The sequence below is a fragment of the Phoenix dactylifera genome, chromosome 2 (assembly GCF_009389715.1).
Source record: "Phoenix dactylifera cultivar Barhee BC4 chromosome 2, palm_55x_up_171113_PBpolish2nd_filt_p, whole genome shotgun sequence".
Lineage (NCBI taxonomy): Eukaryota > Viridiplantae > Streptophyta > Magnoliopsida > Arecales > Arecaceae > Phoenix > Phoenix dactylifera.
In genome coordinates this window covers 11857614-11925543 of record NC_052393.1, presented here as the reverse complement: position 1 = coordinate 11925543, position 67930 = coordinate 11857614, and the positions used below count along the sequence as shown (strand labels likewise).

The 67930-nt window shown below is 37.0% G+C and overlaps 5 protein-coding genes and 1 long non-coding RNA gene across 8 annotated transcripts; 5 read left to right on the top strand and 1 right to left on the bottom strand.

Annotated features, from left to right (window-relative positions):
- The first annotated feature begins 10888 nt into the window (after positions 1-10888).
- Positions 10889-11144, top strand: LOC108511362. The gene is made up of 2 exons (XR_005509568.1): positions 10889-10991; positions 11082-11144. It is a non-coding gene; the product is annotated as an uncharacterized LOC108511362 (long non-coding RNA).
- Positions 11145-16660: 5516 nt separating this feature from the next.
- LOC103708462 (cytochrome b5) lies at positions 16661-22012 on the top strand. Of its 2 annotated transcripts, none has more exons than XM_008793391.4 (4): positions 16661-16774; positions 16843-16957; positions 21231-21297; positions 21476-22012. In XM_008793391.4, the coding sequence occupies exons 2-4, from the start codon at positions 16871-16873 to the stop codon at positions 21727-21729; spliced, it is 408 nt and encodes a 135-aa protein (XP_008791613.1). In that variant the 5' UTR covers positions 16661-16774; positions 16843-16870; the 3' UTR covers positions 21730-22012. The 2 variants fall into 2 exon arrangements, with proteins under 2 accessions (XP_008791613.1, XP_008791612.1); XM_008793390.3 differs by having other exon boundaries at positions 16669-16774; positions 16837-16957.
- A 1202-nt stretch (positions 22013-23214) lies between these two features.
- LOC103708463 (small G protein signaling modulator 1) lies at positions 23215-34490 on the bottom strand. Of its 2 annotated transcripts, none has more exons than XM_008793392.4 (5): positions 34004-34490; positions 32499-32634; positions 32328-32377; positions 25463-25516; positions 23215-24717 (listed from the first exon to the last, which is right to left on the bottom strand). In XM_008793392.4, exons 1-5 carry the CDS (start codon positions 34222-34224, stop codon positions 23469-23471), a joined length of 1710 nt encoding a protein of 569 aa, XP_008791614.2. In that variant the 5' UTR covers positions 34225-34490; the 3' UTR covers positions 23215-23468. The 2 variants fall into 2 exon arrangements, with proteins under 2 accessions (XP_008791614.2, XP_008791616.2); XM_008793394.3 differs by having other exon boundaries at positions 33765-34489.
- A 5327-nt stretch (positions 34491-39817) lies between these two features.
- LOC103708464 lies at positions 39818-40582 on the top strand. Its single transcript, XM_008793395.4, has one exon. It carries the CDS (start codon positions 39855-39857, stop codon positions 40317-40319), a length of 465 nt encoding a protein of 154 aa, XP_008791617.2. The 5' UTR covers positions 39818-39854; the 3' UTR covers positions 40320-40582.
- Positions 40583-45005: 4423 nt separating this feature from the next.
- LOC103708465 (embryogenesis-associated protein EMB8) lies at positions 45006-55870 on the top strand. The gene is made up of 8 exons (XM_008793396.4): positions 45006-45479; positions 46670-46798; positions 48880-49011; positions 51428-51570; positions 51667-51764; positions 51861-51955; positions 54396-54449; positions 55460-55870. The coding sequence occupies exons 1-8, from the start codon at positions 45069-45071 to the stop codon at positions 55679-55681; spliced, it is 1284 nt and encodes a 427-aa protein (XP_008791618.2). The 5' UTR covers positions 45006-45068; the 3' UTR covers positions 55682-55870.
- A 1213-nt stretch (positions 55871-57083) lies between these two features.
- On the top strand, positions 57084-64401 carry LOC103708466 (heat shock 70 kDa protein, mitochondrial). The gene is made up of 7 exons (XM_008793398.4): positions 57084-57357; positions 58441-58517; positions 58630-58708; positions 58801-59367; positions 59468-60088; positions 60837-61467; positions 64080-64401. The coding sequence occupies exons 1-6, from the start codon at positions 57295-57297 to the stop codon at positions 61455-61457; spliced, it is 2028 nt and encodes a 675-aa protein (XP_008791620.1). The 5' UTR covers positions 57084-57294; the 3' UTR covers positions 61458-61467; positions 64080-64401.
- The last annotated feature ends 3529 nt before the right edge of the window (positions 64402-67930 follow it).

Here is a 67930-nt window from a genome sequence, read left to right as displayed (position 1 = left end):
ATGGATTCATCACCACATTGAAATATTACCCAGATTTACCCCCAGAGGGTTCACTGCAAACTCAGAGTAAACACTGCTTTTAGATCAGGATCAGGTCAGGACAGATCAGTAAGGCATGCATGGTTTAATCCAGTGCACCACTCTTGAACTTTGATGTCCAGCACTATGCGTTTACAGTTTTCCATAGATTTGAAAGTAAAAGAATTTTCTCCGAAAGTTGCCACTGCATGCAAGCAAGCATTCTAAATGGTGACAAGAATCCCACATTTAAAAGAATAATGTAAAGTGATTGGTTTAATATTGGATTGGGTTCGTCATTTGCTTCTACAATTTCATTGGATATCATGGAAGATTGAACATCACTTGCAAATCTCATTTATTTATTTTCAGTTGACGGGTTACATCATTTTACTATTACAGCAACAACTAACTTTGATCCATATCATTGATACTTAGAGTTATACTTGTATACATACTCTATTTTGCTACAATGTCTAAGACTTTAATGTCATCAAAATTAAAAAGATTAAGAAAACTTGCAAGTCTATGAAAACTAAATAACCATCGCTCCTATCCTCCTACAGTACCACACCATATTATGTGGAACATTATACTCAAAAAATTGTGCCATAAACAATATCTCTTTAGGTTAGAAGGCATATAACAAAGGGAGCTAGGCTAAAGTCAAGATCAAGAAGATAGTACCAAATCTAGATAGCTAAACTAGCTAACCCATGCCCAGATGACATGTCTCTTTATTTTTCTTTTTTGTTAATCATATTTTCACTTTAACTTTTAATAGTAGAATGCAAGCAGACGCATCTAGTACTTCCAATCAGTTGGTAATAGGAACCAGATTTGTTCTTACCTACCACGTGATAATGTTACCATCATTAGAAGATGAAGTCAGCATGTCCATTACTTGAAAACTGGAAGAATATAACTCCATTCTTATGATTACTGAAGGCGCGTAACGAAGCAGTAGAAATTTCTGATACCTGCCAGACTATTCACATAATAAAATCATATGATGGTAAGCAACAAATGTTAGAAAATCTATAGTGAAATGTCCTGATCCTTGGGCAGCATTCAAAGAAAAAAAAAGAAGAGCATCTTTAGGTTAGGATCAAATAGCACAGTCCCCTTGAGCAGTAATCATTCGGGAGTACTATATTAATGAAAGAGATGTACTACAAGATATGCCAGTACTCACAAGGTAGCTATACATACTTAAAACTATCTAGATTCTCTTACTCCACCACAAGATAACCATGGCCAAAAAGCTTTATCCTTAATTATTTCAGGCCGTCTTAAAAAACCCTTTATCACCATTTGTTCCTCTTACCAGATACATTTGCCTGTCGCCACCATCTATACGAGCTCTTTTGACCACAATTCTTTTTACAGGCAGATCCTCTGTAAAGAAAATTAGTTCCATAAATAATCACATGTACAATAGAATATGAAAAATCAAACAATAAATGTCCTTGTTAATAATATGTACGTACTGCCCATGGCCTCATAGCACTCAAATATAGCAAGAAACATGTTAGAGAGGAACGGGCCTATTTTTATTTTAGCAAGCAGAGTATGAAATGAACTGATAGCTAATATTTTGTAATAAACAGCACAAAATTTCTCTTGCATTAATTAATATAAAGCTTAAAATACAATAATAGTACAATATAGTTTACCCAATGTGGCAGTTATACACCATTAAAAATACTTATGGATTGTATTCTCTATTTTAGCCAACAAGTTTTTACCTGGATACAAGGGCTGGTTGTGATAAATCAATCAGCATTTAGATTTATTATCATTTTATCATCGTGATTGATTCTGATCGCAATATTTTTCACCTTTCCATGTTAACGTAGTCAAAAACAATTTAACTTCGCATACAATTCAAACACAAAATATATATATGCATGAGTGCACATGCATATGTATGTGCTGTGACTACCTTTACACCATTCAATTAGAGCAAGGCAACATCCCTTGAGCTTCTAATAACAAGGTTAGGGACTGTAGGTAATAAGTGATGGAATCTTTTGAATATAAGATATCTATCTATCATACTTCAATATTGTGTGAAAACTCACATATCTAAAAAATATTAGAACTAGTAAGCATGCAGACTGCAGACAAAAAACAGAGGGAAAAGAATGATAAAAGGAATAAAGAAAGTAGAATTAGGAACTGCACCGGTAAACACGCAGACTGCAGACAAATTAGGCACCCAAGTCCACTATTCTACCTATGATCTTGAGAACTTTTTTTTTTAAAAAAAAAAGGTTTCAAAAAATTCAAGGTAAGTGGGTAAACCTTATCTGCTATAATAGAGAAATTTCTTTGCAGCTCCCATGGCTCCTTCAATGCGTGCAGAGAAACAAGATCCAATTGGTACGGCAACAAAAAATTCCTTTTGAGGTCCTCGAGGATAGTATTAATGAGTTCCCAAGTTTTGTCTTAACATTGGTTGAAGCGGATACAGAGAAGATGAAGAACCGTTATTCCCTTGAATGTTATAAACCCTGTGCCAAGCGTAATATATCCACTTGGAATAGTAAAATCGAAAGTGGAATTTGGGATCTTGAAACCCTAGTTTGCCCATGAATTCTTTGGGGCGACACCACTCATATTAGATATTAAAGAAACCCTAGAAAAACAAAATCTTGGAAAAAAATATACAAATTAGGAAAGCAAAAGAAGAGGAGGCTCAGATTAACCAATCTCTGCAACTAAATCGGACGGCTGCAAACGGTTGCCTTCAGAAGAACAACAGAAGACCATCCAAGATTGCCTCGCCGTTCAGAAACAGTCATCTTCCCACTCGACAATGTAGCAAAAACCTTCATCCAAGAATCATCACAGCCTCCTCATATAAGACCGAATACCAAGAAGAAGAGCAAAAGCCAAAGAGACGAAAGAAAAGAAAGAAAGAGGGAAAGACGCATTAACTTCATGGCCATTATCCACCAAGACGAAGAAGAAGAAGACGCAGCAGCCAACATGAGAAAGGAAAACCAGATGGAGACCCAGGGTTCGAAGGCTCAGAGGGATTCTTGATTCGATGTGACGGAAAGATCGCTCCTTCCCTTCTTCTTCTCTTTCTTCCTCGATGACCCACCCACCAAGCAATGGCTGCAGGTCGGTTGTCTGCGGAACAGCAGACCTTCCAGAGCTGCCTCGCCTATCGCTAGAGAAGAATACATGCACGCAAAGAAGAGGAGAAGAAGAAGAACCTTAGGGCTCGTTTGGCTCGCGGAAAAAGGTTGGGAGGAAAGTGTGGTCGATGGAAACAAGATGCCATTGGAGTTTTCAATGAAAAAAAAAACGAAAAAATTATATTCTTATAAAAATATATATTTTTTTATTTTATGGATAAGTTTTTTTATGAGAAATATAAAAACAAAATGCTCCGGAGTTTTCAATGAAAAAAAACGAAAAAAATTGTATTCTTATAAAAATATATTTTTTTATTTTATGATTTTTATGAGAAATTATATTTTCGTAAACCAAAAACTACTTCATTCTTAATTTTTTTCAAAAAAATCCTTTCAGCATTAAAAATATTAAATATCTAATTTTTATTAAAAATATAATAATGATTACATATAATTTTTTCAAAAAAAATAGATGATCAACTAAACATAAGCACTCTGAAAATCTGTTACTTTTTCATTGCGAACCAAATATGAAAAAAATATTTTTTCAAACATTTTTTTCAAAATCTACTTCTCAAAAATTATATTTAAAAAAATATTTTCTGCGAACCAAACAAATTATCCATCATCAACGCCTCAAATTTTATACAGAGACAGATGAAGACGAGGAAGAGAAAAGGGCTAAGAGAAGGAAGAACACAAAGACAAGAAAAGAAAAGTGCTTGAAGGATAGAAGACCGAAGTGAGCGAAGAGGCGAAGGGAGACTGGGGGCCGAGGCTTCTTTAGTAGCGTCCAGGAACTGGATCCAGAGAAGGGGAAGGGCCTTTATATAGCTGTCAAGCCATAGAGACGAGTCGTTTTTGAAGGCCCCGGCCGCTTGCTTCCGTCTTATGCTTCCGTCGTCTGCGACCCGGCCACTTAACTACTTAAGTGGTTTGGCTTCCAAGTTCCCCCTGGCTTTCCCAGCCAACTCAGAACCCTTAATAAAATCAGATCACGAACATCCAGAAGGCCAAGGGCTGTGAAGTATAACATGAAATGGTTTGATTTAGTGCACCACTGTGAAGCATGTGCTCGAGCAGCATGGATGTCCCCATTGATTTAAGGTTGAAAATGGGCTCGGGCCAAATATGATTCAAACTGACCCCCCGTGGCTTCCCAGCCAACTCAGAACCCTCTAATAAAATCAGATCACGAACATCAGATGGCCAAAGGCTGTGAAGTAACAAATGAATGGTTTTATTTAGTGCCACCACTCTTGAAGCAGTGGTCAAGCAGCAAGGATGACCCATAGATTAGGCTGGAAATGGGCTTGCGCTCTAGACCAACTAGAGATTGGGTTTCGGACTAGGCCCAAAAAAATTCAAATCGGATTTGAGCTTAAATGTAGAGCACATTTATTTTTTGGACGGATTTACCCGAACTCAGCCCGAGCTCCATTTTCAGTCTGTAATCTATGGGACATCCATGCTGCTCGGCCACATGCTCCAGACCAACTTTAAATCGGGATTCGGGCTAGGCTTGGACGAAATCCAGACCGAGTTTGGGCTTAAATGTAGAGCCCAATTTATTTTTCGGGCCAAACTTGGGTATGTCATTAACCCGATTCAGCTCGGTCCGAACAAGGCACGAAAATGGAGCCCGAATTCAGGCTTGAATAGATTTGTTTTGTATGTTGTTATTTAGAGAGAATGATGAAAAAGTAAAGGACAAATTTAAATGGATTTAGTTGAATTATGTATCATTTACTTGTGTTATAACTTTTAACTAGCCTATCTACTTGTGAAGCAATATTATGAAATATTAAACTTCGATCGGGTTCGGATCGAACCTATTTTTGATCCAAATGGATAATTCAAGCCGGCCCAATCGAATTCGGGCCGGATTCGAGCCCGAGGCTCGGGGCGGACCTGTGCCTAGATTATCCAAAAATTTTGGGCCTAAGCTAGGCCAAAGCCCAAAAAAAATTCAAGCCAAAGTCAGGCCATTTCCGTATCCAAACTTAGCCCAGCCCACTTTCAGCCCTGCTATAGATTTGAAACCAGATTTTCTCCTCGATAGTACCACACATAGCCCCCACGCCAAACGCCCGCAGGCACTCACACTTATATCAATGTAAAGCGATCTAGTTTGCTTTTGGCACTAGTTTATTAATTTATCTAATATCAATTTAACTTTAAAATTGATGGGCCTCCATTCTTTAGTTTTTAAATAAAAGATGATTAGTTTTATCTAATATCATTTATACATAGAACTAAACCAATATATATCCTATCATACCATGTATGAGACTCGGAAATAATTTCATGATATTCACATGATAAATCTAACTAATTTTTTAGCATGTTAAACTTTGATGGTGAAAACAAGTGATTTAAATGAAGGAACTCAGGTCATATTGGCTAAATAGAATATAGATTCAATAAACTTTCTTTTACTTCAATCATCAAGAAAAAATAATTTTCTTTTTCCCATTTAAATTAAATATTTATGAAACCTCACAAGTCTATCAAAAATAAGAAATCATTGCTCATGTTCTCCCACAGCACTATATTGTGTAGGTGGTGGAATATTAGCTTCAACGATTGCACTATAGTAATTTTCCTTAGGATAGAAGAAATAACATAGAGGGAGCTAAGCTATGTTCATGGAGAAAATAGTTCCCTATCTACGCATAAGTAACTAATTCGAGTATAAATATTTTATCATCGACAACTTTCGACTAACCTTTGTTGGTGGATTCTTAGACTATTACAAACGGCATCAAAGCAAATCCAAACCCGTAGTCTATATGAATTAGGAAACACTATAGCACGAAATTTTTGGAATTGTTCATGAACGGATCGTGATGTTTGTGCTTTGATTTGATTGAATGTGAAATCCTTAGTCTAGCAAAGATACTAAGACTTAAATTGTAAGAAAATATAAAATATATAAATAAATCTATCTTATTCTATCAACTTAAGTTTTTGGATAAGTGTTGATTTTAACATGGTATCACTTAAACTTTTTGGACCAGTGGTGATTTTAACATTAAATTTAGAAAGTATGTGAGGATCTTGTAGGTATATGTTTAATCCCAATTAGCTTGTACTATATATATTTTGGGTAACTTATATATAACAACCCAAATAACACATTTGAACGAGTTTTTTTAGGGTGAGGTCCTAGGTTGTTACTATTCCAAGAAAAAAAAAAAGATGCATATCATCAACCAAAGATGGAAAAAACCAAACCCAAAGCTCAAGTTGTAAAATAACTCGAATAGTGAAAAGCTACAGCACAAACCACTTCTTTGTGGTAGAGATGATTGCAAACTAACCTCAAACAAGTCAAAACAAAGATACTTCCAATGCCAGCAACCACCCTGTTCACAGACTACAAGAGTTAGGGCATGTTAAGTCTCTCTTCTTTCACTGCAGAACAATTCCAAAGAGCAACAAAAATACATTTTTCAATATTTCATTACGATCAAAATATACAATAACACATTTAAGCAACCAATTGGGATTCACACAAATGAGATGCATGGAAGATATAATTCTAGTAGTGAATGAAAACCATTTTCGTCCTGGAGGTGGAAATGATGGTTAACCTATACAAAATGCCTTTACTGCACTGAAGCTCATGATAAAAATTTCTGACACTAAAAAAGCTGTTTGAAAGTCGACCTTAATAAACTTATGACACGAAAATGCTCTAGAAAAATGATGCTCATTCAGTAAAGTTATACTCAGACAACATGTAATAATCGACAGTACTTTATCCTGGATTGTAGAAAAAATATATTACTCTACAATAGATAAAGAGCAAGGCACCAAACCGCCATTTAAAAAAAAAAAATACAGAAGCAATGTCAAGCATAATAGGTTGCCATGAACATTTTAAAAAAAATACAGAAGCATATCCGCCACAACATAGAGAAATCGAAGTCGATATCATGATTTGGCGCAAGAAAGTTAAGGGCTTTTAACATCTAGCCACTATAAACAAAATGAATTTTGTGAAAAGTTTCTTCATGTTCACTAAGCTAATGGGCCTCATACATAGATCATGCCTTTGAAGAATATGAAGCTCCCATGGTTGGGTCGAGCAGTTCTAATTTTTGCTATGGATGGTATGGGACAGACATTGAGGACATTGAGGGGATGTCCTCTGCTGGCTTTGAGCTCAATGATCCCTGGCTAGATTGAGCATGGTGGGGGCACTTTTAGCTTCATGAGGTATCTATTGATGGTGGCTTGGATTGGGTAGCTTTCTTAATTTCTGGTTGCACTAATATAGCCCCATTGCTGATTTACCCGAAGTTTCGAGATGGGCTTGGACTCGGTTCGCACTAATGTTGTAGGCGCAAATTCGCAGGTTGAGCATAATATTATGGTTGGCTCATTTCAGGTGCGGCCGTTAGTAATAGAAATGTGTGATTTCATCCGTTTCATTTTAGGTAAGTTGGTGGATTTGCAGTGATTTACTTGATAGTCTAGGCAATTTTAGAAAGTCCTCTAAATGAGGAAAGAAAAAATTTATTTATCTGAACCCTCGTCGAGTAACTAATTTATCCCAAAAGCTTAAGTGATAGAGGATACGCCGCCATTGCATATCATATAATGTATACACATTCGAACCCAAATTGGACCGAAAGCTTAAGCCATTAATTACGTTTTGGCCCTAACTAGTACCTCAACCCCTTCACTTATTTTACAATTCGATGTGGGACTATATTTTAGGCATGGGTTTGGAGGGAGCTTTAATGCCATATTAAGTAACCAAATGATTCTAAAAGCTTAAGTTGATAGGAAAAGGATCAACTATATTATATATATATATATATATATATATATATATATATATATATTATATATATCAAGCATAATAAACCTTGCTGCATATTATTAGAGTATGCACTCATGCATATCGATCAATGTCTTCATGACACATGTCATACACCATTTGCTCCATAGATTATCCTGGGAGTGAGAATTTGATTATTCTTATTTGTATCTAAAGGCAAGTGTTTGATGTTATCGGACCTAGTGATCGTGGTTTATCTCCATAACACTGAAGGGAAGACTAATCTATTATGTTGGCTTCTGTTTTCAGGGTGATTACTACTATTAAGTTGGCTTCTGTTTGTAGGGTGATCACTTTAATGCTCCCTAACTTTCCTGCTTCCAAAGCATTCTTGAAGAAGCAGCATTGGTTAGTAGCTTTAGCACTGGTTGCATAGATATTTGTACTTGGACATGATCCAGCACCCAGTGCTAATTTGTCGGCAGATAAAACTGATCTATTTGCCATAACCGAGTGAGTGCTTATTGGCAACACTATTATGAGTCACTTGAAATGACGTTTTCTTGTTATTCCTGCAGTATGATGCAGGACATTGCCACAATCAGTTGGTTGTTCCCCAGTCTTTGTTTGTTAGACCTTGTAAACACAAATCCCCTTGGATCACATTGAAGAAGTTTGCTTTTACTTATTTTGTTTCATGATTCATGAATGGCGGTTCAAATATTCAACAAATCTAATTTTTAAGTACGGCTTTTCTAAGATGCAGGCTTAAAAACTAAATGGCTGCAAGGTTCATCTAAAGAGCATCATCTAATGGTAGAATTTGTCTTTTCAGCAAAGTAATCGGAGAATTTGTCGATATGTAATTAAAAACAGGATGGATTATTGAGTTGATGAAAACGTCGAAAAGGCATGAAATTATATCTTTTTTTTCTACTTAATCCTTGATTGTTATTTTTGTTGAGTTATTCAGAAATATATTCAAAATCTCATAGGAAAGTGGTGTAGCTTCACAACTCCTAATCATTTCTGAGAACATGCTTGTCATGAGACTGGTCGTTTGGCATGTCGGCTGGTCCAACTCACATGCCATGTTTCCATCCCATGATTAGCGATTAGTTCAAATTGCCACCAGACGAAGTGTTCCTCCCTACCATTACATAGTATTTGCACTGCTTCCTGAAGCCATTTCCCGTATAGAGGACTAATCAGAGTCTTGAGTTTTTTGATCAGCCAAAGTCATGTATTTGATTCTCCAAGTGCCATATAAAATGTCATATCAGGTACTGCATGCATGCAACTTCCAACACAAAAGCAGGGCTGAAAGCCATCCAAAATAAGTAGGAGGAGGCTTCCCTTTGTTTCTTGCTCCTCACTCTGTGCCGGTGGCCCTGCAAGAAGTATTAAAATACTAGTCCCTAGCAGGGCATCCTCTGTTTCTCTTCTTTGCTTTAGCTTTTGCTGGCCCAAGTAGTTAGGCCATCACCACATTTCCTCATGGATACTACCCCTCCATTTATGGCTTTTAGGCTGGCTTGGTGCCCAGTGAAAGCGGCTTCTCTTTGCAGCCTAGTGTTAGCACCAGTCCTAGATTCGTCGATAGAAGAACAGCATTTAGATCTCATAGAGGGTATCCGAGGGTAAGTATTACCTGGTCTAAGGCTGCAGTAGTTGACATGGATCGCATGAATTAAGAAGCAGTTCGTTGTAAGTAGGTGGTTTGTCATAGTTTGACCAAGTTCTAGCATTCTTTAACATGATTCAGACCTTAACAGCTGCTTAGGGGGGAAAAAAAAGAAGAAAGGAAAATAATTGGATGTCATACACCTGAGAATTAGAGCTAGTATTTATCATACATCTTACTGCTGCAATGAGTTCTCCTGAAAACATTTTGGCTGCTTCATTGACATCTTCTTTCTATAAAATTTGGTGGTGGAAATCTTAATTCTGGAGAGAAAAGGGATGTTAAAGGAATGAATCAATCCATGTCTCTATTGCCCAAATGTCATGAATGAATTTTTATAAGACCACTAACCTCATAAATCCATTAACCAAGTTGGTTCCTTTAAAAAAAAAAAAGAAGAAGAAAGAGAGAGAGAAAAAGGAAGAGGAAACTACATCTCTTACTTGCTCAGTTTTTTTTGCTTTCAAAATTATGGATACCCTTATTGATATACTCATCTACAACAAGCGGGCTAGGTATCGCTCGGTAGCTAACTCTGTTTGCTACGACAAGAGGAATTTCAGTATATAAAACAAGCTTCTTGCTTGAATGTAGTAGCACATCAAAACTTTTGGCATGCATACATACTAACAATACCATGGACTGATGGACGATGGACATGAAGCCATGCACGCTAAATACCAAACAAATACACACTCTCATTCACTGAGAGCACGTTTCATGCTACCTCTCTGCAATCGGTCATGCCTATATCAACCCCAATCCTGTTCATTAAATTTCAGGGCATCCTTTCAATTTGTAGCCATTTTTGCGACAGCCGGGGGGATTGCTTATACCCCATTAGCACCTGAACTATACACCATTTCCAATGGGTACTGTGACAAGGAATTCATAGAGATACCAACAATCAAATGGCATTCACAATAACCTCCTTGTCTAACTTGTATTATGACAAACAAGATCAAATTTTTAGCAACGTCCTTTTCCTCAATCATAGCCCTCTGAACTAACGATGGGTAGATCATAAGCTTGGGAGACCCACACTGCAACAAAATCCATGCAAGGCTAACACCTTGGTTGTGACTTAAACTTTTTGGACAACCAGACCCTGATAACTAGAGGCAAGGGAGGTTGTTTTCCTAGAAGATAAGGAGCCAATAGGGTCCAGCTTGGAGATTTCCAGTGGGTTGGATGTAGCCAATTCATTGCCAACCGCTCCCTCTTTTTTTAGGGACCATTCCCTGATCAAAAAACTTCCCTGCTATAAACCATTCACAGTCCTCAGATCTCTCATCCCAAAAGTCCAAATTGGCGAGGCCTCAATTCCAGTCTCATTATGAACATGAAGGTAAGAATGGCATGCTTTGATACGTACAGAACTAAGTGCTCATACTTGGTAGTCTCTGGTCTCATGATAGTCTGTTGGTGCAATATCTAGATGTTTAACTGGGTGCAGAAGAAGTTTTAACTGGTGCTCCGACTACCATCGAGTTTCAAATGGAAAAAGCTCCAGGTTATTTTCTCTAGTCTCTTCCGACTGACCATTTTTCACCTCTCTTTCCAAAAGATTGATGAGTGTTTTTTTTTGTCTGATGGAAAAAGACTGATGAGTGTTATGCCATGGATTGTTTCTCACTAGTTTGAATAGTTAATCAGTTTTTTCAAACCAGAAGTTCAGCGCATTGTTTGTCTTGAATGATTAATGAAATGATGACGACTTCTATGGGGGAAACCCCAAAACTCTCCCCTTTATCCATACAAGGAGTCTTTGGTTTTGTCCTTATATAAATGAATAAAATATCTTCCTACATTAATTCAATTGATCTATAATTAATCTAAATTAGAATCCTAAAGATTTTGATTACATGCATGCCTCATCTCCTTCTCTCCTGTTTCTCCTCACTCCCCCTATCACTGTCACTACATCATTCCTTTCACTCTTAAATACTCAATCAATTCGCACAAAAGTATTTAAGTACTTAGTTTAGAGAGATTAAAGAGATTAGTCTCTCTCTCTCTTTGTTTTCTTCTTCTTTCCCATATCTCCTAAGTGCCTGCATCCTTAAATATTTTTAGTTACAAGACAACCTTTTTCTTCCATTAAGAGAGAGAGAGGGGGGAGGGGGGAGGACCTCTTTCTATGCTGTTAAAATCTCATACTTGGTGGAGTCAAGTAAGAGATTATAAAGATATATTATTTTCTTCCAAGATTAGAAATTTAATAAAGTATTATTAAATAAAAGGACTTATAGGTAGTCATAGAGAAAGGGTTTGTATGCTGCATAACACGTGTATTTTATGCAGAGAAAAATCAAACCCTAATAGTAACGACCAGGAGCCACATGATGTTTCTTTCCGAAAAATAAAGTGTGCTATGGATTCTTTTTAATTTTCACAAAGGTTGTCATGATGGCATTCTTCACACAAGGTTTGGGTAGGTAACATATATGAGGACTGGCAACTTCAGCCTTTGGGCTTAATTCTTGATAACCTTATTAATGGTGAGCTTTTGCGCTGGAAAAGGAGGACAAAATCTCCAGATTTCTTTTTTTCTTTTTTCTTTTTTTCTTTTTTTGAGGATGGCCTACTAACAATGTAACTAATGCAACTAATATAATTAGTGTCATCATAAAAAAGGGGAAAAAATTATGTTCAAGCCATTAACATAGAGGTGAGGATCCATTAATCCAAATAAATGTGTTGATGAGAGTAACTGTAAATCAAATTCTTTAATGGCACTCTTTTTCTTAGATATTGTTATTCCATAATTATATGAAAATAAATAAATTTATTGGATTTCTAACTATTCTAACAAAAAGAAGATCTATTTCCATGTACTTTTAGATGGTTGATAAGTCATAAAATTAACTAATGCCCATAATTATGAAACGGGTGCATGTTTCAAATGCAATCAAGTGGGAGATACTAGAAGAATAAACTTATCAAAAATGATTTTGTAACTCATGATAATCTCAAATGGTTACTCAACTTATCGCTCCCTTTAAATTAGCCTCGGTGAATTGTACCATATAATGAAGCAAAGTGATTGGTTGATGAGAGCTGAGCGATGTTTTCAGTAATTTTTCCTAGTTACCATGGCATCGCTTTTTTTATATACACAGGCAATTGTTCATGACATTTGCTAGGTGCTTCAGAGAGACAAATATAGTTATAAAAGAAAAACACTTTTTGATGTTATATGTTTCGATGTTTTCAGATTGTTTTTTATTGGGGAGGATGAAGGGAAAGGTGACTCGAGACTAGTAGCAAGTGAGAGGTGAGCAATGAAATGCTAGGTCATAGCATGCTTGATAACATCCTTGCTATTGGCACCTTCAATTATAGCCATCACCTTCCCCTCAACTCCACGGGAAAAGAATATCTCCAAAGAAGAAGTACAAGAAAATGACTTGAGAATTGCAGCAATGGTACGAACAGCAGGTTCATTAATCTCCTCAAGATATAATCCTCCTAACTCGTTGAAGTCCCTTCAATGCAAAACCTCAATTAAGGAGATTGTGGAAAGCGAGAAGGAGCATAGAAGAAAATGATGGAACTGGTGAGGGTAGAACAGGTTAAATATTCAAATTGCGAGCTTTTGCAACCGTTATTAAAGATGGACAAAGAAAGAAGGGAGAGGACGACACTTGCAGATCTGTTAGCCATTGAAGCTAGCTTGTCAAGGACTTGTTCTTCCTTGAAAGTTCGGTAGAAGCAACTTTCATTACTATGTCAAGCACAGCATGAGGCTACAAGTGAAGCCCCTCTACCTCTCTCTCTCTCTCATTTACGTGTATCAAGGCAAGCTTCGAATGCTTGGAGCTTGTTAGAAAGTTGGAGGTTTGATATGTTATCTAATTGATTGTTTAATAATTGATTAACTTAACTTCTCTATGCTCTGTGTTAGTTTTATTTGTTGTTGATAGGGGAAAATTGTTGTCCCATCTTTTTTCTATATGATTGAAGAATGAAAAGATTTGTTAAATGAGAAAAATGATTGCTTGCCACCTCATGTGTAGAAGATGGGCAAATAAATCCCAATGGTGGAGTTGATCTTTGGATGATATATATTTTGCCTACAGTCAGCAATTTTAAGAATATTATAATCTATGAAATACGGAACTATTCTTCAATTCATCATTCTCCTCTACTAGAAATTATTGTTAAATAAATGTGTGCAGTGCTATCTCGAGACATATTACAATCTAACACATATGTAAAATATCAATCATGTTCGTTAGCATATTATGTGTTAATTGAAACAACAACGTGCTATGTACAATTATGCATGGTTATAAGACAACATATGAAATAAATGAGTCCAAAAAAAAGTTAAAAACACATATGATCAAGGTTTTGCATGCCATGGTGCCATACATCATGATGGATTGTGTTGCCAACACTAGTTGAATATGCTCCAACCATCTTCCTCTAAATCTAAAGAAGAGTCATTTTATCAGTGACATCAGGAGAGTAACTAATCGTGTTCAAAGCCCAAATTCCAGATGCTGAATCAAAGTGGAGGCTTGTTTTCTTCCTTCTTTTTTCTCAAAGGTCAGATCTTATCGCCAACGGTCATCGCTCAAATCCATAGACAATTCTGGCTTTGAATTCGGCGGCCGAAATAGGAATTAGAGGACCAAGACACGGCGGCCGCCCGCGTGAGCAAGACCGATGCCGATGCTACCGTCGACCAACGCAATACGGGTTCGCTTTTTGTACCCTCCGTTGGTCTTGGGCTCCCCAAACAGAAAGTCGCGGAGTCCAATCTCCGTGATTCCGAAGCTCTACGTAAATTAATAATAAATAAATTATTATTCTGACTTTGATCTTGGTTGGGATTAATTTTGGAAAAAATATTAGTTTCTAAAATCTTTCATATTTGCATATTTATCTCTATCTTTATATATTTATAGATTTTTTTATAAAGTTCTTTATTTGTATAAATAGGTTCATTTGTGAACTTATTTAAAAACCTAATATAAGTATAATATAGGAAGATATAACACAAATGCGAAAGCTTTGTTGAACCAGTTAATAAACATAATATTTAAAAGTTAATTTTTTCTAATTGAAAGTGTTGCTGGAAAATAGGCTTGGGGGCGACCTCGAGTCGAGGAGGAGGAGCTTCTGCTGCCGGCATGGTGGTGGACGGCTGTTTTCCGGCGGACCTGTAAAAAGCCTTTGGCCAGGGGTTCCGATGAAGGTCCTTCGATGCTTAGTCAGGAGAGACTTTGGAGATAATGGAGAGGTTGTTTCTTGGCCAGGGGCGAAGATTTTTCCTAGAGCTTCCCCCTTTCTTATAGAAGGGGGTGTAGCGGTTACACGCAATCGGGTGTGATTGCGCGAATCTTAGTTTAAATGAGTTACCTTAAACAACCCAAAATTTCGGGCTGGGGATCGATTGAGATTGCATGAATTTAAATATTGACAGCCGTTGAGGCGGAGATTGCGAGATTTGATTCCGGGTATAGAGAATTTGACGGTCCTTTTCTTAGGCAGACCGACTTGATTGTTAGTGGAGTTGGGGTCGGCTCGAGGTCAATCGGACTTTGCTCAACCGAGACCATGCGTGCCGAGGTTGTTCTTGCCGAGATCGTTCCTGCCGAGGTTATGCCTGTCGAGGTCGTGCTTGTTGAGGTCGTGCCTGTCGAGGTCCTGCCTGCCGGGGTCACGTCTGTCGAGATCATGCCTACCGAGGTCATGCCTGTTGAGGTCGTGTTTGTTGATGCCATGCTTGGCGAGGCCATCCTTATTGGGATTGCGTATGTTCGTCGGATTCAGGTGCTTTAATTGCATCCTGTCGGGTGGTCTACTTTTCCCCATCAGAAAAGAATAATTTTTTGTCTTATATATTGTGAGACCAGTGTATAAGAATATATTGATTATAATAAGTTGATATATTATTTATGATAGAAATTAAGTATGCTGCAGCTTTTTTTCAATCTCAGCATCTCTGTTGATATAATGCTAACCAATCATGTCAAGCATCATCTCCCCTTTCTTGTAATTATGCTCGATTTTGAAAAATAAAATATTTTTATGAATTAGAAAAATATCTCTAACAATAAAAAAAATATAATTTGCATAAAATTGTAATATGTTCGATTTTTGAAAAAAAATATTTTTAAGAATTAGAAAAATATCTCTAACAATAAAAAAAATGTAATTTGCATAAAATTGTATCAATGAAAGAGAAAAATACGCCATGCATTTATTTTCAAAAATCAACAATTAACAAGCAATCCTAACGTAGGAGGATTTGGTCAGGAAGATACAAAAATAGTGCTTCAAAATCCATTACTTTTATTATCTTTGTAATGGCACGTTCATCACCAATAAAATAACTTTAATATAATCCTATCTAACTCCAGCCTAATTTTTTATATTTTATAATCAACATAGCCTATCAAAATAAGACAGCTATTATCTCAAGTTCTCTACGTCAGTTAAAAAATTGGCCAGATACCGATATTTGTTTTGTTCGATATATATATATATATATATATATATATATATATATATATATATATATATATATATATATATATATATATATGTAACAAAAAATTATATTTATATTTTTATTAATGAATACGGATATATTGAATGCTGAAAATATAAATTAAATTAAATAATTAAATTATATGATTAGAAAATTAAAAAAATATTAAATAAAATGAAAAATTAAGATAAAAACATACGGATATGATTATATTTTTTTAGAAGTTCACTATGTAAAATTTAGTTAGAGCTGTTAAAAGAATCTAATATTTGATAAGGAATGGCGATCAACTTCGTGACAATTGCGGCCATCAAATTTTGTCTAGGAATGGATGGATTATATGTCAACATCAACTCAAAGTTCCTCTACTAACCCTATTCTTTTGCCTTTCCCAATAACCCAACGGTCAGATACTCCATCCGTAACTTTGTCAAGGACTAGGAACAAACCCGTAATTTCATCCAACGGTCAACCCACCACCTAAGCGGCTGCACACCCATGAAAAATTTTAGTATATAAGAACTTTATTTATTAGATATGAGAGCGGAAACCAGGTGCGGCCATCGGGAACGGTGGGAGTAGGTGGGGAAGGGCCAAAAGCTCGTGTCTTTCCCTCTATTTCATAGGTAATTTCTCTCTCTTTCTGATTTATCTTCTATAAATTCTTGATTCGATCATAATTCATCAGTTTCAGGTCTGAGGTGTGGGTCTTGGAGCAGCCCATGGCCGCCGCTTCCAAAACTTACCACTTCGATGAGGTGGCCAAGCACAACGTTACCAAGGATTGCTGGGTCGTCATCTCCGGAAAGGTCTTTCCTTTTGTTTCTTTCCTCGCTCACTTTTTTTCTTTTCCTTTTTATTTTCAATTGTTAGATCGTGCCGTTAGTTTTTTTTTTGGCTTGTTTTGGTTATTTATTTTGGTGATAGATGTGCATGTAATAAGCTTTGCTGTGATTATTTCTGTGTGAGTTTCTGCTTACAGGTGATAAGTGAGAAGCGAGGTTCCTTTGGGATTTGAATCGGTTGAAGTAGGGTTTTCGGTGGGGGTTTAAGAGACCCTTTTTTGTTCTGATTATTGATTTGTTGTGATTAAGTTTCTCTTTCGTCCTTCTTTTAATTTAAATTTAAGGCCTCTGATTGGTGCTGCTTGGATTTATTTGTTCTGATGTTGAGACTGGCTTTATGGGAAATTTGGTCTGTTTGACGATAGGTTAGGCTGCTTTGATTTCTTTCGTTATAGCTGTTTCGATCTCAAATTTATTCTTTTTCTTGAAGACTTTCGATTAGGTTGCTAGGATCCAGTGTGGATTGACGAACCTGAAAACTGGGATCTGATTATCAACGCTTGAATGTTTCTCTTATTTGCCATAATTGAGAGGTTTGATTCTTTCTAGGTTTTCTATATAAAATATTGTAGTCTTGCTATGCTTTAGCATGAAAACTAGACAGTGATTGTTGGTGGGATTGAAATCAACTAACACGAAATTATGGAAAAATGCTCATTTGGGAGTAGGACTGCAAGAGAGTTTTGGAGGAGTGGTTACTGATGAAGATCATTTGACTTAAATGGCATTAAAGTGTAAGAGCTAATCTAGGATCAACCTTCAATTATATAATCGAGAAAACCAGATCTTTTAGTTTACTTTGTGGGTAAAAAGTTTCGTGTCTGAGTGGATTTGGATGGATGGTTTCTGCTCTGGTGCTTACTGGCATTTACTTTGATCCTTCTTTGTGTTTCTGGAAACGAAAAAAAGGCTACTATAGTGGATATGGTCATATTCATTTTCTTCATGTTCAAATATTTGGATAAGATAAACATTAAATTGGGTTTGTTAAAGAACTTTACTGTATTCATATGGATTTTCTGCCTTCTTTCGTTCAACGAGTATCACATCTAGATGTGTGGAGTAAGTCTCAAGATCTGTGGTTCTTGTTCATGGTTTCGTCATTCACCTCTTCTCAAGTTTCGAGGATTCCCCCAGCAGAATATGATCTTTAAGATAAGTGCACGACTAAACATCACCCAATTCCATATTTTTCCTAGAAAGAAACGATACAGAAGATGGTGGCAGGACAGCTGTGAACATCACATAGCATGACTCTGTATGACCACCTCCATCCACTTTTGATGGGTGCCTCAATCATCAAAGATTCATCCAGTACAATTAACAACTTTCAGTGGAGCATCAGTATTGTCTCTAGTCCTTTATGATGATGGACTTGCTTAATATGCAGTAGGTAGGATTTGCTATATTTTCTTTTGTCATCCAGGTTTTGGTAGTACAGCTCTATTATTGGTTGAATCCCTTGGCTTTTTCTTAAAATGTTGTGGGGTTACCTTACAGTTTTGTGGGTTGTGCTTTCTTTCTTTCTTTCTTCTTTTTGGTGATGTGTGTGAGTACTAATGCTTATCTGGAGATGCTTGCCCCATTTATTTTATTATAGATCCTTTAACTTAAAAATGAAATTGGCCTTGTCTCTAGTGAAAAGGTGCAACCCTCCATATCTGGGATGCTGATGAGTAACTTAGGATCGTAAATGGACATTTGTTCATTGTTTAAGGAATTAGTATGTCGTTAGGGTGTTAAACATAGTGTATGGCATGGAGGGTTCAAGGTGAAAGTAATCTGAGAGACTGACTCATGGGAATTCAAAGAGAAATTGGTTGTGGGCACTTTTTTTCCATGCCATGGATAGAACAGAGGAACATTTCTATCAGAAGGATGGACCACAAGAAAACTCCTTTTATCCAATTGTCGCTCCATCTGATCCCTTCACTAATTCCCTTCTAGCCTCTTAGTTTACTTTGTTTGTCCTATACATGCATACACCCGTGCATGGTGCATGATTATGCCCGTGTATGCAGATATAATTGCATGATCATAAACATAGATGGCCAGTCCTATGTCATCAATTTAGCTTACACTTGACTGTGTTGGAAAATAATCTATCTGCTAAAATCTTATAAATCTCTTTTATGTGATTTTATTGTTTTATCTTCAATATTTAATTAATGGCTTTCTACACACACTAAATAAATAAATAAAATTTTGATGTTACCCAGTTCGAGGCATGCTATGAAAGGCACTTTCTTTAGATTAGAATTCGCCCTGCTCAGGTGCAAACAGTTGATGGCGATCTACTTCCAAGATACAACAAACTGCTTTGTATTTTCCTTAAAGTGCACTCTATCGAAGGAGAATTAGGGTCGAACCCGAACTAGCCAAATCCGGATGTATTGAAAATCAGCAAATTTGATTGATGTGGACTCTCTCAATTCTCTTATATGTGGACATAATCTTCTTCTCAAATGCTTATTCGGTGTACTTGAGTTCACTTACTTAGTGCTCGCAATTCTCTTCTCTAATTTGGAGTTATTCAGATGGAAAGGGGATGTTCTGATGGATGGAAAGTACGATCCCTTTTCTATTTATAGATGTGAAAGGGTGAGTATGATTAGATGCTTAAGCTTCCTTTCGTTGAATGCATCCCTTCACATAATCTATCCATTCATCAAGGGTTGTGTCCCGTAAATCTTATCTATTTAGAAAACCAAGTTATTTGGGAGTCTAAGATATAGAATTCTAAAATCTCAAAATTTTGAATTAAATAATTTATTAATAAACCAACAGACTGCACCATATCAACTGGTTTTTCAAACATTTATCCAATAATTGATGCAACCTTTAAGATTCTTGTATGCACTCATTTCCAATCCTATCATTATTTTGCAAATATTTCTTTTAATATGATTACTTCTACCATGCTCACTATGCAAATAAATCTTCTTTTCACTTTAAGAGTCTGATCTGAATGAAACTTGCATTCTTTGTTTTATGTAGCTAAGCAGTTTTTCTTTGGGAATTTTGCAGAAAAAATACACTTAGTTTTTCATATTTCTAGAATAGAGCCAAATCTATTTTTTTTCAGGTGAACAGTCTGCTTTGAACTTTCCTGGACAATTGTGCCCCTGTCAGATGAATGCACATATTTATCTCAGTTGATGCATTTGGTAATGCATACATATTGGTAAGATTGCAGTGTAGGTCAACTAAAATAGGTTATTACCCAGTTATAGTCCTGGCAATCCAAGATCCTGGGTAGGGAAAACTAGGGATGGACCGAATCTCAGTTCTCTCTTCTTCTTTTTTTTTTTTTGGGGGGGGGGGGGGGGGGGGGTGCTAAAAGTGGCTGCCCCATGAATAGAACTGGTTTAGGTTCACTGTCAGGTGAAAATTAAGTTTCCGCTATGGCCTTGCCTGCAATATAAGTCAGGCTTTAAGATTTCCATGATATCTGCTGGTAAAATTTCAATGCAATGCTCAGCAGATGATTGTCGACACAGATCTCAAAGTCCGCCATGTGTTACAGGTGGCCCCTAGTGGAAACCCAGTTTCCTCTTTGCAATGGACCTCAGCTTCACCTATTAGTAATGGATGCACATATGCTATATTTTTATCAATAGTTGGCAGAGCAGGAGTATTATTGCTGAGTAAAATTCAAAGTGGTGGTCCTTTTTCTGTAAATTTGAATCATGTGGACCTTTTCTAATTTGCACTTCTCATATCCTTGATGATAAGTTGGCTTGGCCTTAACCAAATCTCCTCTCAGAAAATTGGATCTTTTCTTGAAATGCCCTCTTTCCTTTCTCCTGGTGACTTCAATATTTTTATTTTAATCATCTTAAGAAATTGTATCTAGTAGTTCTCATTCTGGTCGTCATTTGTAGGGACTTACGCGTTATCTCTTATAAAAATATTAATGATTTCACACCTAAACCAAATTATTAATATTACTGTTCTTGCCTTCTTTCTTTCTGACATTATCTGAGATTTAGTGTTTATAAAACATTAAACCCATGCTCTTCTCTTCCCCTTCTTTTTTTTACGTTAGGCAAGTCGATCTGTATATTGACAAGCTCCCCTTATTAACATATAGGACAATGATTTATGAAGAGCTTAAGATATATCCGAATAATTGTGTATTAACTTGCGGGGACTTGATATGAAAATTTGGGCATGCTCATATATTTTCTTCATCATGAAGTACTCACTTTTATTTTCACATATTTGGGTACTACAGGTGTTTGATGTCACCCCATTTATGGATGAGCATCCAGGTGGTGATGAAGTCTTGCTAGCAGTGACTGGTAATAATTCAAATCAGCTTTTTGTTGAACTGTAGATTTTATATGTTAGTTGCTTTTTGTCTTGTATATTTTCCTATATTCTTATATAAAAGAAAGCATGATTAAACCAGTCAAACTCTGGTCTTGCTTAATTGACTCTATTTGCAGAACTGAATTTTTCATCTAATTGTCTTTGCAGGGAAGGATGCAACCGACGATTTTGAAGATGTAGGTCACAGCACCTCTGCTAAGGAGATGATGAGCAAGTATTGCATCGGGGAGATAGATTCATCAAGTATTCCAACTAAGCGCATGTATGTGCCACCACAACAAGCATCCTACAATCCTGATAAAACTTCAGAATTTGTGATCAAAATACTGCAGTTCCTTGTGCCCATCTTGATCTTGGGTTTGGCATTTGCTGTTCGTCACTTTACCAAAGTGGTGGAGTAACTCCATTTGCCTCGATCATCCGTAGTCTATTGAAACTGAGGTGCAGTGGTGGATTTGATCATTTTATAGTAATTGAACTTTAACACCATTCAACCACCCTGATGGTGGTAATGGATTAGTTGTTATGTGCCAGTCTTTGTCGTCTTGTTTCCTTTCAGTCCGCACTTTTGAGTTTCCTGTTTTAAAACTGGAACATCTCTTAGGGTGCTGAGGATGGATTTTGAGCTATTACAATTTCAGAAAGATATATAATAAATGAATGCTTTCAAGGCTTTTTAGTCTTCCCTGCTGTTTAAGTAGTGCAGAAATTCGATTTTTACATATTGGAGGTGCTTCCGGTCTATAACTAGGGATCTAATGGCCAACCTTGTTCCTTAGGCTTTTGAAACCTTTTCTTCCTCTTTTCATTCGATTTTTGAACAAACTAGGTGTCCTTCTATGTTCATTATTATGTGCATGGATGAAAGCTCCTAATTTGTGGTTCTGTGGGGATAAAAGCTAAAAGATCTCTGGACTTTTCACATATACATCTCCGAGGATATGGTTTATCGTATATTTACTCGTTGAAAATTATTATCTGAGTTCGTATCTTTCAAATCATTCTTTTTTTTGGGGATGATATCCTTCCATTAAATTTTAGACTATGTTAAAAAGTAATCGTTTTAAATGTAAATGGATATTATTAATATTATTTACATTAATAAGGATATTATTATTTTTACATTGATACTCTTGAAAAATAAATGTTTAATTTATATCATGAAGAACTATATTTTTGTATAAAATTTTGAGGGAAAGAAGCTGATATTATGAACATCATCAGTGAAAAATCCAAGGCTATCTGAGATCTGAGAGAATTATGTACCAGAGTACCAGTGGATGAAATGATGAGCTCTTTCATCCACTGGTTCATGTGGGAAGGGAAGAAAGTTGAAGCTCAACTTCGTCCCTGGTGAACATTTTTTTTCATATATCAGCTCCAGCGTGGATGCTTATCTCTCAGGTTTGCTCTACAAGCCCTGTAGAGAACCTTCTTGGGATTAATTGACGGAGAGCTCCACTGAGAATGTTCCAACTTTCTACAGAACCACACGATGAAGAGAGCTATATTGGGATTAATTGACAGGGAAGCATCAATTAGATCTCTAGCACTCTAGCTCATTCTTCAACTGTTCTAGTTGGATGAGTTGCTGAAGAGCTGTTATTGTGGCCCTTGATCATGTAAATTATGTAAAATGGTGCAATCCACCATGCCTTTTTCTGAATGTAAATATGCAAATTAACCAAAACTGCATTCCACTTTTAGTCTGCCCCCTGGTCTTGGAGGAAAGCTGTTAGGTGCTAATGTTAAACTGATGTCCACACTTCAAGAACCTGGCAAAAGAGAGCAGCAATACATGAGAGATCTTGGTTGATTTCATCCATCTGTAGCAAATTTAACAAACTCATTCACCAAAAAGGCTTCCAGAATACCAGATTCAAAAGTAGAAAATAAACATAGGGAAGGAAGATTCAGATTAAATTGACCGCACTTGTATAATTTGGAATGATTCTTTGTAAGTAGTAAAATAGCATTTTTAGTCTCTCTAAAGTAAATCCAATAAGGGGTTCTCGGAACCTTTTTTCCTTCCATCAGTGCTATGCTTTATCACAGCAACTGGTATTGATGACTGAAGCAAACAAAAACGGAAGAAGCCAATAAGGGAGAGATGACTCATAAAGATGGTACAAACACCAGGTCATTCAATTTTCTCATGTAGGGTGACCACTAGATCATGGGCATCATCCAAGAGCTTCCAAACATCCAGCTGCCCTGCCATGTTGTTGCACTCCCTGATGATTTCATCCATGCTGCTGTACATCTCTATGATCAGCTTCCTCCTCTGCAGAACACAGGCTGCAATGGCGTAAAGCAGCAAGTCATCAGTGGGGGGAGCCCGCAGCCTTATCCTTCCCCAGGCAGACTTTCCAATCCCTGCCCTGATTGCTGCCTGGTCTGCCCACATTACCTCCCATAAACACACAGTTTGCTCGAAAGTGAGCTCCCTACGGAACATAACCACCACCATTCTGTAGACAAAGAAGCAGTCCTCTGCTTGAAGCTTCTCCAAGTGTCGATACAGGTGCGAGTCCTTGGACTTGATGATCTTTGATACAGTCTTCAGCTGTCTCCTTATGCCAACTTCATCGAGCCTAAAATTATGCCGGGCTTTCCTCATGAAACCGACAAAGCACCAAAATGCCTCGTGGTCCTCCTCCATGACTGCAAGTATGGGAGATAGGAGGTCGCTCATTCCTTGGCAGTAGCCAATTTCTGGGTCATAGAGTGCATATGCCTCAAGTATAGCAACTAAGCGTGCAGCATGGTAGATTCTGCATTGCTCCAAGTGGTCATAGTCCTTCAAACCAACATCAACAGCAGCCTTGAGTGCCTTGTCCTCAGAGATTAAAGCTTGGGCTGGAGAGTAGATGGCCCACTCTGCATTAGCTCGAATTGCATCTAAACGGATGATACGCTGCCATGTAGCAAAGTCCTCAGCGGTTCGACAAGATTTAGGATTGCTCCCTTTAGTTGAAGTAATCTTGCAATACTTGGGATCGGTTTCCATGTTCCCTTCTGCAGCAGAGTATGTCGACTGGCTTTCAGGTTCTTCTTCAGTGGAGGATTCAGTATCAGAGGATTCTGTCTCCACAGCGGACGCATCATCGACATGAGTGATCCCACTCTTGTCTTCTTCTTCCACATTGCATGAGCTGGGGGCAGAGGTCTCATCATGCGATGGTTGCTCTGCATTGCCATCATCTGGGCTTCCTCGATCAAAAGAGAGGGACTCCCTGGCACTAGACACACATTCAGATCCAGGAGATTCACGACCCTCAATGAAACTGGAGCTCTCAGCATAACTGACTTCAATTATTTCCTTGTCTCCATCACTGCTTAGCTTTAGAAGTCGCCCGCACCGTCTCCTTAGCTTCTCATATTCTTTCCTGTATTAAAAGTACAGACAAGGAATGTGATATTGCCTTCAAAACTTGTAGCATATACATACATATATACACACACACACTATGGCTAACTAATTCCCACGAACAACCAGCTTGGTTGTTCCCACCTGTAAGAGCCTGTTTGGATTTTTCCTATAAGATTGGGCTGAAAATCCTTTAGGATTCGTAGATTGGGCTAGTACAACCAGCGAAATCACATGCTACAAGCTGCGCTAGGTCTGTATTCATAAAATACCTAAAAAAAGCGTTGGAGTGGGCAGGGCTGAGGACTTTTTTTTCTCCTTATGGGATTCGGGCTGGCCAATCCAAAGCTATTCTAGATATTTTGCCTAGCCCCATCTATAGCATGCGATCTTGCTGGTTGTACTGGCCTAAACGACAAAGCCTACAAGATTTTCAACCCAATCTTGTAAGAAAACCCAAACAGGCCCTAAATGATAAAAATATCCCTGCATATTGCATCAGATACTTGTACATGCATGAGTGTAGTTTTTCATTTAGCAGATCCCATGAATGCATTTTTTTTGTATTAATTGTTTCGCTTTTTAGTGCATTGCTTTCACCTATCAAATGAACAAAGTATTGTTCTTCCCCATTTTCCCTCAATGTCATCATGTTGTACATATTTCTTAAACAAGTTATTTCTCATATCACAGCAACTGCTTTAGTTAAACCCACGAAGAAGAAAACCATGGATTGAAAAGAGGTAGAAGCCAAGTCTAATTACCTTTTCTGTTGTCTAACAGCATTTCTTTCAGCCCTTGAACTGTTTAGGTCATAGCTGCACATTGAACAAAATCATACGTATTAAATGCTTCTAGCAACTCCAGACAAACACTACTGTCTTTAAATCCATTACTACATATATCAAGCACATCATTATCAATTTAGTGAAATGCCTTGAATACAACAAAGCCTTGCATGCTGCACACAAGGTAAAACCAAAAACAGTACCGAGTTGCTAATAGTGCCTATCAAATCACAATGAGCACAAATGACATGCAGCTCTACGAATTAAACACACAACTACTATGAATTTCCATGTTGTCACATACATAAACACTACTAATATATACAACATAAGCAAGAATAAGCTTGACAAAGAAAGAAAAAAGAAGGTGATTATTTATGATTTGTGCCACTGAGTCTTTTTATCAGCATCAATTGTACTCAAAATGAGGCAAACTTGCAAGCATCACATTTTGCAGCAAGAACCTTAATAGGATTATTTGTTAAATTATAAGATAACAGTTGCAATAATATGATCGATACACACACAGAGAGAGACCTGGCTACACTTGAGTGGATCTCTCCTCAGACCGGCCAAGTCAAGATCAGATGATGAGGATCCCACATCGATGATTCAAACCACTAGATATGACCTATCTCTAATCTGCTTATACACCAAAAAATCATGTATGGAGACGCTTAGCCTATGCATCAAATGATCAAAAAATTGAATAGTTTAAATAACACGAAACAATAGATTTTTTTTTGATTACTTGATGCATCGGCTAGTGGGTCTTCAAATCATATGATTTTTGGTGTGTAAATAGTTTAGAGGTAGTATATCATATCCAACAGCTCGAATCATCAATGTGGGATCCCCATCATCCAATCTAGACCTAAACTGGATCTAGGTGGAGACCTACTCGAGTGTAGCTAAGTCTATCTCTACATCCAACATCGATAATACAAGATGTTAGATGTGATCTATACCTCTAATGTGCTTATACACCAAAAATCATGTGATTTGGAGTCCGCTAGGTTGTACATCAAGTGGTCAAAAAATTGAACGGTTTAAATAACATAAAACAATCCATGTCTGTTTAACCAATTGATGTATAAGCTAGGAGTCTTAAAATCACATGATTTTTTTGTGTATAAACAGTTTAGAGATAGTAGATCACATCCAACAACTCAAATCATTGATATGGGTCCTCCATCATCTGATCTAGACCTAACTGGATCTAACTGGAGATCTACTCAAGTGTAGACAAGTCTATCTCTATATTATATGCATGTATGTATCTACATGCATGTGTACATAAGGATTCATGACATTTTGCAAATGTCAAACAGGAATAGAATGGCAAGGATTTTGAATCGACAAAAAAGGAACATAAGCAACAGATGGGGTATGGTCCATCACTTTGTCTTTTCCACAAAGTTGCATAGAGGTTAATATGAAGAACAAGGAAAATACAATATGAATGTCTTTTAATCCACCCATTATCTCTTCTAGCTCAATAATTTAGTAATCTACCTCATTCAAATACAGCTTTGAACAAAAATGCACTTCAATATATGGATATTTTAGATTAGCTTAAGATGGAATCTGGAACTCAAGCTAAATACTGGAAGTAGCAAAACCACTAAGGCTCCGTTTGGGGAGCTTTTGGAGGGCCAAAAAGCACTTTTTGGCCCTCCAAAAGCACTTTTAGATAAAAAATTGTGTTTGATAAAAATTTCGGAAAGCTGTTTTAGCTTTTTCAGAAAGCTAAAAATAGCTTTTTGGTAGAAGCTCCATTTTGGAGCTTTCCGAAAAAGCTGTTTTGAGCTTTGTCGGAAAGCTATTTTTTTTGACCAAAATACCCCCATTTAAAAATCCTTTTTTTCCCAAAACACTCCATCTCACAGCCTCTCCCTCTCCCACCTATCCCCCTTCCTCTCCCCGCCGCCGCCCCCATGCCCCCGCCCCCACGGCCGCCGCCGGCCATGATGTCCCCATCATGGATAGGGAGGTGCCGAAGAAGAAGGGGGTCAGTCGCCACGAATGTCCCCGCCCCCACGGTGGGGAGGTGCCGAAGAAGAGGAAGAAGAAGGGGGCGCCCTCCCGCTTCCTGCGGCCGCCGCCAACCACGACCCGCCCCCCTTCCGCGTTCGCCATGGCTCGGCACCTTTCCGGCGCTATCAGCCTCGCAAGAGGAGAACACTTTGCAGGGGGCCAGCCGCGGCCACTGAGACTACCACAGGCGCCACCGGCCACTACCCGACCCCCTCCAGCGGCCGCCACGACCCGACCCCCTTCTGGCGCCACCGGCCTCGCGGGAGGAGAAGAAAGGAGAAGGTAGGAGAGGAAGGAAGGAGAAGAAGAGAAGAAAAAAGAAAAGAAAAGAAAAAGAAAGAAAAAGAAGAAAAGGAAAGAAAAAAAGAGAAGAAAAGAAAAGAAAAGGAAAAAAAAGGAAAAGAATAAATAAATAAATGCATAAATAAATATGTATATAAATGAATGAATGGATAAATAAATAAATAAGATAATAAATAAATATATTTCAATGAATAAAATAATAAATAAATAAATGCATAAATAAATATATATATGAATGAATGAATAAATAAATAAATAATGAGTGAGTGGTAAATAATCTGATCTTTATGATATTGATAGGTACAGTGAATTTGTCACCATTGCAATTAGTTAAGTAAAGATATAATTTGTTAAAGAAATAAATAGTCATCAGAAGGGTGAAAAATTATTTTACACTAATAATTATAATATTATATATTTATTGTTGCACTATACTATAAATATAATATTATATTACATTATATCATAATACGTTGATATGCTATGTTAAATAATTTAATGTTATATTAAATTATTATTCTATAGTATACAATATTATAGTACTATATTATAATATTATTATATTACATTACAGTAATATTACACTATATCATATATTTATGTATTAATACATGTTATATTTTATTATGCTCTGTTGTATAATACTCTGCAATGTCCTTTATGATAATTTTATCATACAAAAGTACTTTTTCAGTTTGTTTACCAAACACATGTTAAAGTACCACAGCACTTTAGAAATGTAGTTACCAAACAACAAACAGCTTTTTATAAAAGCTCTACTTCAGAAAGTTCTACTTCCAACAGCTTACTTCCAAAAGCTCTACTGTCAACAGCTCCCCCAAACGGGGCATAAATCCACAAACAGTTTTAATTTATAATTAACTCAAGTGAATCCAGAAATATAATTCATGTTTTTCATTTACTTAATCTACTGAAGATGGATGAGTAAAATTTGATACAAATTAAAACACCACTTCTACCATTGTAAAAGCAATCCTAGAATATACAGGTTTGACAATAACTTTGCGGACCAAATATCAAGTCTTCCATCTTTTCACCCATGTGAGCATAGCAGATGCTCACAGCATAACTGCAGAGTTCATAGAAATGAGAATATACAGAAACAAGACGTCCTACTCAGGTGCAGTAATATTACTAAGTTCAGTAATGATTAGGTTTACATTGACAGATCATATTTGTCACTAGCACTGCAGTTGTTCTGATACCATCTCTAAGAGGATAAGCAAGTGATGAGGTTGAAATAATTTTTTTCAATATCGACTGCTAGCATTCATTGTTCACTGTACATTTTTTATAGTGAAATATGAGAAAATCTGAACAGAAGTCAGCAGCAAGAGGTATGATGACTGCATGGCATACTGATATAAAACAGTGAAATTAGCAAAATAAACCTGGATCTGTGACCTCAGACTGATAACAAAAAAAATTCAAGCAGTACCACAAATATAGAACAAATCAAAAATTAGGGTGAAAAAATAAATTTATATTAACCATCAAGAGAACAAGCTTAATAGCAAACATAATTAACTAAATAAAGTGGAGAATAACATCAAAGAAGTGAAAAGGGTCTCCATAATCCATCAGACCTTAGTCTAAACAAATCTAATCTCTAAGTTAAGCCTCAAGTGAGAATGATTCCTGGGGAAATTTTATATGAGGAAAAGTGGCTTATTAGTTTATAGGCCAGACTTACACATAGTCATATACACTATTTGAGTAACAGATTCCACATCAAACGACAAGACTCTCTTAGTCCCATATGCACTTGCACTTTGTATTATATGCACAAGTCCTTTAGTAGTGCATTACATGCACAAGAAGTGCCGCACCTTATCCAGTTCAAGTCACAAACCTTACACTCCAAAAAAATGTTCTGCTTATAAACCATAACAATTGATTATTCAGTTAATTATAAGTATACAATTGCTCCTTTCAAGGGACCTGATTTTGGGTTCTATACAACCTCAACACTAACTATATATGTGTGTACGTTATCTACTTGGAGAAGCAATCAAACAATATCATGAAAATATGCCCCAAGATTTATTTTTTTTTTTTTGAACCTCCATGTAACACTTGGAAAGCTCAAGTTCTTTCCCTCCCATTAAACTCAAGATTATCTGCTTTCTCATGAGCATTTTCATTTTGTTTATTTAAACTTCTTAGTTGACCCACAAGAAAATCACAAAAAAAAATCCTATCACTTCATTCACAAGAACCCCATAACATAGAATTAGCATTAATCGAACAAAATCCTTGAACAAATTAGCATTATCATCCATCTCCCACATAAATTTAAATGATCAACTAGAAGGAGAAGAATAAGAGTCATTTAATGAATGTCTGTCAAACTTCTTAGACATCTTAAGTAGAAATAATATCAAAACTGAAGAGAAAAGAAAGGAACATACCTAGCCACATAATTCATTGAATTACTGAATGGTATTCAAATTATTATCAAAATTGTTATTTTATTTTTCCTCTACTTTTCTAATATCTGCACTGCTTTCTTTTAATTTTCCCAATTTGTTGCAAAATTAAAAAGTTATCCAAAATCACAGATACAATTACATATTGAGTCTAACCTTTTCTATTCTTACCCATATTTTTCATTGGATTAATAAAGTGCTCTGGTTGTCAGAAAAGCTTTCTGCATGAAATAAAAGTAGAATTCTTTCACATGCTATGTTGTGTAGAGCCTACATGCAGTCACCAGTCCAGCAAGAACGCAATTTAGGAAATTGTATTTTTACAGGCATGGTGCAAGCAAGCAGACAACATCAAATTTGTCTTTCATCGTCCTGCCATCTGCCCATGTGTGAGCGGAAGCAGCAATTGACAGGGGAGTGAAAGGGCAGACCACACATGTTGGATTCATCTATATGGAGTATAACATCCCACAATTTCTGGGAACAAATAACATCATATCATATCTGAGAAATGTGCAGTCATTTACCTCTCTAAATCACTTTTAAAAAAAGAAGGGCTTGAAGCACATATTAGAAGGAAAAGAAATCCAGAGTTTGGCAGCTTTAGAGCATGCATAAAACACGTAATGAAGGAATTGAAATTCCATTACCAAGCAAATGACAATTTACATGGCTATTACTAAGTTTATTAATAAGGCTAGTTACAAGACAGTGATTTACCTATTTAATGTTGTCATCAAGATGATAGCTGTGGAGGTACTACTGTTCAAAGGCTTCATCTTTCCCTTAAAAGTTTGAACACCCTTTAACCCCTAAAAAGTATCCTAGAAGGTCCACGATAACTATTCTCTCAAGAAAATATGTCCATTATAATGGTGCTCTTAAACCATTTAAGCCAAGCACTTAATTCCCATCCATATGTTGAACCACCGAGTTTCCCTTGACAACTCCTTCCGAAATAGTTAAAATGCAGATATTGCTTGAGCTTTCTTGTAACTGTCACCTAGAAGTAAACTAATAATGTTGATACAACCATATATCTTTACTTCATGGAACACCCTCACTCTACACTCATTAGCAGAAAGCATTCTTCAGATTAGTAATGGAACATTCACTACTCATTATCTAATCTAGTATATTCTTCCTCCTGAAGAAGCTTCATATCTTAATTCTTAACGACAATCTAGTTTATTCCAGGCAACCACATAATTCAGAAAGAACCACATCAATCTAGAAATGAATATTTTATATAACCATTTGCAATTTATATATAGACAAAAAGAGAATAAAGAATAAAACACAGAAGCTAGTATCGTATACTATTTTCCTAATTACAGCCTTATGAATAAAAATAGCAATGCATATATTAATAAATGCAATGCTTTAGTACATATGTCAAATAATTTTCTATTATGCTTGCTCTCAGTTCAGCTACTCACCAACAGAAAGATGGAATCAACAGTGCACAAAGTTTGCAAAGTTCAAAATTGCATTAAGATGCAGGAAATTGTTATTTCATGTCAAACACGTAGTTTGCACTGATACATAAACTACACTTTATGGACAAGATATCTAGGGACATAGGCTACCAATAGAGTATCTCGAGTTTCCCATATAATTTTGACTCATATCTCAAGAGGTTGAGGTTGTGATCCTTAATGGCGCCTGTCTGAACTCCTATCACACTGTTACTAAAAATTATCATAGAGGAAAGCTACGTGGTCCATTTATTGGATGGAAATCACAGGATCTTGAGTAAACAATATTTCTATAACCTCCTTGTATTTTAAATATTACTTTCCTGTTTTTCTGTTCCGAATTTGGGCCTAACTAGAAGTTTTCATAATAATTAACTATTCAAATCTAGGATTTGGATTTGCATAAATAAATTGTAACCATAACAACGTAAAACAAATAGGTGGACCAACAGATTCACAATGACAAAGAAAATAACAACCATAAACTAAACATATAACAAGCCTATATGTTTTTTTCTATAAAAAAAAAGGAGCAAATAGAAGCATTTGAAAATAACAGCTCAGAAAACTTACACTCCAAGAAGAAAAGGCCAAACCTCAGCTCTGATGCCTGGGTCCACTCCCTAAACCATAAATCAGATGGCTAGATCATTGAGAACATTTCTCAAACCATGGTAAATAGCATGATCAGGACAATTTGATGCAAAGCAAACAGAAAAAAGCTTTTATAAAGTAAGTGCTTACTCCACTGCGGACTTTCTTTAGAAACTTCACCCCTCCATCACGAAGCTTTCCATCTGGTGTAAAGAAATTGTACCATTGCTGCCTAGTAAGTGCACGTTTTCTTTTTCTTCTAGACCATGGTGATTTAAGGGTACCTCTGCAGAAATATACAGTCTAGTTATCAACCGATACAATAAGAAATAAAATTGAATGAAAAAGGTGAACAAATTGATAAATCTATAGAACTCATTCATATGAAACACTACTTATATGTTAAAGTTCAGAACATTCCAAGGCACTCTAACATAGAACAAGAAAATAAGAGCTACAGTGCACTATATGTGTTAATCATGGTCTGACCAGAGTGCAGGTTACCAATCCTCCCAAAATTTAAACAGAGAAAGAAATGATGCAGGAGCAACCAGACTTCAAAATCCAAGACAATAAGCGGATGAACCAAAATGATTCGGGAATAAACTGAGCACTTAGTAGAAAGTATAAGATTACCACATTCAGCATATCTGGAGCATGAGAAGACCTGAAAATGATACATTCATTGAACCCATAATTGTTTATAGAACCCATGAATTCCTTGCCAACTCTGAAAACATCAATTTGATGTCTATGATGACAATCATTATTATCGGCGAAACATAGAACCAAAGAGATGCAGCCATATTATGAACCAATGCTCACATGGTCACTAGCCCATACAACACAATGTTGGGATGTAGGAAAGTCTTTGCCAGATTGGACCCACTAAAGATGAAGAGAAGCAATAGCAACCATTGTGGTGCTGATAATACTTGCCATAGATCAGGTGCGCAACAGAAAAAGGAAACAAGTTCTATGGAACTGCTGAAGTCATCGCACCCATCCATCGATAAAATTGAATGAGAGACATAATGAGAAGGCAACCAATGCAATCTATTAGAAAAGAATGTGACCCAGCACCGACACGGACAAAAAATAAGTAATCATCAGAACTGCTGCATACAAAGAAGACAGATGCTCCAAAAGTCCTAAACCACTGAACTAGCAAAAAGATCAAACAATATGAGCAAATCAAAAGAGGAAAGAGAGCATATCGAAATTAAGTAATCACATAACAAGAACTCATCAATCCTATTTCCTTCTTTTTTCTCTTCGTTACTTAAGAGTGAAGATTTAGACTGAAGAGTTCAGCAAATTGATATGAGAAACTGGAACTCTAGCGAAATCTAAAGAGAAAAATTAAGGCGAGAAAGGAGAAGGAGAAAAGGAGAATAAGAGGAAACGGGGACTCACCGATCAGGGACAGGTGAGGAGGCGACAATGAGAAGCGATCTCAAATGGATCCAAGACGACGTATGCGACGGCGAAGATGGTGAGGACGAAGAGGAATTCGAGGTGTGAGATCTTCGGAGGGCTTTCATCTATTTGTCTTCTAAAAATTTCGTTCTTTTCTACTCCTAAAAGGGGGGGAGAAGGAAGTTGGGGAAGAAGGGGGATGGGGGCTTTTCTCTCTCTCTCTCTCTCTCTTTTACCTACGGGAGGAGATGAAAAAGGTGGCGGCCAAGGCGATTCCGGCCATGGCCGTCACACCCAGCGCTACGCCGGCATGCCACCGCCCGCCGACCGGTCCCAAGATCCAAGCGCCGCCACCGCTGCCGCCGCCGGCACCCAATTTCACCACCAAGTTGCTGATCTCGCCCTCCAACCAGTCCCACTCCCACATCGATCGCCCACCCCGATCCCCCTTGACCATCACCCGTCGCCGCCGCTCCTCCGACCACCACTCCCGGCTGCTCTCCGCCTCCCACCCTCTCTCTCTCTCTCTCTCTCTCTATCTATCTATCTATCTATCTCTCTATCTCACTCACTGTGGAGACTGGGCTAGAAAAGGAGCCTCTTTTATTTTCACCGACGACTTAATATTGTTAAAAGCGACTGATCACAGAGGTAAGAACCACAACTAGGAGCAGAGAGAGAAGGTTTGGAGCCTTGGAGGCAAGAGGGTAGGAAAAATGGATGAATGAGAGAGAAGGCTTTCGCTTCTCTTTTATGAAGAGGGAAACATGCGTGATGGCACGTGACACTTCTATAAAAAGGCAGTGAGGCTGGTACAGGGGAACCCCACCAATAATGCCCTTCTTCCCTCCACATTTATTGTACCCCCTGCACGTTTGCCTCTACTCCCCTTTCCCTTCGAATTGAGTGGAAATGGTAACATTGCGTGTTACTTCTATTCCTTTTCTAACCTATTTGATTTTTTTTCTTTTTTAATTTAAGGGTGCTAATGAATTGGCTTGATCAAGTTCTACTTAATTGAGGTTAGCTGAAGACATCTTGTGTCTCTATTTTGAGGTCAATGACCTTCAAATTTCAGATTGAGGAGACCCTATTTTATATCAATCGTTGTATATGTATTGCCGAGAATACCAATGATCATGCAATATTTGGAGGCAAGTGATGTTAAACTGGTCCTTCCTAGTTCAATCTTGGAGTGAGGATGATCATATATTTTTAGATTTAAATTTTGATAGAATTATTTTGTTATTTTGTCAATGCAGAGCTTATAGTGTCTCAATTGATAATATTATGTATTGTCGAATGTTTGTTTAACTACGATAAATCTATCACTTGAGGTTCGGTCGGATCCAACTTTTGTAGCTAAAGACCCCACTTGGTTAGAATTAGGTATTAGCCTGGTCAAAGATGGCATGATTATCCCTATTTTTAGGAGAAAGGGAGAGGAGGGGGGGGGGGGGGGGGGTGAATCTAATGATTATCACTTTAACTTATGAAATGATGTTGGCTAAAAAGTACAATTAGATATGAATCCATGCTTGGCTCGTTGATGTGGAATTATTCTATGCATCAAATCAGATGTTGAAGCTCTAATAGAAGCCCTTGACAATATTTTATGGTGGCTAGCAAATGGAACTTAAAATCATTGCATAAACTTAATAGTAACATAAATATATGATGCTTTGGAGATTCAGTAGTATGAACTCAAATTGAAAGGTTCCAACGTAAGATTAAATACAAGAGTGGTTTGATAATTAATTCTATTTTTATGTAGTAATTTGGAAAGCAATTGTGATTTTTTCAAGAATTTATGTTGATGACTTATAACTTGTAAGTACCGAAAACTATCAAACCAGTACAAAGTTGTTGTTTTTTTGGAAGAGAGATAGAGGAAAACCTACCTATACTATATTTACCCAAATCTGGATACTTAGAGAAGCACAATCTAAGGCTCATATATGGAATATTTAATTACTAAGCGAAAAGGTAGATCCATCGAGATAAGTTCTAGGTCAGCTAATTTAACATCCAGTATAGTTTAAGCCTATATTTTAAGCCTATCTATATTAAACATACTATAATATTTGGCATATGCATTTTGAGGAGGTCCAAAAAATAAGTGGACAAATATCACATATCCAACAAGCTATCTATGCAAAAATCAAGAATTTTCTTATTTTTTGCAGCAATCTAGCTAATTGTTTTTAACATATAACAATTTATGCTTTTCCAAAATGTATAAATGCTTTAAGTCAATCTAGGTTTTAGGTAGCAATAGACGATGATGACTTTGAAATATTTACATAAGTATTGTGTTTATTAGCATACCAACTTGGTAAAGTTTGCAAATAGTATGCAAGACAAAAAAATTATTGAGTTTTCGTGAATTTAATCACCACACAAAAAGGGCTCTGGAACATATATTAGTGCGCACAAGTTTATTGCACCAATCTTGCTACAGTAATCCTCCATGTATCAAGAAAATATTTTGGATGCACAAAATAAACAAATCTCTAATTATTAATTATATTTTGGATGCACAAAATAAGCAAATCTCTAATATATCACTTTAGCAACTTCTTGGCTTGGGAGGGGTCATGAGACAAGGTTGAGGATGAGAGGGGGTGTGTGGAAGAAGGAGGCAACATCATTATGGTCATGATGGTCGAGGACGCTAAAGCAACAAAGGTTATGGCAACTTTGCCATGAGGTTCTACGGTAGAAAGGTGGTGGTGGTGGTTAATCTAGAATTTCAAGATAGTAAATGCCATGAAGCCATCTTTTTGGAGAGTTTCTTTTCTATAGTAAGTAACTGCTCTTTTGCCCCTCCAATATTGTCACCCCTGCTCCCCTTCTTTCCCTCTGCGTGGAAAAAGTGGAACTTATTTATTATTTGCGTTAAAAGATAGGGTTTGGATGAAAATTTAGGCCAATTAAATAAAGAGGTCCGACCCTGGCCAACCAATTTTCATCCCAACCCCTATTTGATCCTAATCTCCTTATCCGAACCCACCTACCCCAAGTGCCACCTCTAAATAGAGTGATGACCATATGAGAGAATTTCTTTCTATGCAGCAATCAAGTTCCTCTTCATCTCAAGAAAACACTCAAAATATATATATATATATATACATAGCCGTAAAGAATTCGCACTCTTCCTTTTCGCCCCCCACCTAAATTAATGTGGCATGGAATCTTCGCCTCATCTCTGCCCTCGTAGGTGGAGCCAATTTGACGGTCACACTTCGTCCGCGTCGCTTGGTACAAGGCACCGTCCCGGTCCAAAAGAGTAGCCCATTTATGACCATTATGCGGACTCTCTCTCATCAATGGATATAACTAGCGTCCGACCTGAACATAACCTATCATGCAGATGTGACGACATATTTTATTTGAAAACTTAGATTGGGCTATGTTGCAGCTTACAGGAGCCAGATTTAATCTCGTCCTTTGATTTCAGGCTTAGAAGCTGAAACCTAAATTAGATTGTTTTCTAGAATTAGCATGACGAAATCCCAGCCAAAATATTGATGAGAGCGGATTCGAACTTCGTTTGCTAGTATCCAAAATCCGATAACTTAACCAGCGAATGTATTGTTTCATGAGCAAACTCTAATTTGGATTTCTGTTTATGCGGAAGAACATAAGAGTGAAACTGAGGACCGTGTGGTCTCTTACGTGGGTGGAAGCATGGGCCAGCCAGCCTAATCGGATCAAAGGGAAGATCATGGGCTTGGATATCATTCACTCGTCAAGTCAACGGAAGACTGGTCTCTGTACAATGAGTCAAAATTGTCGTGAGCTGACTTGCTGCAACGGTTATTGAGGCCATAGATCTGCCACGTATTACGGGACTGAAGTTCGTAGAATCAGCACGTAAAGTTTGACTTACGAACTATATTTCACAATCTTGGGTTCTCCTTAATGTAATCTGCGTACATAGTGACTGGCCCAATACAACCTTCTTTCCAGGCAATAGAAGATGCATAGACTGGTTTCTTGGGCTCTTGGAATTAGCCATTGGAGGGGGAAATAATTTATTCATCCACTAAGCTATCTCCTATGAATTATACCATCTTCTCAAACTACTCGAATTCAAAAGATTTCTGTTGATTTCCTTCCTACATCACCAAGGATTCCTTTCAAAGACCTGCCGCCGATATAGAATGATAAAAATAATTAGATGATTCACTTGGGAGTTAGAGCTAGTTGCTCTCCTAATTCTTGGTAAATGTCTCCTTGGTAAAAAAAAAAAAAATCTTTGAAATAAAAGGAGTGTCAAATATCCCCCTTGGTAAAAAAAAATTGATGTTGGATCGACACAATATTGATAGGCTAAATAGCACATATAAAAAATAAAGGTATCCGAAGGTTAAAAAGTAATTATAGATAGAAAAATTAGGAAAAAAAACAAGAGTTAGAGCGGTAAACCCCATCGATGGTACATATTTTGTGTTGCACCTGGTCCTCCTTCTTTGCTTGGGCCCCACTAAATATAAATAATGCGAGGCCCACACAAGAAGAAGAGTACGTTAGTAGTTCACATGATTTATAACATTGTTATCTGACATTCAACATCCCATGTACCTAACGCTCACAAAAAGCGTTTGCACCATCCCTCTTCTCCAACTTGTATAAAAGATTTTAACCTTTTTGAGAGTTTTCTAGTTATCTCTAAAATCTTCTAACCATCAAGTATAACATTGAGAATCTCAATATTAGATGTACAAAATTAAGCATTTACAAGAATATACTTAGATATGCTTAATAGGAAAAATACATAAATATTTATACTCTTCTTTTGACAAGTAGAGATTTTATGACCAAGAATTCATTACCTCCATAAAAAAAAAAAATGCCACGCCAAACAAAAAAGCAATCATAAAATTATTTGCCAACTTTCTTGTTAGTTTGCATTTTTTTTCTTCTTACATTGTGTCCACATGAAAAAATTTTAGTTGGACCAATCCGCTACCAAAATGGTAGATTAGTCTCAAACACGAATAAAATAGAAAGAGAAGAAAAACAAAGCCGGGGGGGGCTCTCCATCCGTTTTGGTTTCTAGTTAGGTTGGTCACCAGTTTAATAACAAATCTGATCTAACTAATAATTTCTCATCCACGTGAGCGCCTCCATTGCTATTAATATGCTGGTTCCATTTCCGTGTGTATTTTACCGGTCCTTGTGGGTTGAGGTCGTCTGATGGCAAGTGCACGTTTGAGCTCGATATATATAGACTTACACCTGCTCTCGCAAACCTGCACCCACACAATGATGTTTCTGTGTTCTATTTAGACCTGATCCAAAATCACCATCCCATTCCAAGCATGATCTACGTCCAGTGCACCAAATATTAGTGCCATTTGACACACTGAAACAACACCATAATGGCTACTAGATCAGTGGTTCAGAGGACATCAAGAATGGTGTCATAAGTCATAACCAACTCCTTTGCTTGAGTGGTTGGCCATTTTAATTAAATTTGGAAGAACAATGGAAAAGTCATGGGGCATGATTCCATGGACCCTCATATGATTAGCTAAAAAACCTATCAGTGGCTACCGTGTTGTCGCCGACATTGTAATGAAGCAAACATTTCTAATTGGCTCACATTTCTTACCTTAATCTTTGATTACGTTTGACTTAAGATATCTATGATCAGATCAAGAACAATGCGCCTATGAACTATGAATACCAACCAACCCAAGAATACATATATATATATATATATATATATATATATATATATATATATATATATATATATATATATATATATATATATAATGCTACCCCATATAATCTTTTTTTCAAGGTAGTTGCAAAGCTTCTGTCAGCATTTGTCTTCAAACTAATCGAAGTCATGGATCGAACGTCTAGGACTAAAACATTTATTGGCAAGCTTGACAAATCCAAAATTAGGCGGTTCGGTCTACAACTTCCACAAGCCCACCCATCCCCAGTTTGACGACCCGACCTTGGCCATGTTAGTTGAACTTCCCGCCACCTACCCGCCATTCCGGTCGGACCGTTTGTTTTAAAACCCCACAATACGATGCCCTTCCAATTCCCAGGACGAACACAGAAATGGGCTCCTCCCTGGCTATGAATGACAAGGTGAGGGAAGGTGCTGAGATCGTCTATGGACCAGAGGAGTGCCATCGCCACTCCATGGAGCTTCTCGAAGAGCTCGGTTTCCCGCCGGGTGTCCTTCCTCTCAAGGACCTCGAAGAATGCGGTAGAGCGAGGGAGACCGGCTTCGTGTGGATGAAGCAGAAGGGCCCCTATGAACACTTCTTCACAGGGACTAATACCCGGGTGAGGTATGAGACGGTGGTGACGGCGTATGTGGAAAAGAATAGGATGAAGAAGATGACAGGGGTGAGGAGCAAGCAGATGCTGCTGTGGGTGCCAATCACTGAGATGAGCATCGACGACCAAGCCGGGAAGAAGATATACTTCAAGTCAGCGGTCGGGATCGGGAGGTCATTTCCGGTCTCAGCTTTTATGGATGAGGAGGAGAAGAAGACTGAAGGAGAGATTGGTGCTTGAGATTGGCACCTTTATGCTTGTAGTAGCAAGTTATCCTGTGTGAGCAAATAATTCTATGGAATCATGAAAAGGTGGTTTCTCATTGGAGATTGTGTTAAGAAGACAGATATTATTCATGTATGATTTACTTCGATCAAAATATCAGCTTCCCAAGTTCAAGATTTCCTATTCTTCAATAGCTTTTTCGTCTTCAGTAGCCAATAGCATACAATGTAAGTTCTTCTTTTCTTTTCAAAGAGAGAATAATAATGTGTGTTGTGCAACACATCCATGCAATAGGAGGCACCAAAAATCATCAAATTCAACTATTCAAGAAGCCAAGATGTAGATGGGGGGTGATCTGCCACCTGCTCTTTCTCATAATAATCACTGCCTCTTACACTGGCGAGGTTGATTGAGATGAAAAAAATGGAAAGGGAGAACCCTTGTCTATACATAATAAGAAACGTTTCTAATATATATTTCATGTAGGATGGAGACATGGAAGCAGCTTGCTCCTAATCCATGAGTAACAATTGTTATCTACCGGTGGTAATTAGGTACCAAAGCTATGGATTTATATACTCAGGGATCAGCGTGACGATGCTACCTCAAGAGCATCGATTTACCCACTGAGGGTTTAAAACATGACATAAAAACTAGTATGCATTTCATGAGTCCTGGTAGTTGACATAATTCCGAAAGACAAGAGACATAAGCAGAGCTAATCGAAGTATGATAAGAAGTTCCGAAACACCGGCTACATAGACACAGAGAGATCTTCTAGGGTCATCAAAACCGAAATTCAGATGTCTGACTTCAGAAAGGATGCCTCCAGTCTGAATGAATAAAAACAATAGTGGGTATAGATACCTTGAGCTAGGTCAGTCACAGGGCCATGTGGCTTTGCAGTTAATCATACATGTTGCAAAGCATAAACTTTCATCAGTCAATTGCATGATGCGTCCAAAAAAATATAATGTACAAATAGAAGAGCACACATTTTGTTGTAACACATTCATCATTTTCTTTTTCTTTTCCAATTGTTTCCGTTGCTTAAATTTCTACTGGCTGTGCAAGTTAAGTGATGTTGAATTCATAACGAACACTATATGAATATATGATGGATGCTATGTTCCCCGTTCAGTCTGTGTTGGCAAGACTAATCAATATTCCCACAATAGTAGAATTCCAACCATGATTTCAAACTAACTTCGACGCCTTGATAACACACACACACACACACACACAAACATGCTAGCAATTGAGGGTAAATTCTCCACTAAATTGAGCATATAAAAGTTAAATATTGTAGAAATTTGAGTCAACATAAACCTCCCTCGGGAATAAGGTCAACCGCAGAAAACCTAATTTACCAATTGAATGTTGAAAAAATTTAAATGTGCACGTAGCCCGAGACTTGGCCGCGTGCGCGTTTGAATTTCGCGAAACGCCGGACATTTGCGAAATCACTGCGGGTGCGTCCATGGGAGGCACGAACGTGTCCGCAAAAAATCCAAAAAAATCATGCTTAAATATCCTTATAAATACCCCCTATTTTGTTCTATTCTGGAGACAAAAAATTAGAAAAAAATACCAAAAAAATTTTTAAAAAAAGTTCTTCCTCTTAGCCACTTCTGATTTTTATTTTTACAATTCTATTCAGTTTATTTTATTATTTTTATTCCATTCTTCGCTGGATCTGCAAGTCTAACGAGTTCGATTTGGCTTCTTCCGAGACGTACCGAAAAAGAAGTTTAGGGTCGTCGTATCTCTGAGGAGGATTGCCGGAAAACCCATACATGGAGGCAAACACTTCTTTGGGACAACGTTTACGTGCTTCGACCTGCCTTCAATCAGGCTATTTTCTGTTACTTTTGTTTTAAATTTTATATTAGTAGATCTGTAGGATTTGCAATTTTATGATTTGAATTTATTAAATAAATAGATTTATTTTATACTAGAATATATTTCTTTTGTGATAAAATAGATTTATTTTGATATCGAATAATATATATATATATATATTATTTCTTTTAAGAATTTCTATTAATTGTAATTATAGATTTATTTGCTTAGTTAGGTGATATATTGCTAACAATCCAAAGAAGTATTTGGTTTTTTTTTTTGTTAGTAATACATAATTCACTAAATTATTCTAAAAAGGTAATAATTTTGACTCCTCAAGAAGTAATTTTCAGATCCCATTCAAATGAAAAAATTAAAAATTAGTTAATACATAACAATTAATTCATTGAATTGACTTATTAGATCTCATATTCTGATAAGGTAATAAATCATTTTAATATATAATTCATTAAATTGACAAATTAGATCTTAATTACAATAATTGATTTGCTAGTATAAAATTAGTAATCAATTATTCTAATAAGGTAATAAATTTTATAATTCATTGAATTGACATTTTAGATCTTAATTACAATAATTGATTCGCTACCACTAAATTAGTAATCAATTATTCTAATAAGGTAATAAATCTTATAATTTATTGAATTGACATTTTAGATCTCAATTACAATAATTGATTTGCTAGCACAAAATTAGTAATCAATTATTCTAATAAAGTAATAAATCTTATAATTCATTGAATTGATATTTTAAATTTCAATTACAATAATTGATTTGCTAACACAAAATTAGTAATCAATTATTCTAATAAGGCAATAATTCAATTCTAATATATAATTCATTGAATTGACATATTAGATTTTAATTACAATAATTGTCTAGCTAGCACTAAATTAATAATTAATTATTACTAATTCAAAAAATTCAAATAGAAAATTTGAAAATTGATTAATCCTTAATAACAAATTTAAGTTTGCACTTAGGCTTTTGTAAAAATTGAATTTGTGTGATTTATAGTGATTATATCCATTAACTAATAGTGTCAAAGAAAAGCTTGTCAAAAAGGCATATGTACCTAAGAAAGACTGGTACTTAAGTGAGCCTAGTGCTCCACCATCGATCTGGAGCTGATCTGGCTATTATTTTTTTGGATGTATCAACTAGACATTCAAAATTCGATACAAATTTTAGTGTAATCTTTTGACATAAACCTTTTGCCTTCATTCAGAATTCTGTCCCTTCTCTATAACCTTGAACCTATGGCCTCAAACACTAGTGACCACTTTAGTGCCAAATCTGAAAAATTTGATGGCCATAACTTTAGGAGGTGGCAGAACCAAATGCGGTTCTGACTCAGTACATTAAGATTAATCTTAGCCATAGATGAGAGCACCACTGAAGTTGATAACAGGTCCAATCCAACTACTTCATGATATGTTACTCGCCAAAATCCAAACCGGAGTTCATCCTCCTTCCATACTGAACTTTCTGCCTCCACCAGCACATCCTCTGGGATACCTAATGAGATAGATTTATAAGTATCGGTAATTTTGGTGTTGATGCTTTTAAAAGCGTCGCAAAAGCGCCGGATAGGTGGAAGTGAAAAGTTTTTTTTTATTGAAGCTATGCCGACGCTTTAAAGCGTCGACTTAATTAGCGTCGGCGAAAATCGAAACTAGGCCGACGTTTATAAGCATCGTTATAATTATTTTTTAAAATAAAGTTATTTAAAAATTCTAACTCTAGAGTCCTTGAGGACAGCTTTATATAGGACAAAAAGATAGGACACCTTAACATCTAGATGAATATGCTTTTAGACGACGCAATGTTGAACGGAGAAAATGCTGAACCCCTAAAAGCAAAGGACGAGCCATAGGATGCAAAGTGGCTAGTTTTTTGAAGAGATCCTTGATACGTGGTATTAGCCCATGAACTAGCAGGCACTAACTTTATGCAAATTGCTGAGCAAGCTAAATTGCAAAGTTAGGGTCAACTCCAAAAGCTTCTACGTACGCAAGCGAAAAGGTGTTAGCACTAATTTTTTGATTATTCCATGTCTTTGAGTTCGTATTAGTTTGAGCATTTTTCACCAACACCTTTTATTGTATTAAACAACTAAGGCATATTGATTAATAAGCTCTTTGTTTGACTTCTGGCACATGCACCACTTAGTACAACAATCGAATATGTATTCAATATATCATATTCTTGACTAATAATTTAAAGACATGATGCTTAAAAAAGCAGTGATGTCTACAAAGAAAAAACAACAATCCTAGTTTTTGCTATTTACTAGGGATTATAATTTATAAAAACCTCCATTAAATTTATGCTTATTACAATTACATTCAATAATTTATAAAATCTATAATTACATCCAGTAAAATAAATAGTATTAGTGAAATCATTTATCTTATGTAAAATGTTCAAATTTTTTAGGATGAAAAAGAATGTGCACATATTTTATTATGTACTTGAATAGTTGTTATATAATTTAAAATTATTTTAGTTATTTTTAAATTTTTTAATATAATATTGAGATTTTATTTAAAATTAACAGTTTGGCTACTATTTTATTGAATTATGGATTAAAATGTATGATAAAATTGAATCTCAAATGGATAAGCATTATAGTGTAAATATAAATTATTTATAATCTTAAAAAATTTACAATTTATTTATTTATTTATTCGGATGAAAAAGGGGGCAAAGGCATTCAAATTTATTAAGAAAAATGGATAGATTATATGTCTTGGAAATATAAAACAACAATATTTTCCATGTCCATGGTGGTATTAGGGGCATGTCATGCGTCGGTGGGAGCAATCTTTTTAACTGATTGGTCCGTTGGATTTCCCCACATCCACCATTGCCAGTTTGCCACCTAGCGAGACCAGGGCGATGGCGGCTGCCACTCTCTCCACCCTCCCTCGCTCCTCTCCTCCTCCTCGCTCCTTGATCCCCATCATGGCCTCCGCTTCCTCCGCCGCCGATCCCAAGCTCAGCCAGAGCGGCCATGGCCTCCGCCTCCCCGAGCCCCCGGAGGCCTCCCTTTCGTCGCTCGAGGTCGTCGGCGCTTGCCGCTCCCTGCTCTCCCGCTTCGCAAGCCTGCAACGCCCCTACAAGCCCTTCCCTTTCCTCGGGTGGAACCGCCACGTCGAGACAATCTTCGCCGCCTTCTTCCGCTCCCTCCCCCGCGTCGCCCTCCGCCGGGAGTGCCTGAGGACACGGGACAACGGCGCCGTCGCCCTCGATTGGGTCTCCGGCGACGAGCTGCAGCTGCCCATTGATTCCCCGGTTCTCATTCTTCTGGTTAGCTTCATTCCCTTTCTTGAATTCATCTATTGTAAGAATTAGAGACTTTTGGTTCTTTTTCAAGAATCAAGATTGCAACTTGTTTAGTGGTTAACATCATTTTCTTGGAGGTAGGGTTTAGATAAGATAGCTGGGGAATTCCCTGTTCCTTTTGAAATTCTTTACATCTGATTTCTTCTAAAATTCTCATCAAGACGCTCCAGGTACTACAGTGCTCTTTAATGTGGCAGGGTGGAGGGATAGAAATAGGAGGCTATGTAATGAGAGGAGGTTTAGAGCTGATGGTTGTGGATGTTAGGGTGGCATTGGATGGGGGGGAGTGTAAGAAAATATAAAATATATAAATAAATCTACCTCATCCTATCAGCTTAAACTTTTGGGACAAGGGGTGATTTCAACTTGGTATCAGAGCAGAGGTCCTGAGTTCGAACCCTATCTCCGCACTCTTTAACTTCATTATTAAAAATTTCACATGTTGGGCTCGCCCATTAAAGGACAGTCTGGCCCACATGTGAGGGGGAGTGTAAGAAAATATAAAATATATAAATAAATCTACCTCATCCTATCAGCTTAAGCTTTTAGGAAAAGTGGTGATTTCAACTTGGTATCAGAGCAGAGGTCCTGAGTTCGAACTCTGTCTCCACACTCTTTAACCCCATTATTAAAAATTGCACATGTTGGGCTCGCCCATGAAAGGAAAGTCCGGCCCACATGTGAGGGGGAGTGTAAGAAAATATAAAATATATAAATAAATCTATCTCATCCTATCAGCTTAAGCTTTTGGGACAAGTGGTGATTTCAACAGGGAGGGGAATGAGGAATTCAATGTGTGAGGTTGGATTTGGTTCTCAATTATCATTCTAAGTGGAATACATGCCGGGTACTTTTGTGATTATTTTTGTTATGCTCTTGTGTTTTCTGACCTCTTCTAGGATAATGAAAAGGAAACATGGTTTAAAATTGTAATGTGGTCTTGAAGCTTGCCTACTGTATAATTTCTTGTTTTCTTGAATAAAGGTTTGATAAATCACAAATCTCATCTTCGCTCCAAAAAGATACACACAAACAAGCAAACGATACACAATCTTGTAGGTTATGCAAAAAAAAAAAAACGTGGAGGAAAGGGAGAGCTTTGCTTATGTTCTAAATTCAATATTGTTAATTATGACATTGCTAATTGTTTGCAGCCTGGGCTTACAGGAGGGAGTGATGATACGTACGTCAGACATATGCTTGTACGTGCTAGAAATAGAGGATGGCGTGTTGTTATATTCAATAGTCGTGGCTGTGCAGATAGTCCTGTTACAACTCCTCAGGTACCGTAATTTAACTTCTTTTTATAATGTTGTAGATAGTCTAATATCTCATGTGCCCTTTTTTTGATTTAAAATATAACATAATTTTGAGCTTGAATCAAAATCTGTTGCATTTTGATCATAGTAGTTGATGCAGAGTTGTTGTTTACCAGAAAATTTCTTGATTTTTAAGCATCCGGAATGGAATGCTTTGGTAATCCTCTCATACTTAATCATTACAAGTTGCTATAGTTGTTATTATATTTGTTTGTTCAATGGTGAAAAGAAGAATATTATTTAGAACAAAACTTGTATGAGGACCAAGAGAGAAGACAGAGGCAAGACTTTCCATGGACTGAAGTTTTCTTAGTTGCTTAGGTGGTTTACTTGACTCTAATTTCAATCTGTTGGAAGCAGTATACTATACCTTGGCCATTGTTTTCTCTATCTTACAGGGATAATACAAAATAAATACAAGTCATGGAGCCTCTTTCAGTTTTGGCATTAAACATTACTGGAACAAGCAATGGTAGTAATATATGTCATATCACATTGTAATAAGCAGAAGGGGAGCCTCTTATTGAGTCAAACAATTTGACATTTCCACATGGACATAACCAGAATCTCTCTCTCTCTGTGTGTCTCTGATGATAACCAGAATTCAAACTTGCATGGCTTTAAAAAGCATCCTTTTTGGACTTAATATACAACATACACAAGTATAACTCCATCAATTTACAGGACCCTTCTTAGATCTTCTTCACACATGTCCATATCATGTATTGAGTTTCCATCATTTCATCCTCGTTCGGCTCCTTGAATATCTTCTCTGTCAACCTTCCTATTTTGATCAGACAACCATTTTGACATTTTCATATTTGCAGTTTTCAACTTTTCATCTTGTTTTCTTATCCCTCGTCATTGTTCAGTGTCCTTTAACCGTACATATTTGTGCCCTTGTTTCATTTAGATAAGGTTTCCCCTCCAATCTCCAAGGCATGCACCTACCAAATGGCACCTAGAAGCTTTTTTAGTTTATCTACTAAACTTTGTTTCTACTAGATATATTGATGCAGCAAGCATCGAAGATCAACTTCTTCAAAACAGAGGTGTTCCAAATCAGGCATAGTATCACCTTCCTGTTCTGACTGATGGAGAGTTCAGATCATGATGCCTAGATGAGCCTACAAGGTTTTCTTAGGCTTTGTGCAGTTAAATAAAGCATCCGTGGAGCAAATCACAGTCATCAATTCTATGAGCAGTTTCAAGTTGAAGATAAAATGGACCTTTCTTGCTCATCAAGGAGTGGAATCAATATTAGGAAGCATTTTACTTAATCAAGAATCAAAAAACTGGCCAAAATAAGTCACTTCTAGGAGATATGTTGGATTATTGTTTTCTTTTAATGTAGTCAGTGTTCAGAATCTTGTAGCATGGTACTTTTTATGTGATGTTACCATTGTTAATCAAGAGTCTATCAGTGGGCATCAAAGCAAGTTTGGAGAGTTTTGTTTTCCTTTTTCTTTCCTGAAGTTCTTGAAGAACTCAGATTAGGAGGGAAAAGGGGCCATATTTGTTTTTTCAATAAAGTCCTGACTGGCCATTAGTATGCTGTTGTGTTTTTCTTAGAAAGATAATGAAAAGATATGTTTGGCCTATATTTTCTTCTATCTTATTCTTTTTCTTTCACTCTTAGCTCTTCATTTTCCTATTATCTATCTCTGCTATCTCCTAAATCCACTTTCTCTTTCATCATTTGCAATATTAAGTCTGTTTTCATCTAAGCGTGGATCATAATTCATTATTAAGACTTATGCCCCCATCCGAGACTGAACTTTATTCTAGTTATTGTTCATAAATTATAACTATCTGTACTTAAATCCAGTTTGCTGCATTCCATCTGTAAGGGTACCTGAATTATCTATTCGACTGAAGAACTGATTGTCTAATATCAATTGTTATGGTCTGAAAGTTTTTAATTTTTTATTTTTTTACCTATGTGTCAGTATTTTTTATCATGTTACCTATTAGCAATAGTAAGTTTAGTGCTTAACAATGTGCCCTATTCATATATCTGAGGTGACTCCTTGTCTGGTATGCAGTTTTATTCAGCCTCATTTACAGAAGATCTCTGCCAAGTAGTTGATCATGTTTCAACATGCTATCCTAAGTCAAATATATATGCGGTTGGGTGGTCTCTTGGAGCAAATATTCTAGTTCGCTATCTTGGTCAGGTAATTGTAATATTTCAATTTATACTTGTTAGGGTTAGTTTTATTTATAATTAGCACTGGTCGTTATTGCCCATGAAATTTAGTGTCTTGAAGGTACTAATCTCATGAGGAGCAGTTGCAGTTTGACATTGCGTATCAAATCAAAATTATTCACAAGCAAAAATAAAAAAGAACTCATAACTAGCAACCTTTGCCCCATCTTTGGGCTGCAAATAGTAGGGTTGGAAATGTTTAGTCTTGGGACTCTTGGCCAGTGTCACCCTTTGCCTGAAGTTGAAATTCTTGTGCCCAGCAGCCCAAGTATATTCCAGGAAAAAATGAACCTCTGTGACAGGCCTGAGTGGCCCGAATAAGCTTCATGGGCCAGAGTCCAACCTTGGCCTAAAGTCAGCCTTGAGGGGAAGGTGGGTGAGGACGGTCAACCGACAGTTATGAAGGAAAGGTGAGAAATAAGGATAATAGTGGAGTACAGTCAAGGAGGGGAGGCATATGAAGGTTAGGGATAGAGGGGAAACATGTGTTAGGGTTTTAGTTATTTAATGAACTTTGCGATGTAGCTATTGTAAATAATTTACATATTTAATACATTATATTTATTTTAATTAGGCCTTTCGCTGGGCTTGAGTCAAACTAGAACTGCCCTATATCTGACAATCTAAGCCCTGCTAAACCTCATGCCTGAATTCAGTTAGCCTAAGTCCAACCTGGCTTCAAGCCTGTACAGGCCCATTTCTAAGTGTCAGATCAGGGAAGTAGAGCTCCTGAAAAATTTGGCATGGAAATGTCTAGGAAGCTGTAGATGATCACTAATCTTTTTATCATAGAGTGATGATTTCTTATTTGGTTATTGTATTTAAAGAAATGGATAACATAATAATTCTATACAATGGTTTAATTATGAATTGAACAAAATTAGTATGGGTTTTATAGAATAATGAAATGTTAAGAGGTAGGTTGTTTTTGAGAAAATAGTGCTTGCAGCTAAACATCCTCAACATGGCACACCGCATATGTGGAAGTGCTAGGAGCACAAGTGCGTACAAGAGTGGGACTGTGGAGTGTGTGCGGCATGCTAGATTAAAGATTCCAGCTACCAAGCCCTATTATTCATGGATGAATTCTTTGTGTAATGAGATTGTTTTCTAAGTTGTAATGCATTAGAAGTTCCTTAAGGAGCATGCAAGTAGCTGAGTATCAATTTCATCATCAAACTCTTGGATAAATGTGCACAACCCACTGAGTAAGTACCTTTAATGTCCAAAAGATATTGATATGAAATAAATATATAATAATATTCAAGTATACATATGTGTATATATATGAAAAGAAAAGACAAATGATGTGAACATGTCACCCAATTCAAATGAAACTAATGAAGAAAATCATCAACAGTCAGGTGAAAAATACAAAAAGTGAAAGAAATCAGTGTGGTTCATATTCTACTTGTAGAATAATCTTGATTTTGCTTAATCCTGCTAAATGGACTAGTGTTATTTCTTCAATCTATGTTAATCGGTGTTTAAGTGCAGTAAATTGAAAACTGTATATTTCAAGAAGGCTCAAGAAAAAACAATTTAATGGAACCACTAAATAGTGTAAATTCAACTAGTATAATTTGGCCATACATATGTATAACTAATGCAACAATGATATTTCATAACTATATAGCATACTGTAATGAAAACTGAAAAAAAGCTGCAAAAAAATGCTATTGTATTACTTAATCTATCATAATTTGCAAGCCTTATACTTTTGTTTTACTTGATTTTATGGTTTTTTTTATTGGTCATTCCAAGTAAGGCTACATATTCTGTTGATGCTAGCATTTTCAAATTCCTTGCCACCATCTTAATCCATGTTTTGTCAGTTGTTTTCTTCCTCCTTCTTGAATCATAGCTGACATTGAGCCTTGAAATGTTCTGAAGTTCGGAATCTGGGCAAAATCTGACCCGCTTATTAAGTACTTCAACTTGAGTTTTGTTCAATTTATACCCAATGATTGAATGGGTTGCATCACTTTGTTCGTGGAAAGCTTTGTATCAACGGAAGGCACATGATTCAGACTTGATCCAATATCTAAAGATTCTGATTGGGTCTGGCTTTGATAAACTACTGCACAAGTTTGATTATTGTCGATTTATAGTAATCTGCACTGTAAAACTTAAAGTGTGTATTAGAAGGATTGTTACTCGCAATGTCCTCACCGGTTGAAGGAACTAAAAGTACAATTCTTCTATATACCATATAATTAACCGAGGTTGTCGCTACATTGTAATCATTTGGTCATTTTCTTGCTTCTACATCTGATCTTTTTTATTTTCTGAGAAGCTGATGTAGATTTTGATCCTCCTTTTGTAGCAGGAAATCAATTCTTTGCTATACTTTTGATGTATACCTTATTTTTCTCTTGTTGCAGGAATCTCGTAATTGTCCTCTTTCTGGGGCAGTATCCTTATGTAATCCTTTCAATTTGGTAATTGCAGATGAGGACTTTCACAAGGGCTTCAATAACATATATGACAAAGCTCTTGCCAGAGCTCTGCAAAAAATCTACAGAAAGTAAACCATGTTTTGTTTTCAATTTGCGTAAAATCTTATATTGCAGTTTGTATAACTGTAATTATTATTTTGTTTCTACCTTTTGTCTATATCTAGGCATGCACTTCTTTTTGAAGGTCTTGGTGGTGAATACAATATTCCCATGGCTGCTAATGCTAGGTCTGTCAGGGAGTTTGATGAAGGATTAACACGCGGTATCCGTCATCCTCATGCTAAATTTCTTTTCTTTCTTTTATTTTTATAAAAAAAATCATTCAGTGGTGTTAAGAAAGCCTTGTGATTCCTTGCAGTTTCATTTGGTTTCAAGTCAGTAGATGATTATTATTTCAACTCAAGCAGTTCAAGATCCATCGAGAATGTCTGTATACCTTTATTGTGCATACAGGTAATGATGAGATGCTTCTGTGGTACTTGTCCTTCAATTATATGTATAACCATATATATTCAGGAGTGTTGGTGAACCTGGAAGGTAGCAGTCATCCTAAATTTCTTAGTCTGAGGTGCTCTTAAACATCTCAAAGTAACAATGTTAAATCACGGATTTGTATAATGTAAGGTCAAGTTACATCACAACTCCTATCAAACTCTCTTAGAACTAGTTATTCCAGTCATATCTTGGAAGCAAGTTTTTAAATTTCAACTTATCAGTTATCTCAGTGAGTGGCTGAGACCGAGATAACCGAGATCTCGGTTTTTCCTAGATCTTGGCTGATATCTTTGGACCGAGATATCAATATATCTGCCAATATGGTAAATCTGGGATTAAGAACTATATTTAAGCATTGATTTCGAAATTTATTAATTAAAAAATCTATTTAAAGAAGTAAACAAGTGATTGCAAAATGTCGACTGGTATGAATGCATCATATTGGCCTCAGGTTTTATCAGTTTATATTGGCCGAGATGGGATGTGCCCGATACTGATACAAACCAAGATCTCAGCCGAGATGACAACCTTGCCCGGAAGTAGATTCTTGGATAGTGGGAAGAACAATAAAAGCATGATGGTGTCAGAAAGACCTTGCGGCAAACCAGCCATACAGATCTGGGGTATGAATGCATGTAATAAAAATGAATGTTAATGCCAAATGAATCATCCACTGTAGTGTAAGGTAAAATGCTGAAAAATGAGCATGTTTCTCCTGAATCTTGAGTAGTTGATGGGCTGCCTTGAAGATGTACAAGAATGGACAGTTGTTATGTACTAAAAGTAGCGGTCGTATTAATGTCAAAAGAAAGAGTAGCAAATATGTAATTCAGAAATATGCAGGGGCAAGACCTAAATATTGGTTTTAACTTTTAAAAAAGAAGTTGATTGTGCTCAACAGAGAGACATGATAATGGTTGGATTTCTCATTACATTATCTCTCTCTCTCTCTCTCTCTCTCTCTCTCTCTCTCTCTCTCTCTCTCAGTCAGTCTGTCTGACTATGTTACTCTTTCTTTTGATATTAACAAATTGCTACTCTTAGTATAAAACTAACTGTCGTGCAAACTTGATGGTTGCCCATCATTCACCCAGTTACTACGAGAAAGACTCCCACAGGAAACTTCTATGAATGCTCAAAGATGAAGAAGGCTTTTTGTTGATGTGTAGGAGCAGGGAAAGAACTGTCAAGAGGTGGATTCTAATTGAGTTGAGAAAGATTACTTTTGTGATGTGCATATGAGAGGGGCACAGGAGTACAAGGATGAAGGAAATGTAAAGAAAGGAGCACAAGCATGTTGGGGCTGGAGCAGGAGAAAGCATCAAGAATACAAAATTTGGGTTTGGAAGAGGAGATGCTTGGGATAGAAAATTGGGCTTGGGTGAGCTTTAGAGGGGAAAGTTCTATCAACTAAAGGATTTGGCATGAGAGCTGCAAGAATGAAGGAGATTGGAGAACTATGAAGGCAATTAGGACAAGGAGTGGGTCCATATGGCATGGTGAGGTTTCTACCAAGGGTAGGCAATCTATGAGGTCTGGTGGCATAGTTGTGAAGTGACTCAAAATATCTTATGCCGGGACAAGGAAGAAGCTGAAGCACATGGCACATAGAAGACTCTTTAAGAAAGCAATGTAGGGAGAGAATTAGCATGAATTTGGTGTTGAAGGCAGAACATGTAGCTTAAGCCTGTGAGCTGAATTGTGGAGAATTCCCCAGGGCTCTGATCTAATGATATATTTGGAGAGATGGTGGATGAATTTCTTAAACTGTCTTTGTTCAAGCTCCCATTATGTTGAAGATCTTAAAACTAGTGTACCAGCCTCAAACCAGCTGTAGGGTGCCATACTGCTAGGGAGCGGTACAGGGGCCCCTGATACGCCTGAATTTTAGCAAATTGACCCTGAACTGCTCTGTCACATATTATTCAGGTGCATTGACCTTCATGCACCTTTTGTAATTATTATTCTATCTCTCTCTCTTTCTCTTTGCTTATTGGTACGACACCAGCCCGTGACGAGTACAACTGCATTCTTTGATATTTAAATCCATGATTTGGTGTTTTACAGATGGCACTACTATCAACGAATATTATCAATATACAAATACATATTTGCTTGGACATATGCAGAAAACTTTTGCTAACAAATAAAATTGGAGATTCCATAGAAACCATCTGATAAAGTTCATCATGATCCCATTCTAACATAACTTTGGTATGTGTTATATTTAATTTGGCTTATCACAATTCAGGTCCTAAAAGACAAATTTATAAGTTTTATGGGTTCATTTCCATGAATTTGAATTAAAAGAATGCTAGAAGGTTGGTAGATGCACTAGGAAAAAGTAACTTCACCATTTTTTGTAATTCTTGTTACACTTCTTTCTTATAATGTGCAGGCTGCCAATGATCCAATCGCACCATCAAGGGGAATTCCTCGTGAAGAAATCAAGGTATGCTTTTCCTGATGCTTGCTGCATCTCCTGTTCAGCAATATAAACTTATTTTGTAAGCCCTTAGGCATCATAAATCTGCACATCTGTTTCTACAGGTGGTTGCTAGGGCATCATAAATTTATTCTGTTTCTTTTCTTTAATCAAGGTGTCTTAATCATACTGTCAGTTCTTTCATTGCGAACAAGCATGTGATCACTGTGTCTATATTTTGATCTAAGGGTGTGTTTGCATGTACTGCAAAACAATGATATTTTGCAATTTTTATGTTTTCTAAATTTCAGGCCGTTATTTTAGACAGTTGGGTGTTTGGTAGTACAATGAAAATTATACAAGTGTCCTTCAAATCATGGAATTTGAAATTTGTACATTGAATGGAAATATCAGAGTTCGTGATTTTGCCCTTCCTATTATTTTATTATTTTTCATATCAGAACTATTTTTCTTTTAACAACTAAAACCTTAAATTTCTCAACTCTAAAAATCTAAAAATTCTGAATTCATGATTTTGAAATTCGAAGCCTTGGAGCACATCCTAAAGCTTCTATTCTCCAAAATAATAGCCCAACAAGTTCATTCACTTGACTCGTTTTTATATAATTTAGGCATTTGTCATGGACCCCTGAATATATATTTATTGATAAAAAAAGTTTCTGTGATGGCACACATGATAAATCCACTTCCATGATTTTCACATTTCAAATGATGGAAGGTCTACTGCCCAGGCACATTACACCTAGATTACAGATGTGGATTATTTGAGGAGATTGATTCATGACAGATTATTATTGACACATGTTAGTAAGAAGGCAACTTTCTTTTCTTTTCTTTTCTTTTCTTTTTAAGGTGCATTCAATGGTAATCATAGGAATTGCAGCTCTGCTTCCTTACCTATGATCTTCATCTTTCACTTTTATGCTTATTACCGTAAACATGTTTAGCTTGACATCTTAATCTTTCATTAAACTTCTCGAAAGATAATTTTATTTTGTTCTTTTTCCATGTCACAGGGAAACCCGCACTGCCTGCTAATAGTTACTCCACAAGGTGGCCATCTCGGTTGGGTAGCAGGGGAGGAGGCTCCATTTGGAGCTCCTTGGACTGATCCTGTGGTAATGGAGTTCCTGGAGCATCTTGATAAAGAAATTTCAGCCAGCAACAAAAGCAGCAGAAATATTCTACTGGATGGTGTTCCGCAAACTTCACCATCTCTGTCAGTACACATACAATGATTAAATCTAATGACCATGTAGCATCTCCATTCCATGCAATGACATTTCACCATGATTGGATTTCTATCACATGGTAGTGTCTGAATTATCGACATGTAGAGATCGCCCCATAGATGTATATCAATCATTTTTTCCCCATCATCCATGAGCTATCTGCCCATTTGAAGTAAAAGAGAAGTTCGTATACAATGTTTATATCGTCTGAAAGTGCTCTCTCTCTCTCCCTCTCTCTCTCCCTCTCCCTCTCTCCCTCTCTCTAGCTATTTCTGTTTTGGCTTTCTATTCGTTCCCTTTGACAGAACCTTTATCAAGCAACATCATACGACATTTGGTGGTAAAAGCACCGGGACTACGAGCTGGTCAAATGCCATTTGTAAGCGAAGGGCTTCCTTGCAGCGATGGACTCGTTTGCGAGGTCTCCTGCACGAATAATAGTGCGGATGGCTTGATACGTGTGCTTTAAATCATGATGATGTTCGCTGAGAGGCATGGCGGGTGCTTTGTTTGCAAACAGGTGGTCTTGGCTTGCTACTTTTAAGTTCATACGTGTTCTTTCGATCTTGCTGGCTAAGGCTAACGGGCATATCAGGTGCTTCGTTTGCAAAATAGGTGAGACTCGGGTGGATCTTTTGCAAAATACTTCTGGCACGGAGCAATTCAAATATATACTAAAGACCAAACTTTGTCAATTGCCATGTGTACGGTCTGATCATACGTCCCGGCATCTTATATCTCACTAAGGTAATTTATTTTTCAGCTTTGAGAGAGACAAGTAGGCGTTTCAAACGTAAGAGCATAATTATTGAATTATATAGACAATAATAAATCATTAGTCGAATGGGAGAATCATCGACATCCATATTTGCAATATGGCTTCTTGCGTGCATGGCACGTGCCAGACCCTAATGTTCTTACACTTTTATTGTTCTCCTTCTTTGATGGCTCCACTTGCAAAGAAAAGAAACCAAATAAGACCCTACCAAACTAACATATCCTCCGAGCCTAAATTCTAATCAAGATTTTTTTTTTTTTTTTTTTTTGTTTGAGGAGAAGCAAATTGAATGATGAAACTGTTTATTGACATATTTGAATCTGATGATGAGCATCAAGCGCAAGTGCTCCACGTCCAAATTAATCCAAGCCATTTATAGCCTCCAGATACTATCATTGCAGCCTTCAATGGTGATGGGACCGAAGGTTGATACGTAAAGAAGCCCTCCGTTCTCTATTGTCCTAAGGAACCCCATCCTCGCAGGATCACCCTTTACACGTCAAGAAGGGTTGAGATTCTAAAATGGCCAAATCAACGGACAAACCGTAGCCATCACTCACTCAGCGAAGATCTTTTGTAAACAGTGAACTGTAACCACGGCTGCAGCCCTACAAAGTCGACGCCGCCACGAACCGGTCGAGTCGGAAATCTCGGACTCTCGGGAGCATTCCACTCTCTTGGAGAGCAAGTTGGGGGCGACGTGTTAAAAGCCGCCCCTCAGGCTGGAGGTTCGTCTTTCACGCGATCTGCTGCCAGTAGACGGAGATTTAAGAGCGGCTCCCGAAAAACCCTAAAACCCTTCCTCTCGATCTTGTTCTCCCCCGCAGTTCAAGGCAAAGAAATGGCCACCTCGGTGGTTCTCAGAGCCCTCCGCCGGCGAGATCTCTCCTCTCCCATCAGATCCGTAAGCTTCTCGATTCAATCCGTTCTTCTCTTTTCCTTTTTATTTGATGGGCTTTTGCTATGATTCTTTTCCTAAAAAAAGGGTTTGAAGGAGAATTCAAGCTCTGGAACGACCGTATGTACTCGACGAAAGTGTCGTACCCTAGGGGTTCTGATTCAATTCTGGAATATTCTTGCAAAACCATCTAATCCTTCGTTCTTCTTCTTTTTTTTTCCTCAGCGATCAGTTTTGTTTCTTTTTTGAAATTTTTATGGGCGAATAAATAGTTTTTTGTGAGCAGATTATCGTATTAGTCTGAAAACCCTTGAATTTCGGTATGTGCATTATTTAAATTTTTTTGTAAGGCGTGTAATTTTTACTTCGTGGAAGAATGTCGGATTCAAGTTAAACGGAGTGGTTTTGTTAATTTTGTAATGCTTCACTTTTTAATTTATTTGATATTGTCTTATTTTTTCTATTCATCTCTGGTTTCTTCATCAAGGAGAAAGATATACTCTCCACGGTTCGTGTCACAAAGATCTTCCATATAACAAGCTCGATGATCGTGTATTGTTGTTTCGGGGAAAGTTATTTTATGATTCAAGGGCAGACGGTTTATTATGATTTGGATTCGAAGATGTCCGCTAATGGAGGGAGTAGACATGGAGGCCATATACTCCTACGGGCATGTAGAGAGTGTTATTTTTCAGTGGCCTTCAAATATTCTAATTTTCAATATTTTTATTTCTGTGGATAGTTTGACTGTTCGATATAGACCACAACACATGTTCTTTATAAGGACATTAAATCTGCAAAATGTTGCTGATCACCAGAAAATTTTAGATAATAGGAAAAAGGGGAAAGAAATTGAACATGCTTACTGGCAGGCTGCTTTCTTGTTGAATCTATTTTTCTTAAATATCCAAATTGATTATTCGGCTTGCATGACTGTGAAAGTATTGTTATTGATGTTTGTATAACTTACTCTCAAAGTGATTAACTTATGTTTGTCTATGTAGTTCACTATAATGTTGTATTCGATAGTTATTTTTCACCATATTTGTAATAGTTTTGTTACCTTATTGCTAATGGTGTCTTGTGCAGTTGTCTGGCCATGCAAAAACAGCGTGGGTTGGTTCCCATTTGGGTCATAAATGGGCAAGTTTGGCTAGACCATTTAGGTAATATCTGACACCTTTGAAGTCAGAACTACTTTGTGATTATAGATGTTAAAACTTGCGGTATGACTGTGTCTAATTTCTTTTATCTTTCTTTTGCCTTTTGTTTATTCAGCTCAAAACCAGCTGGAAATGATGTAATTGGAATTGATTTAGGAACTACAAATTCATGTGTTGCTGTGATGGAGGGAAAGGTTACATTTATATTATCTTGAAAGATGCAATAGTGAATAAGCTTATATTACTGCATTTTTTACTGACAATGTTTTACTTTTAATGTATACAGAATCCTAAAGTAATAGAAAACTCTGAAGGATCAAGGACCACTCCTTCTGTGGTTGCTTTTAATCAAAAGGGAGAGTTACTTGTTGGTACTCCAGCAAAACGTCAAGCAGTGACCAACCCAACAAACACAGTTTTTGGGACCAAGCGACTGATAGGACGCCGCTTTGATGATCCTCAGACACAGAAGGAGATGAAGATGGTTCCCTACAAGATAGTCCGAGCTCCCAATGGAGATGCATGGGTTGAGGCAAATGGACAGCAGTATTCTCCGAGCCAGATTGGTGCATTTGTTCTAACCAAGATGAAGGAAACTGCTGAATCTTACCTTGGGAAATCTGTTTCTAAAGCAGTGATTACTGTTCCAGCATATTTCAATGATGCTCAGCGACAGGCTACAAAAGATGCAGGAAGAATTGCTGGCCTTGATGTACAGAGAATCATTAATGAACCCACCGCTGCAGCACTATCTTATGGAATGAATAACAAGGAGGGCTTGATAGCAGTTTTTGATCTTGGAGGGGGAACATTTGATATCTCGATCTTAGAAATATCAAATGGTGTATTTGAGGTGTCTCCCCTTCTTATTTTTTCTGAGTCAGTGCACATGGAGAAGCTTTCTTAATGTCTTTAGTTTCAATCTAATCCTATCTTTGTTTCTGTGTTTTAAGGTCAAAGCAACAAATGGTGACACTTTCTTGGGTGGAGAGGATTTTGACAATGCCTTGTTAGATTTCCTAGTGAGTGAATTTAAAAGAACTGAGGCAATAGATCTCTCAAAGGATAGGCTGGCCCTACAGAGGCTTCGAGAGGCAGCTGAGAAGGCCAAGATTGAACTTTCATCGACATCTCAGACTGACATTAATCTTCCATTTATAACAGCTGATGCATCAGGTGCAAAGCATATGAATATCACGCTCACAAGATCAAAGTTTGAATCCTTGGTGAATCACTTGATTGTCAGGACAAGAGAACCATGCAAGAACTGTTTGAAGGATGGTGGCATATCCACCAAGGAAGTTGATGAGGTTCTTCTGGTAGGTGGGATGACCAGGGTTCCAAAAGTTCAAGAAGTAGTTGCTGAAATTTTTGGGAAGACTCCAAGCAAGGGAGTAAATCCGGATGAAGCTGTTGCAATGGGTGCTGCCATTCAGGGTGGCATCCTCCGTGGAGATGTTAAGGAGCTTCTTCTTTTGGATGTCACTCCCTTGTCGCTTGGAATTGAGACTCTTGGTGGCATCTTTACGAGATTGATCAACAGGAACACAACCATTCCAACAAAGAAAAGTCAGGTAAGTTTAATGAATATGGTTACTTCAACAATGGTAGTCCTTAGATTTGCCACCTCAAATTTGAACAGGTAATTGATGCTGTTATATGATGCTAAGTGGCACCATTCAAAAGAATGCTAGCCAAGACTGCCATTTCACACACTATTATTGTAATATTTATGTTCATCAGTACTTTTTTTTTTGTCTTTTTTGTCGGATTCCCTGGCTTATTTGTGATTGTGATTTTGTGTTCCAGTGGTAGTTAAACAGCTATGTGAATTTTTATGGTGGTTTTTTACATTCTTGATTTTTCACTTAACAAGTATGGCGCCGATCATTACTTGCTTTTATAAAATGAACAGCATGCTTTTATATTATTGTGATAATATAATCATTTTGTTAAGAAATGGGCACAAAACAAAATTTGCTTGTAACTGTCGTATTGGTTTGTTCACTTTTTGTTCAGGAGGAAAATAGAATGTTATGAAGGTTAATCTGAAAACCTTGTCTAGTGTGTTTCGTGGAGTTGTCTTTTTAATATAAAAAAGTCAATATGCTCTTGATATGCTGCATGGTACATGAATTATTATTGGCCATGTTGATTCCTCGAATGTGTTGGTGTATACTATATTATTATATCATTTTGTTTTACTCAATAACTATCTTTCCATCCATCAACGTCCATGCTCTGTTGACTCATGTTGGTAGATACAAATACCATACTGCTATGTTGGCTTGTTCTCATACATCCAACGGTGTCTATTTTCAGGTCTTTTCCACTGCTGCTGACAACCAGACACAAGTGGGTGTTCGTGTGCTTCAAGGAGAGCGCGAAATGGCTACAGATAACAAGCTCCTGGGCGAGTTTGAGCTTGTGGGCATCCCACCAGCTCCCAGAGGCATGCCTCAGATTGAGGTCACATTTGACATCGATGCCAATGGTATTGTGACAGTCTCTGCTAAAGACAAGGCAACTGGAAAGGAGCAGCAGATCACTATTCGGTCTTCTGGGGGGCTTTCAGAGGAGGATATCCAGAAAATGGTCAAGGAAGCTGAGCTGCATGCACAGAAAGACCAGGAGAGGAAAGCATTGATTGATGTCAGGAACACTGCTGATACTACTATTTATAGCATTGAGAAAAGCTTGGGTGAGTATAGGGATAAGATCCCAGCTGAGGTTGCTTCAGAGATAGAGTCTGCAGTGGCCGATTTGCGTAAAGAAATGGCAGGAGATGACATTAACAAGATAAAGGCAAAACTTGATGATGCAAACAAGGCAGTTTCAAAGATTGGGCAGCACATGGCTGGAGGCTCCAGTGGATCGGGTTCAGGTGGTTCTCAGGGCGGTGATCAGGCTCCAGATGCGGAGTATGAGGAGGTGAAGAAGTGAAGCATGAAGGGTAATACTACTCTTCCACTTAAAAAATAATTTTTAAGATACGAACATGAATATTAAAGTTATTATCTTATGCTTGATTCAGATGTAGTTCAAAACTAGGTTTTATTTTTCTTATTATGAAAATAGAGATGATTAATTCTGGTCAGTGCAAGTAATGCATGATTATAGACCACTCGTCAATTTTCATTCAAAATAATATCAAAGTTAAGAATAAATTTGATGTAATTATTTATTTGTACAAAATGGGGACATTACTATGTTTTTTTCATTTAATTATGAAAGGAATCCATTCATTGATGTGAGATAAGTTGTAGTCATGTTGCATGCTTTTACTTATGCAGTTCCTCAAACGGCTGTATAATATATATCAGGATCTACCACTAGCAGTTCTTTTATTTGGACTTTACTGCTAGCAATTTTTTATTTGTGTTAGTTTAGTGCTTTCCCTTGGTCTCCTGATTTTTTTCATATGTCTTTGCTTCCTGGAACAGAACTTCTTCAATATATGTATGTTGCATTAAGTATTGCTGTCAAATATATGAAAGTTCTTTTCTGCAGAGAAAAACCATAGACAGACTTATAGGCTAGTGAAGTAAGCTAGTCATCTTATATTGCTGTCAAATATATGAAAGCTATTTTTTTGCAAAGAAAGCCATAGTCTTCTTATAGTTATTCTACATGGTGAGCCATCTTATTGCAGGCTAATGAAGGAAGCTTTTTTTGTAGCTTCTATTTTAAAGTCCTATTCATCATCCATATGATGGCATCATATCATTGTTAGATTTCACCACATGCCTTCATATCACTAAATTACTGGGGAGAATTTCTCTACCAGTCTTTTCCTTATAGCTTCTAAAGATCTGTCTGCATGTGCATGAGACCAGATAGATAACTCTTGGAGACTAAAATGAACTTGCATATTGTTATATCAAACCAATTAGACAAGCAATAGCTGAATTTTAGTAAGTGATTGTTGAAACTAAATCAGCTGAGCACATAATGCATCTGTGCTATTATGTGTTGGTATCAATGAGTTGTATTATAAAATTGTGATGCCACTGGTAAGCAAATATTGCATTTTTTGAGTAACATGGCTAGAGTGTGGCACATGTGACGTGCGATTATTCATTATTCCATGCGAACAAATAAATATTATTAGAGGAAAGACTTTAACCTTTGACCTCAATGAATATATGTACATGGGTATGATGAAACCCAAGCAGAGAAGTTAGGTATATCTGGAACATGGACCTGCACTCACTGTTGGTGAAACTGCATTTCCAAAGTTTCCTGAGGTTGGGACCAAGGAAATCCCGAGTGAAAGTCATGAACATGAGCAAAGTCGCATTTCCAAGGTTTCCCGAGGTAACATATAAAGGATATTTTGGGAATAAAAATGGAAATGTATGAGTTGGAGCTTCACTAAGGAAGGCGTTCAAGTCAGGAGAGCTTTAATCTAATAGTAGAATAGATATGCATGGTCCAGAGCATTCCATCATGTAGCAGATGTCACATAATGTTTTACATGTCGATAGAAGTATGGAACCAATTTTATTGACTTGAAGGTTTATGCACTATGCATTTTCATACAATGACCATGGTAGGGTTTGAGATGTGTGATGAACAATTGTTGAAAAATCAACAAATAATGTGGTGGTAATTTCACACATTTCACTTTTACATGAAGTGTTCGGACTAATCATGGTGGAGCAAAGAAGTTGATTCTTGGATAGCCATGCCATACACAAAAATATTAGAGTGACTTCTGAATGGATCAAAAGTAGGATTTTCTGTTAGTGAAAAGCTGGGCAAAGCTCAAGAGAGATTTGAACATATTGTCGCAGTTTGTCATTCTTCCATAGCTGTATTTTCTTAATCTTCATGCTTCTTTATTCTCTGTTGACATTATCCGACAAGTTTGTGCACGTGAATCATATTCAGTACATGAAAAAGAAGTTTAGTGTAGTTGGCTTGACCTGTACAGACTAAGTTTTTATACAGTCCAGCATTATATGGTCTTCTGTTAGCCATCCATTTAATATTTTTATGACATAATGAGAAATTTTTGAAGAACCTACTATGCCCATAGCGTGTTGCAAGGCAACCTTTCTATTCAAAATTTTCTTGTGTATATAGTCCTCAGGCTTGATGGTTTGCAGTAACAGATCACTAACACACACTCTGGTCGGTTTTTCTGGGCCATAAGTTTGCTCATTCCTCCACCTAGCTACTCCATTAGAATTGGTTTTTGATCACTATCTATGAGACATGAATGATTAGGTAAGATCAAGCAACAGCATGGTTCAACCATGACCTATTTATAAGTCCAATTCGATTCTCGTTTGAATCATATTAATGACATGTTCAGAAAAACTGCAGGCAGAGTGGTTTGTTTAATCCTAGTTTTTATTTCTTCTCTTTTTTTGATGCTGATTCACTTAGTGAGCTTCTCTCTCTCTATATCTATCTGTGCGTGTGTTGGTGTCAAGACATATATCTAGTTGCAACAACGTTTCTCATTTCTTTCCTGGTAAAAAAATACTGATATTTAGCAGATTAAATTTATGTTTACTGAATTCAGGCTCAGGAGAGTATTGTTTTCTTGTCTTGCAGAATTGGCATAATGTGCTTGGGAAATGCGGCATCCATGAGAGGTAGAGCATAGATATGAAGAGTTTTTATACTATTTGGTTGTCTAACAGGCAGGTTAAACTGCTGGAAGCAGATTTTTTTTTTTCTTTCCTCCCTGTACTGTTTAGCAGTTTTATTGAACAAATGCTATCGGTTAGCTCAGTTATTTTGCATATGGATGCAGCTGCAAAGTTTATGTTTTATTGGCCATACTGTTACCCTTCATGCAGCCTGCTATCTCGACAATGAATTCTAGTATTTCTAGACCAACACTGCGGTTGAATAAAGAATAATGCTGGCAAAATTCTTGCTTGATATCATGAATACTGAGTATGACATGATCCAAGCCTGAAAGACTCTTACTGATTATTCAAACTTCATTCAGTTTGGGTTTCCGGTGCAGTCGGTTTTGCTTGTCTTCGTTGCAATATTTTCGCGTCATGCTTTTACAGTGCAATTAGGCTGGATCAGGATAGAAAAATCCGAGAATGAAAGTATCCAATTTTGAGAGTAGCATGAGAAAATATGAAGAATGCTTTTGACTGAAAAAAAAGGAAGAAAAATGGTATGCTGAAATGAATGGTGGCTTTCCTTAATGGAGCCCAAAGACAATGCAGGTTGTGGTTTGTTGTCTTTTCCAGCCTATTTTTTCGGGAATTGGTGCAGTTATAGATCCTTCCGCTGCTTGCATTTGGTTCTCTATAGCTTTCTCCCCATCATTGGGAAATATGGATTTATACCCCTTGGACATTTGACATGTTTGAGCATGTAAATGCATTGCTTGCTTTAATGTTTGGAGGTTTTTCCTCGGCTTTGTTACAGGGGCTGCTGCTGCTGCATTATTTTTTCTCTGATAAAAGATTTTGCTTGCTCACCAGCTTGGCTTAAGCCCAGCGGCAAGGAAGCCCCCCTCATGAAGCCGGTAGAACAAGATTATTTTGAATTCGTCCTTCTGAAAGTGAATATGCTCTGGATTTAACTGAGACTTCTCAGAAAAAAATGAGGACACGAGGAAGCAAGAGAAAAAGATAATTTGTACTATTGGATGAAAAGATAATATAAGAAATAACGCTGCTGAGATGTAAGGATTCGGTTTGGTTTTTCCATAGACCAGTTCCAGTAGGTTGAACTGCAGTCCGCTCTTGTCGACCATTTGCTTTCGTCAGTCCAAGCTTGGCATGCGGGAAAAGGCGTGTTCGGCTATGCTACGATGATGATATATAGGGATGCTATGAGAGATGCTCTTGGAATGGCATGCCAGATGGCATAAAATGATGTTTCGATTTGCAGTTGAATTTCCCTCCTACATCCATATGGTCGGATATGGCATGCCAATCAAAAGATCGTACGTGGTTTGTCCAATTTTTTGTGATTTTGAGGATGTCCTTGGGTTGAATGCTTCAAGCTAACTTTCCTCACATGTGCATGTTTGTGCGTGATATTGTAGAATTGTTACCCATGCATCCGGAGGCATCCTAAACCCATAATTATTTAAAAATACGTATCTGTTAAATTTCTTAATTCAATTATACAAATAGTAGGAAACCACTAAAAACTGTTCCTCTGAGTTTTTCTTCAATGTTTTTAATGTTTTCTTTTGTCCAGTGTATAAGGCCCGTCAGTGACATGCAAGAGAGATGTCTGGGCCAACAGCAGGCAGCCAGCGGCCTTATGTGGCTGACACCATTTGTGGGCAGATATAATTTTCCCTATGCCTGCCCACGTTTAACAATATTCTTTTCCTGCAAACATTACCCTCTAGGTGCTTCAAACATTTTCCCTACTTTTTAACATTACCCTCTATGGCATCTCGCCTTCGTGATTATGGATCAACTCTGGTGAAGAGCCCTGATCCATGTCCGGCGGGTGGCATGCTAACCCCCAGCTTGGCCTTTCTTGGACATTATTAGAATTGGTCACCTCTGATCTCTATCGAAACTCCTGTATCTTAATGCAAGCAAGATCAGATGAATTTCACTTTGATCGGACTAACCAGAGTGTCGGACGGGACACTTCCGTTAGGTTGGCCCTATGACGGTATCGGAATTAGGGTTTCTTTTTTTAGAAATAATCACGGTAAATTTTGGTGAAAATATAATGTTTAAATATCAGGATCATAGAAATTTTTTTGAAATTGATTGGACTGATATTTTAGATTCGTTCGCAAAGTAAGTAATGTTTTACTTTTCCTAAATTTATTAGCAATTTATAAAATTATTATATTCATGACCTTTGAGTAGTATTATTCATGATGCACGAATTTAATGCATAGTATATTATTACAGAATATGTTATTTTGAAATATTATGACGATATATGGTTTTATTATGGATATGATTGATTAATTTTGACACCGAATGATTTTAGAATGGAAATATGAATCTAGAACCATTTGAATTTCGATCTGGCTATGTTAAGAACCCCGCTAATGAGGGCTAATATGTTGGCATATGATTTATCTTGAAGGTTGTGTTGTAAGATGATGCGCGACATACTGTAAGCAGATACACCGTCTCGAAGGACTTTGCTGCAAAAAGATGCGCAGCTCACCTCAAGAAAATGTGTGGTGTTATGACCCTGCCACAAGAAAGATGTGGTCATAGCTCAGGATTGCTAAGATGAATTGAATAATTGAAAAAAATTAGAATCCATGAATAGAAATTTTATTTTTTTTGAAAGATTCGATTCACATAATAGTACTGCACATATATTTATTTTCTACAAAATTATTATCTATTTGATTGGCTAATTTATTTAACTAAACTGATTATTACATACTGGGCTGTATAACTTATTATACAATTTCTTATTTTTTTAATATATTTAGAGAACTACCTTGATTGGGGTTCAATATGGGAAAGTGACTTGCAGAATTTAATGGCATAAATTATCTTAGATTAGAGTTTATTTAAATTAATGCATTATCTTAAAATATTGTTAAAATTATGAGATAATTAAATTTTGAGTTAGTTATTGAAATAAAATTGCATATTATTATTTAAGGTTGTTCCGCTGCATGTTCATGATATCGTGATGAGATGCTTTGCATGCTTGTAGAAAGAGTTTTTTATGAGCATGCGGTGGTTGCCGTAACTCTCGGTTCGTGATCTCAGATCGGAAAACAATGGTTTCTCTCATTAATACCACAACCATACTTTTACTGAATATAATGTCTGACTTTTATCTTCATTTGGGTGCTGGAGGCTGGTACATGTAAATGTTCTATCCATATTTATATTTATTTACCAACCATTAGATGACCCAAATATGCACTTTGCGCACTTCATATTATTAGTCTGTGTCCCAGGGGGTTTGCGTCTTTTATCAGTGCTCTCCGGCCAAGGACTAAAGATTCCCTTCCAAGTTCCAACCACAACAACAACACTTTAATAAGGCGCATGAAAGCATGTGGGCTTTTAGTTTCCTCCAGTTCCAAGCGGACGGGAGGGGCCCGGCGCGGGGAATCCGCATCTTATCTGCTGGTACTGAAGTGGTCACGCTCGCTTTTAAGCGGCCCTTTTCTCCTTCAATCACTTGGAAAGGGACAAGCACTCCCTTTTTTTTTTTTAACTTGATGAGAGATAAGCACAACCTTAGCCGAAGGATCTAGAGTTATAATAAGTTAGCCAATAAAGTCGATAAAAAGCATCATTGCACGATTCTTTCTTACATCTACCAAATCAAAATTCAGTGAAACGCATCTAGGATTCCTCGTGCTAGATTCCTTCGTCAGATCATTTTTGAATGATTGATTTGGAGGTGAGTGATCCAATTTAATATCTTAGTGATCTAACTTGGAATTTTGGCTGATGTTCCGGATGGATAGAAAATCT

What these genes read in the sequence shown, in the direction of transcription:
- LOC103708463 (XM_008793392.4), bottom strand. Translation starts at nt 34,224, where the DNA reads ATGGTCAAGGGGGATCGGGGTGGGCGATCGATGTGGGAGTGGGACTGG. An exon ending in TTTTTCATCTCCTCCCGTAG is followed by an intron (nt 32,635 to 34,003) that starts GTAAAAGAGAGA and finishes ATATTTCTGCAG; the next exon opens with AGGTACCCTTAAATCACCAT. An exon ending in TGGCCTTTTCTTCTTGGAGT is followed by an intron (nt 25,517 to 32,327) that starts GTAAGTTTTCTG and finishes TTCAATGTGCAG; the next exon opens with CTATGACCTAAACAGTTCAA.
- LOC103708464 (XM_008793395.4), top strand. Translation starts at nt 39,855, where the DNA reads ATGGGCTCCTCCCTGGCTATGAATGACAAGGTGAGGGAAGGTGCTGAG.
- LOC103708465 (XM_008793396.4), top strand. Translation starts at nt 45,069, where the DNA reads ATGGCGGCTGCCACTCTCTCCACCCTCCCTCGCTCCTCTCCTCCTCCT. An exon ending in CTGCAAAAAATCTACAGAAA is followed by an intron (nt 51,571 to 51,666) that starts GTAAACCATGTT and finishes GTCTATATCTAG; the next exon opens with GCATGCACTTCTTTTTGAAG. An exon ending in TGATGAAGGATTAACACGCG is followed by an intron (nt 51,765 to 51,860) that starts GTATCCGTCATC and finishes GATTCCTTGCAG; the next exon opens with TTTCATTTGGTTTCAAGTCA.
- LOC103708466 (XM_008793398.4), top strand. Translation starts at nt 57,295, where the DNA reads ATGGCCACCTCGGTGGTTCTCAGAGCCCTCCGCCGGCGAGATCTCTCC. An exon ending in TCTCCTCTCCCATCAGATCC is followed by an intron (nt 57,358 to 58,440) that starts GTAAGCTTCTCG and finishes TGTCTTGTGCAG; the next exon opens with TTGTCTGGCCATGCAAAAAC. An exon ending in TATCAAATGGTGTATTTGAG is followed by an intron (nt 59,368 to 59,467) that starts GTGTCTCCCCTT and finishes CTGTGTTTTAAG; the next exon opens with GTCAAAGCAACAAATGGTGA.
- LOC103708462 (XM_008793391.4), top strand. Translation starts at nt 16,871, where the DNA reads ATGGCCGCCGCTTCCAAAACTTACCACTTCGATGAGGTGGCCAAGCAC. An exon ending in GGGTCGTCATCTCCGGAAAG is followed by an intron (nt 16,958 to 21,230) that starts GTCTTTCCTTTT and finishes TGGGTACTACAG; the next exon opens with GTGTTTGATGTCACCCCATT. An exon ending in AGTCTTGCTAGCAGTGACTG is followed by an intron (nt 21,298 to 21,475) that starts GTAATAATTCAA and finishes TTGTCTTTGCAG; the next exon opens with GGAAGGATGCAACCGACGAT.